The 69,232-nt window shown below is 46.6% G+C and overlaps 17 protein-coding genes across 17 annotated transcripts, besides 2 other annotated features; 10 read left to right on the forward strand and 7 right to left on the reverse strand.

The window, feature by feature from the left end:
• Window positions 1-1,930: 1,930 nt before the first annotated feature.
• On the forward strand, window positions 1,931-3,529 carry N7471_013637 (Major facilitator superfamily domain general substrate transporter; the record flags this gene model as incomplete). The annotated part of the gene is made up of 2 exons (XM_057286356.1): window positions 1,931-2,212; window positions 2,279-3,529. 2 exons carry the CDS (start codon window positions 1,931-1,933, stop codon window positions 3,527-3,529), a joined length of 1,533 nt encoding a protein of 510 aa, XP_057129681.1.
• An 824-nt stretch (window positions 3,530-4,353) lies between these two features.
• Window positions 4,354-4,661, forward strand: N7471_013638 (thiamine diphosphate-binding protein; the record flags this gene model as incomplete). The annotated part of the gene is made up of 2 exons (XM_057286357.1): window positions 4,354-4,566; window positions 4,623-4,661. 2 exons carry the CDS (start codon window positions 4,354-4,356, stop codon window positions 4,659-4,661), a joined length of 252 nt encoding a protein of 83 aa, XP_057129682.1.
• A 1,970-nt stretch (window positions 4,662-6,631) lies between these two features.
• On the forward strand, window positions 6,632-7,877 carry N7471_013639 (uncharacterized protein; the record flags this gene model as incomplete). The annotated part of the gene is made up of 4 exons (XM_057286358.1): window positions 6,632-7,094; window positions 7,148-7,467; window positions 7,529-7,624; window positions 7,680-7,877. 4 exons carry the CDS (start codon window positions 6,632-6,634, stop codon window positions 7,875-7,877), a joined length of 1,077 nt encoding a protein of 358 aa, XP_057129683.1.
• Window positions 7,878-7,951: 74 nt separating this feature from the next.
• On the forward strand, window positions 7,952-8,932 carry N7471_013640 (uncharacterized protein; the record flags this gene model as incomplete). Its single annotated transcript, XM_057286359.1, has 1 exon — window positions 7,952-8,932. One exon carries the CDS (start codon window positions 7,952-7,954, stop codon window positions 8,930-8,932), a length of 981 nt encoding a protein of 326 aa, XP_057129684.1.
• Window positions 8,933-10,336: 1,404 nt separating this feature from the next.
• Window positions 10,337-10,516, reverse strand: N7471_013641 (uncharacterized protein; the record flags this gene model as incomplete). The annotated part of the gene is made up of 1 exon (XM_057286360.1): window positions 10,337-10,516. One exon carries the CDS (start codon window positions 10,514-10,516, stop codon window positions 10,337-10,339), a length of 180 nt encoding a protein of 59 aa, XP_057129685.1.
• A 1,324-nt stretch (window positions 10,517-11,840) lies between these two features.
• On the reverse strand, window positions 11,841-13,094 carry N7471_013642 (uncharacterized protein; the record flags this gene model as incomplete). Its single annotated transcript, XM_057286361.1, has 1 exon — window positions 11,841-13,094. The coding sequence occupies one exon, from the start codon at window positions 13,092-13,094 to the stop codon at window positions 11,841-11,843; it is 1,254 nt and encodes a 417-aa protein (XP_057129686.1).
• Window positions 13,095-13,984: 890 nt separating this feature from the next.
• Window positions 13,985-14,830, reverse strand: N7471_013643 (class I SAM-dependent methyltransferase; the record flags this gene model as incomplete). The annotated part of the gene is made up of 1 exon (XM_057286362.1): window positions 13,985-14,830. The coding sequence occupies one exon, from the start codon at window positions 14,828-14,830 to the stop codon at window positions 13,985-13,987; it is 846 nt and encodes a 281-aa protein (XP_057129687.1).
• A 294-nt stretch (window positions 14,831-15,124) lies between these two features.
• Window positions 15,125-18,561, forward strand: N7471_013644 (ankyrin repeat domain-containing protein; the record flags this gene model as incomplete). The annotated part of the gene is made up of 4 exons (XM_057286363.1): window positions 15,125-15,234; window positions 15,284-15,583; window positions 15,646-16,467; window positions 16,521-18,561. The coding sequence occupies 4 exons, from the start codon at window positions 15,125-15,127 to the stop codon at window positions 18,559-18,561; spliced, it is 3,273 nt and encodes a 1,090-aa protein (XP_057129688.1).
• A 3,493-nt stretch (window positions 18,562-22,054) lies between these two features.
• N7471_013645 (uncharacterized protein) lies at window positions 22,055-23,107 on the forward strand (the record flags this gene model as incomplete). Its single annotated transcript, XM_057286364.1, has 1 exon — window positions 22,055-23,107. One exon carries the CDS (start codon window positions 22,055-22,057, stop codon window positions 23,105-23,107), a length of 1,053 nt encoding a protein of 350 aa, XP_057129689.1.
• A 593-nt stretch (window positions 23,108-23,700) lies between these two features.
• N7471_013646 (uncharacterized protein) lies at window positions 23,701-25,053 on the reverse strand (the record flags this gene model as incomplete). Its single annotated transcript, XM_057286365.1, has 3 exons — window positions 23,701-24,479; window positions 24,606-24,887; window positions 24,957-25,053. The coding sequence occupies 3 exons, from the start codon at window positions 25,051-25,053 to the stop codon at window positions 23,701-23,703; spliced, it is 1,158 nt and encodes a 385-aa protein (XP_057129690.1).
• Window positions 25,054-25,758: 705 nt separating this feature from the next.
• Window positions 25,759-26,247, forward strand: N7471_013647 (uncharacterized protein; the record flags this gene model as incomplete). The annotated part of the gene is made up of 3 exons (XM_057286366.1): window positions 25,759-25,850; window positions 25,919-25,958; window positions 26,023-26,247. The coding sequence occupies 3 exons, from the start codon at window positions 25,759-25,761 to the stop codon at window positions 26,245-26,247; spliced, it is 357 nt and encodes a 118-aa protein (XP_057129691.1).
• A 312-nt stretch (window positions 26,248-26,559) lies between these two features.
• Window positions 26,560-27,687, reverse strand: N7471_013648 (uncharacterized protein; the record flags this gene model as incomplete). Its single annotated transcript, XM_057286367.1, has 1 exon — window positions 26,560-27,687. The coding sequence occupies one exon, from the start codon at window positions 27,685-27,687 to the stop codon at window positions 26,560-26,562; it is 1,128 nt and encodes a 375-aa protein (XP_057129692.1).
• Window positions 27,688-28,578: 891 nt separating this feature from the next.
• N7471_013649 (uncharacterized protein) lies at window positions 28,579-30,624 on the forward strand (the record flags this gene model as incomplete). The annotated part of the gene is made up of 1 exon (XM_057286368.1): window positions 28,579-30,624. The coding sequence occupies one exon, from the start codon at window positions 28,579-28,581 to the stop codon at window positions 30,622-30,624; it is 2,046 nt and encodes a 681-aa protein (XP_057129693.1).
• Window positions 30,625-35,814: 5,190 nt separating this feature from the next.
• On the forward strand, window positions 35,815-38,012 carry N7471_013650 (uncharacterized protein; the record flags this gene model as incomplete). Its single annotated transcript, XM_057286369.1, has 3 exons — window positions 35,815-36,485; window positions 36,540-37,645; window positions 37,699-38,012. 3 exons carry the CDS (start codon window positions 35,815-35,817, stop codon window positions 38,010-38,012), a joined length of 2,091 nt encoding a protein of 696 aa, XP_057129694.1.
• Window positions 38,013-39,106: 1,094 nt separating this feature from the next.
• Window positions 39,107-39,445, reverse strand: N7471_013651 (uncharacterized protein; the record flags this gene model as incomplete). The annotated part of the gene is made up of 1 exon (XM_057286370.1): window positions 39,107-39,445. The coding sequence occupies one exon, from the start codon at window positions 39,443-39,445 to the stop codon at window positions 39,107-39,109; it is 339 nt and encodes a 112-aa protein (XP_057129695.1).
• Window positions 39,442-40,209, reverse strand: N7471_013652 (uncharacterized protein; the record flags this gene model as incomplete). Its single annotated transcript, XM_057286371.1, has 1 exon — window positions 39,442-40,209. The coding sequence occupies one exon, from the start codon at window positions 40,207-40,209 to the stop codon at window positions 39,442-39,444; it is 768 nt and encodes a 255-aa protein (XP_057129696.1).
• A 1,670-nt stretch (window positions 40,210-41,879) lies between these two features.
• On the forward strand, window positions 41,880-42,354 carry N7471_013653 (uncharacterized protein; the record flags this gene model as incomplete). The annotated part of the gene is made up of 2 exons (XM_057286372.1): window positions 41,880-41,985; window positions 42,158-42,354. The coding sequence occupies 2 exons, from the start codon at window positions 41,880-41,882 to the stop codon at window positions 42,352-42,354; spliced, it is 303 nt and encodes a 100-aa protein (XP_057129697.1).
• Window positions 42,355-65,548: 23,194 nt separating this feature from the next.
• Window positions 65,549-65,566: a sequence feature (Short protein (N7471_013654, KAJ6119034.1) was converted to a misc_feature.).
• Window positions 65,567-65,630: 64 nt separating this feature from the next.
• Window positions 65,631-65,636: a sequence feature (Short protein (N7471_013654, KAJ6119034.1) was converted to a misc_feature.).
• Between the last annotated feature and the right edge of the window lie 3,596 nt (window positions 65,637-69,232).

A 69,232-nucleotide genomic window follows, 5' to 3' on the forward strand; every position in this document is an offset into this window, starting at 1 on the left:
TTATTTAGTAGTACTGGTATCGTCGTTGACAATGCACGTTCGGTCGACTCCTAGATAGCCGTTGCATTCTATCGTTTATCAACATGATGATTCCTCACTCCAAAAACTTTTTTGGCCCATTTAATGTATCACTTCTTCTTTCTGTTGCCCACACTATGTCTGCATTTCAATTTGTATTATTAAAACTGATCGACGAGGCTATCTCCTAGGACTGGTCAGCATGGCAATCGCTCTTCAATTTCTGTAAGAGTTTGATGTTCTGAGCAAATGTACGAATATATGTAGGAAGTGTTGGCTCCACAGGCAGCCAGATATGACGAAGAAGGTCGCGTGTGAGTGGGTGTTTGGTTAAGAAGTGAGGGTAAGTTCTGCCAAGGAATGAACAGTCCCAGGAGAACTTCGGCCAGATCATTCTGAATTGCTATGGTCGTAGAGCGTCCACCTGGCATGGAATCCTCTGAGGACTGATACTCTGTCAGCTCGCTTTGGAGGGTCACAGTGGCCGTTTGGGACGCAGATCGAGCCAGCCTGTGCACATGGGTACGGTGTCATGGATGTGTCTCATGAAATGGAATGTCTTCTGTCGTCGCGTCCTGGAGCCTTTTGGTGCGTACGACCAGGCAGTACTCAAAAAGAGAGCTCCTCGCAGTTTATAATTGTCGAATATATTTTCAGGTGCGGTCGCGCCTTGGTCGTAATTGCACGGTTCTTCTCCAATTGTATCGGATGAGACAGCATCCCCAGAACCACCTAATGGATGATAGACCGAAAATATCGTCTCAGGACCAGAGATTCAAGCGTGTGAAATGATAGTTCAGCGTGTAGTAGGAAGGGAGTTGGAGTAATGTGCTCGCCACTTGCACACCACTGACTTCTCCGTCCTGTGACAAGCTACTAAAACAGCGGAGAGCAAAGTTGTCCGTTCCTTTTCGCCGAAGCCTGACGTCTGCCGCGCTTGGGGCAGCAATAGAGCTTGCTCGATCAATGGCTTGTTTCAACAACGCAGCCTTCGCTACCATCTGACCACGTGAAACGTCATCCTTGGTCGCATAGTTAGTGATGTAGTAAAGAGCGACAGAGACTTTAACACGGTCGGGATCCAGGAAATATCATGATGAAATTATAAAGGTATACAGTATACAGGTAAGATACAATGACTCTTTAATAGGAGAGGTCTGGAACGATGTGTATTGCCTTCTTGATGCAAGACTAATTATTGTCAGAACTATCCTGGGTCTGGGGACCCAAAGCTATTTGTGACAAGATCAGAGCGGGGTAAGGTGTCGATCCGGTCCCCGGTCAAGTCCTTTATCAACATTTCCCTTTGGCCATTATCAGTCAGGTGATTCATTCATACCAACTGATATATCGTTCCAGTATTGTCAGGGGCATTATCCATGACACAAGCACTAGTTGGCAAGGCAGCGACGTGATCCGAATGGAATGTCCAATCACACAGGGTAAAAGGGGACTGGACGGCACGAAACGACACCGCAAAAATCTGGATTGGAGTAGGAGTGCTCGGTGCGGCCTCCGTGCTTCATCTTATGCTGTGGGGGAGATGTAAAACGGAAGCAGGAAGACTGGGCGAGTACGACTCCGTCCTCGTACCCTACGCTGCCCCTGGCTTGTAGAACCTTGTGGGAATCTTGTGCGTGGCCAATTCATGCGCCGCCATGGGGAGCTCGATTCAGCCCGACAGGCGAGACGCGATTTATTTTCTTCCTTCAAACTACCGCATCTCTTGGCAAGCCTAGTGCCGTTGTCCTCTGTTGTCTTTTGTTCTCTTTCTCCTCGCTTATCTCCGCTACAGTTGTGGCCTTCTTGTGTCACTACTGATCTTAGCCTCTTTTACTATGTATTTGTTCTCCCCCTTTGTTCTCCTCCCCAAATTTGACTTGTGTTCGTCAGTTGCACACCACAATCCATCATGCCGTCGACGGTTGAAGAGAAGCAGCCCATGGAGATGGACGAGGCCTACGTCCCGGATACGCCCGAGACTGGCGGTTTGTCGGCCACGGACGATGAGCCAATTGACCCCAAGGCGGAGCGCAAGCTGCTGCTGAAGCTTGATCTTGTCATCTGGCCTGTCTTCTTTGTGATCTACATGATGTCCTTCTTGGACCGCATCAACATCAGCAATGCTCGCATCCAGGGCATGGCCGCTGAGCTCGACATGCTTGAGGGCACCCGCTTCAATATAGCCCTCTTTGTAAGTTTCGCGAGAAAAGTAGCAAAACTGAGTGCGACCAAAGTCAGGGCTAACTTTGATGCGCAGGTATACTACATCTCATACATCATCTTTGAGATCCCCTCCAACATGGTCATCAGCAAGTTCCGCCCTTCCCTGTACCTGACGAGGCTCATGTTCTGCTGGGGCATCATCAACATGTGCATGGGTTTCGTTCACTCATACGGCGCCCTCGTTGGCCTCCGATTCCTCCTAGGTATCTTCGAGGCCGGCGTGCTCCCCGGCATCATCTACGTCACGTCGCTCTACTACAAGCGCCACGAGTACCAGAAGCGCGTGTCCTTCTTCTTCTGCAGCACGGTTGTGGCTGGCGCCTTTGGCGGCCTTCTGGCGTACGCCATTACTGGCCTGGCTGGGACCCACGGTTTAGCCGCGTGGCGCTGGATCTTCATCATCGAGGGCGCCCTCACCTCTGGCCTGGCAATCCCCTTCAGCTTCCTGGTCATTGACTGGCCCGAGCAGACCAAGTACCTCAATGCCGAGGAGAAGGACCTGCTGCGCCACCGCATGGCACTCGACGTCGCCGACGCGTGCCGCATGGATACCCTCAATAAGTCATCGGCCAAGCGCGCCCTGGGCGACTACAAGATCTGGCTCGCGGGCTTCCTCTACATGGGGGTCAGCGTGGCTGGCCTGTCTGGCACCTTCTTCCTGCCTACGATCCTCAACGAGTTTGGCTGGAAGGCCCAGCAAGCCCAGGTCCGGACCATCCCTATCTACGTCTTCGCCGCCGGGATGATGATCATCGGCGCGTGGGCCTCTGACCGGCTCAAGCACCGCTTCGGCTTCATCATTGCTGGTGCCCTCATGACCACCGTTGGCTACTCGATGCTGCTCAACCAAGTCGGCAAGTCGCGCGAATACAAGTTCGGAGCCGTCTTCCCCATCTTCGGAGGTGCCTATATGATCGCCCCTATGTGCCTGGGCTGGTTGCAGAACAACCTGTCCGGCCGCTGGAAGCGAGCCTTCGGCGCCTCCATCCAGGTCATGGTCGGCAACGTCGCTGGTATCATCGGCGCCAATATCTTCCTCATCAGCGAGAGCCCCGTACCCGGCCCCAACGGCCAGGTCTACACCGGCCGCCCCTACGTGACAGGCTACAGCGTCTCACTGGCCTTGATGTGGTTTGGTGCTATTTCTGCCACGGCCATGTTCTTCCTCATGCGCCGCGAGAACAAGAAGAGAACTGCTGGTGAGCGTGACCAGATCCTCGATCTGCCCGAGGAGGAGAGGAACAACCTGGGTGACCACCACCCTAGCTTTCGGTTTACTCCGTAAGGAGATGAGACGACGATTCGTCCGAAGCATATAGGTCTGGGTCTGGGTCTGGGTCTACTCTCAAAAAAAAAAGAGAAGAAAAAAACAATTGTCATTAACAGATGTAGACTTTCAAGTTGGCAACATGTCCACTTCTTGGTATTGCTCGTCTAGCTACTACCTAGGCCTGTTGGCATACATATCATGTAGCTTGCGTGATATTTCTTGGACTTCCCTGCCGAGAGAGTCTTCAAGATTTTTAGTAATTATTACTTGTAAATAAAAACAAATCCTATCGGAGTATTCTCACGTGCCCATTCCACCATGCATCCGCGTAAAATACGCTATGTTCGATTCGATATTGCCCTCTCCTGTCCTGTTCTGCCCCAAAGTCCCAATGTAACAAGCCCACTCCAAACCTGGCTTTGGCCCTTACCCAGCCTGCGGACTCGTCTGTTCGCTCGCTACTTGCCCTACCCACTATAGGTGGAGCAATGCCAACAGGCACAGCACATCTCCCAGGTAGATCTCAATAGCGACTCCATTCCCTACAGCCTACGTTGCAGGGGATCAAGGGGTAGGAGGCTAGGCCGTGGACTCGGTTGAACCCACTCGCCTGCTGGGTGGGCTTGGCCGCTTGGCCTCCACGCTGACTTGTTGGGGGGGGGATGGCATGGCCCCTAAAAGTAAAACGGCTCGGCGCCGCCCTGCGCAGAACCTGAATGGCTCAACCCTCGCCCGCGTCTGAGTCTACTCTTTGCCGCAGCCGGTCTTTATTTTCGACGTTTCTTTTTGGTAATACTGCTTTTACTGATCCAGAACTGCGGCGACTAAAACCGCCCATCATGTACACGGCGTCGGTTGCCTTCTTCGAGGCCATCTGGGATGCTGGCATCACGCACTGTTTCGTCAACCTGGGCTCGGACCACCCCAGCATCATGGAGGTCATGGTGCAGAGGCAGCACGATGGACGGTTCTTTCGTATTATGACCTGTCCCAGCGACCCATGGATCGAAGACCGGATCTGTCATGCGCCCTTCGCCCTCTTGCTCGGTGATGTACGTTGAGAGGATTCCGTCTGTTAGGGCTGGTTTCTCATTTATCTGTGGCCCAGGGATCAGTCTCCCTGGAGTCTTCCCCAGAGTTTCCCTAACTATTTCATCGGATTGTTCATCAATATGCACCTCTGGTTCTTCAGTGACTCCACATTCTGCTTGTATCTCCCGCGATGACTGTCCTTCGGGCTGTCTATCCATCCCAGGCACATGTCCGTCATCGGCCTTTGTTATTCTCGAATTATGTGTAAGGCGTGGAGGGGTATGATTTCTGGTATATAGGGATTTGAACACTGTTTCGGTGAGGATAGGGTCTTTATTGTTTAGATTAATCGCGTGTTCGGTCTCCTGAAAACCCCCGCCGCTTGTTAGCCTGAGTCTCAAAAAGCTTAGTAGGTGGAATCTGTATCACCTTCAGTTCCATCGCCGGCGTAGTCGGTGCATAGGAACCGCGAATTCTCGCGCAGTTTTCGTGATATTAGGCTTTGTCTGCTCAGATAGAGAGTCGAGAGCTAGCAGAAGCTATTTCTCCAATTCTCTATTGATTTTAGGCATTTTGGTGGTGTGGGTAGTGAGAAGGTAAAAGTGTAAGATTATAAAAAAAACGTTGCATATAGCTGGCGGGACCCTCGCTTGCGAGGGTCTGTATTTTGGTAAAAAATGTAAGGGCCGGTTATATCTCTGGGAGGAGGACCCAACCTCCCGTGGACCTTGGCGCCGCTTAGCTGCATATGCACGTTAGTGTCAAGACAGAGCATAGCCACAACCCAAGTCTGTGTGCAGTCAGCGACTAGCGCACGCGTCATTTACGGTGAAGGTGTGCGCTCTTCTGTATTGGTCACCGTGGATACGAATGTAGCCGAAAGCGCATTAAAAAAGGAGGCAATTGGTTAAATTAGGGTTGCCATCGGCCGTAATTGGTTGAAAGGATTGGAATCCGTGGATTCGACGATAGATTAACGGCGTCGGAGATGCAGGAGCCTGGCACTGGTAGGTAACTTGACGGCGCGAGGTCGTATATAAGGGAAATACTCGGGGAGCGCCATATCTAGAGGAGAGAAAAGGGGCAACGAACGAAGCTTGAGTTGCTATCCGAAGAAACAAAAACCAGATAAGGGATCTAAGAGGAGAGGAGTAGAGAAGGCGAGAACAATATAGTGGTCTTACATCACCCGCATATGGACCCTGCATCATTACCCAGCTCCACCACTCACACGGGCCTTGGAGGCTGTTGGATCTCAGAATCAGGCTACTCTTGGCGAATAATCTTCGACAATCGGATAATTGTGTGTGCTTGGCGCGTGGTTCTTTCCCTTTGTGTGGGGCAACCCTGTAGGATTGGGGGCCAATTCCCAGGGGAGTCCGTCTGCAGATCGTCCACGGGTATCTTCTGACAACTCTATGCCTGCATATTTCTGCCATAGAGTGAGCGGGTTATTGAGGTTATATTCGGTCTTCCGGGGTAGAGACCGCTAACAATCACGATCTCCGTTTTTAAGACCTTGGATTTCCCCCCTGGTGCTAGCACTCTTCGTCTCCCGGGTTTTTCTCTTCCCTCCCCAACCCCCCAACTCCCTTTACACGGAGGAAGTGCATTGATCCTTGATCCACTCATGATCGCCTTAATCGCCTTGATCGCCTTTGTCCGAGAAGAACATGGCATTTTCACCTTCCCGTCGAGCCCCCGCCGCCTCGTCGGGTCCCTTTGTCTGCACTGATCCCGACTGTCGTAAATCCTTTCTACGGAAAGAGCATCTCAATCGCCATCTGGTCACACATACAAGCTCGCGTCGACATAAATGCTTCATCTGTGGGCGAAGTTTTTCCAGGAGGTAAGAGCCGCTCGCTGGTCGCTTGGCATCTTGGCTGTAGAAAACGATCGGCTGATTGATCCAACAGTGATATTTTGAACCGACACCTGCTCCAGCATAAGTTACCTCCAGACGGCGCAAAAAGAACACCGTTAGCATGCCAAACGTGTCGCCGTCGTAAAACAAAGTGTGATTCGAACTACCCCTGTTCCACATGTGCCGACAGCGGGGAACCCTGCGTGCGTGGACCATCTAACATGCAGGTATTCATCCCTGCCACGCGATCGATCCGCAAGGGTTCCCTGCAGGAGGAGAGGCCAATCGAACCTACAGAGGAAGTAGACCACGAGAGGGCTAGAAATCCGATCATCCCAATTGCAGAGGATATACCCCCCATGCGACTAGATTGGAATCCACCGATGAACAGAAGTGCGAGCAACAGTTTTGCCAATACTTGGAGAAATCTGGAGGCAGATCAAGACCCCCTGCGACCGCTAACCGATCCATTAATGAGCACGAAGTCCGGGATCGACACAAGCACATCCACCCCGAACACAACTCCTCCTTTGTACTATGGCGAGACATTGGACATTATGAGCTTCCCATTTGACACCCTAGTACGGCAATCTTCAGAAACCAGAGATCACTTCGGTATAGATCAATGGTCTGAAATACTCATGAGCGATGTACCAACCTTGACCCTCAGCCGCAGTTTTTCAAGTGAGCGGAAGCTACAAGCTAGTACATTTAAGAACGACTCTGATAAAATTTAGCAAACACAGCTACGTCAATACCCAGAATGACTGGCCCTGAGATATCTCCCCCAGCATCATCTAGTGGGTGGTTGCAGCTGCACGAGGTCATTACGAGCCAAGTCCAGTTCGTTACTTCACAGGTCAAATCCATTGACTTCGAACATTTCCATCAAGCGTGGCCATTTTTACACGTTCCCACTTTTGCACCCGAAAAGCAGACTAATCTGTTGACAAGTGCGTTGGCCAGCCTATTAATGTGGATGCAAAATATTAACCATCACCATCTGGTACCGTGCGCAATCAACCAGGAACTAACATGGGCACTAATGCCTAAGATAGTGAGTGCCGCTTCTATGGTGGACCAAGCTTTGCAGTACGGAAATATTAATATTGGAATAGACGGAACAAGCCTTGACAGCAGACCCAACAACTGACATATCATTACCAACTCTACAAGCATTGGTCATCACCTTAATCTATGCGATTCTCGGAGATGTAGGATTTCTTCCTCGATAGCCAGAAAACGGAACAGGTTAACTAATAGTCCTAGGCACCTGCATCTAGTTTGAACTGGGCAGCACAGTGGACCGATATCGCAATCTTCACTTTGCGACGGCTCGGTGTCTTGGATGATCGCTGGCACCCGGAAGAACACGTACAATCCGCTGACGATCGATGGGTCCAAGCTGAGGAGATGAGACGGTACACCCCGAGCTTTTCCCCATATCTACAACCACACACTTTCTAATACCTCATTAGGCTGGTATACGCGGTTTTACGCATTGATACCTATTTGTGCATTATTCTCGATCGCCCCCTACCATGCGTTACCAAGAGTTCGGACCGCCACTGCCTGTGTCAGACGATCTCTGGCGAGCAAAAACCAGGGCGGACAGAACAAACTTGCAGTGGTATGAACCGGCAGGCCGGACCAAAAGTGCATTTTTCACAATGGTTCGCGACGGACTGGAGTCGCGGGGGTTTATGACTGGGTGTCTTCGAATGCCTCAACTGTCCCTGGAGGATAATCATTTCAGTCTCTGTGCGTTCTTGTCGGAGCTATGGGGGGTTTCTAAAGAGGCCCACGAGGAACATCATCGACACTACCGCTCACCTGAATTGAACCGCACCGCAGACCGAGTCAAGCTCTGGAAAGGATATCCTCAGGACTGGCGAATCCATATTGAAGATACCGACAAGCTGGAAGATGCCTTCTTTGGGGAATGTTTAAGCGACTGCAACCATTTCCTCGGTCTCGACCTTACCCTGTACCACCTTCTCTGCCTCAAGCTCTATGCCAATCTCCGGTTGCTCGAGCACAAGAAATGCTGCTCGGGTTGCCAGGAAGCCAACAGCGAAAATGTCATTAGTATCTGGGCTCGATCTCCAGACGGTCGTCAGGCGGTCTACCACGCCGCCCAATTGAAGCGTATCTATGAGCGTGAGAGCAGACTCTACAAGCCCAACGACCAACGTCTGTGCAACGTACTAGGACCTGCTGGCTTGTTTGCTAGTGCCATAGTTCTCTGCACCTACAGCGCCAAGGCGCCTGGCGTTAACACGCCTGAGGGCGACACCGTTATGACAGCGCCGCATGATGAAATCGAGCTGGGTCAGTCGAATCTGGTGGGCTCGCCTGAATTCGAGAATTGGATTTCTGAGGGTGGCCCCGCGAGCGTGGACGGGGTCTCCCTGCATCCTTTTTCGGTACCCCTCTTCTCGTCATGGCACCGTGATCGGTTAGAAACATGCCCTGTCTACTCGTCGCGGTTGGTCACCTTCCTCCTCACATTAAAGTTCTGATGACCACACAAGTGTATGTGATTCGCCATATGATGCATGGAATGATTATAAAATAACAGACGCTCTAATTAGCTTTGATCTCCCTTCAACAACGCCCTAAATTAGCTGTGGTCTGCAAGGTTGTTCCGTTGTTCCCTGCTGTCTGACGGAGATCTCCGTATAGAGTATTTAAAGCCGAACATATACTACCTAGGGGTAGGAGAGGAGCCTAGATGATCATTATTAGGTACAACAGTTTATCCTATCTATAGCGCACTCACCCTTCTATCCCATCACCCACTCACCACCACCTTAACCCTTTACATTGTATAGTCCCATCTCATCCATAACAAGTTACATACGACCATAGGGTGTGGAAAACAGGGCTTCCCGTCCGCTCAGCCGTACTTAAGCCACACGCCGGTGAGTTAGTAGTTGGGTGGGTGACCACCAGCGAATCCTCACTGTTGTATGTTTTTGCTTTTTGGATTTGGTTGGCTATGTATATAGCAAACAAGGAATTGCGCTTATTGCTGCTTTTACCGATGTTCACTAGTGTCCCCCCTATAGGTCATTATAAATGACAGAAAGCTGAGGCATCCAGCGTTCTCTATTGGCCTTGGGTTGCTATTCTGGGAGCAGGCATAGGAAGTGCAATGCGTGGTTGGTCTGCTACTCGAAAGTTCTAGAAGCCTTCGCGAGCCATGTGATGATCATTGTCGGTTTCAGTTGGAGATACTCGACCCAACGCACGGCCCAATTCCCACACCGGGAACTGGGCCGTGCGTTGGGTCGAGTAAGGTGAATCGCAAAAATGATTGGGAGTTCCGAGTGCCGTTGCGAACGAAGAACATCCTGGGAAGTAGAAAAGGAAGGTCTTGCTTGGCGGAAGATGCTCGCCGGGTAATAATTCGGCCGGTCCGAAACTAAGCATTGTACTCCATACTTACAGTAGTTGCGCCTACAGACTTGCAAACTTGAGATCTAGATCAAAATACTTGTGACCCATATAGACCGTAGTCAGAAGACCGAGGGCCCTTATGGTTACTAAGCCAGGGTGCCGCCAGTTGTAAGCCTCATACTTAAAAAAAAATTTTACCGCTTATTCATTGCAATAGGTTTTCAGAGCACAAGTTCAAACGAACCTTCAAGTTTCAGCCCCAATTGACTGGAAACAAACGAACGGGAATACCAACTTTAAAGCCTGTCTGACTGAAAATCACAGATTTCTCCTTCTGTTGAGGCTGATAATAACGACGAATTTAAAGCCCCCACATGCACAAATGAACCCAATATATCCATCTGATTATAGGGGCAGTATCACTCTCTGGACCAGTAATGCGTGGTTATCGCTGTTGGCCGAGTTTCTTCGTGCCACTTACCTTACAGCCTTCCGCCCTTTCAGCCTATACAGCAAGATACTTGTCAGTCCTTCATAGGCGTATGCAAGAGCGTATCATGGCATGTATCACCTCGAATTATATCAACCTGTTCACAAGTATCTCGATAGATATGATCCCATAGTTGTTGGTATTGCTCGACGATACAAAGCCGGCCATCCGTGTTCTGTTGTTCGACGTTTTTAGGCTTGTTGGCTTGGCTCATGATGTAGGGTACGAAGGGGTATGAGAAGAGAGGGGTATGAGAAGAAAGGAGTGAGAAGAGATGGTCAGGAGAAAGATTCGAGGGCATTATTCGTGGACCAAGGATAAAGTATGAGGAGTCGGTTGTGAAGGGCTGATGCGGAACTCGACTTAGTTGGACAAGGCCAGTTGCAATTGACTACAAACTTAGACGAGTTATGATACTCGGGGTGCTTCCAGCGTTCCTTCATCACGTGACCCATCTTCTCGTTCCTTGTCGTTAGTCTGCGGGGCCGCGAGTCTTCGGCTGAGAAGGCATGGCCTATAATGTCTATTAAACACCCTACATATTTGTGATGTGCCATTTTGTTCAAAACGAGAAATTGAATTCTCACCGGCTGCCATTCAGTTCTTTCACCACATATGTTCATATCGTCAACATTGACATGCGCACGAAACGCGAACTGTCTATTACACTTGAGTCAATAACAAAATACATTATTCGTGTCCAATGGTCAACATGTCTAACATACACCAACCGCCTGAACAGCATAGCGTTTGGCAAGATCCGTGCCGGTGGATCAGTGGGTCAGTAGTCTGAGTGGACCGAGTAGCGACCACCTTTTCAGCTGTCGGCTGGCCTAACAGCACTCCCGCATAGCAGCATGTATTTAGAGCGGGCTACATCGGGCAAATGAATTCATCATCATCATTAACTATGTCTTTGGGACAGGAGCTAAATAATGCGTATTGTGTGATATCCGTCTGTTCGAGCTTCAAATCCGTAGGGGAGCAGGACTTCGGGACAAGTGCTTTACCAATTCAAATGGCAACGAAAATAGATCGATCTGACCGCAATTAAATGATAAAATCGTAAGGAGATGAAATTAATAATTCACCATTAACGCGAGGGTTCAACGTAATTTCCAACGTGAGGAAAATTGGCGGGCGGTGAAATTGTGACCAAACGTTCATAAACCAGGCGATTTAAAGAGGGCGTGCAAAAGTGGTGTACAGCGTGGTTGAAGTACTCCGTACAGCAGGACTGAAAAGATTGGCTAACTGAGAGCCCCATCCCCACCTAAAGCGCAGGTCCGTGCATTTCATAATACTCTCGTACCCCCCAGGTCTCTGACAAAGAAATTACTGGTGACGCACGCTTTCGCCCGCGGTATGCCCTGAAACGACAGGAAAAGACATGGGGATTCACTCTTATTGACCCACTCAAATTTTACAGGAAGGACACGTTATCTGGATTATGCGAGGAAGTGGCCGACAAGACAGGTTTTAGTTAAAATTAGTTAATGTTTTGCTCGGTCATTCCCCGTCTTTCGGGAGCTGGGGAATCATTTGAGGTGGAGATTCGTTTCGTTAGCAGCGCCTGGCCAGGTTATTTGCGACAGAGCGGCATCATCACAGCCTCTATCTCCCTTGCCCAGCACCGCCTTCGAATCTCGTAAACTATCCTCGCCCTTCTCAGGCACAATTGAGCTCACACGACTAAAAACAGGCATCAAGCGAAAGCAATTTTTACTTCGCACGTAAAACTCCTCCCCAGCACACTCAACCCACACCTCGACATGCAAATAATACATTCTCTCAATATTAAAGCTTGTAAACGCGGGCGCTATACGTTCGTCGGCCGGTATCACCACCTTTATCCATGTTGTATATCCATTCCCATTCGATAAGAGGACTCCCCAGTTTCGGTTCTCAATATCAAAAACCACGTTCTCATTTTTCACTGTGTGATCTCCCCGACTTTTGGAAGACGGAGCAAAAAGCGATGTAAACCCCACCAAATGCACCCTATATCTTCTCGCCCAAAACTCTGGGATGCTCGGTGCCGTCGACGTCCTAGGCGCGGGTAGTATATTCACAAGACACTCTCTCGAGCCACCCAGATATCCATAAGTAGGGGTATCCAGGAAGATCTGGAAGTCAAAATGCGGCACCACCTGTAACCCCGTTTGGTCCTTCTTTTCTGAACTGATATGACGGCTGTGCTTAGGTAGAAGCATCAAGCTCCTCACCACGCAATCCCTCCGCACCGCGATAGACGGCCTCATCTTCTGTATTATCTTGAGATCTAGCCCGCTGTACCTTGGCTCAAATGTAATTGAGACTTTTTCCTCGCATATTCGTGTAGATTTCCCGATCGAACTGTCATACTGGATCCAGATCGAGGCGGTCACGGCATACTCCACTGTTCCTTCGGAGACTACTCCGCCCATCACCTCAGTAAAGGAAGGCGGGAGAGTGTGTTGTTTCGCGCCTGGTTGCATGTTTTGCATCTGGACAGTTGGCGGATGACTGTCCGCGTCCGTATCCGCAGTCGCAAGGATATTCGGAAACGGAAATGAAAAAGGGCAAATATGTTCCCTATGCGAAAGATATAGATTGATAGCCGTGAAACGGAGAAATGTGGCGTGACCACTATGTGATTCGACTTTCGTTTCTGTGTTTCCAATGAGCTGGACGAGGAGGCGGATCGGGTAGGATAGGAACCGGGCATTTCTTTTTGGGTTGTATCTTACGTCCCCGGTTACTGAGTCTCCTGGTTTGTATTTTGTAGGGGGATTGAGGGTGAGGGTGAGCATGGTGATAGTTTTGATTCTGTTCTTGTTGTGTGTTTCGGGGGAGATAGAGGAACTAAAATGGTACGATAAATACATCACAGAGACCAAGAAGCAAATACGTGACAGTATGCGGCACGAGAGCGACCAACAAATACGACCAATGAGAGCGAGGCTTGGCGCGAGAATTGGGTAAGTCTGTTCCGCAGCGCTAACCCCGCCTCGCGTAGGCCTATGGTATGTAACACTTTTCATTCGCTCCATTCCTTCGTTTCAGGGCACTATCAAGGAAGCGGAAAAGCACACGTGACCGATACGTATCACGTATTGCCAAGTACTCGCGCCAATGAGAGCGAGGCTTGGCGCGAAATTTGGCTGTGTTTTCTCGTAGCGTCAACTCAGCCCTCAAGTCAGTCTCGCGCAGACCCACGGTTTGTACAGCAATATTCGAAATCAGATTCCCCTATAGACACTCGCGAATTGTTCTCGGTTCGTATCCGAAACCACTCTAGTCCGTATTTGGCAAAGCCGTAAATCACTATTTTCTAAGAATTCATACCTTTATTCCCAGGACGACTGTGAGACGTATAATACTATATCTTAGACGAAACTCCTATACATCCGCGACCTCTGTGCCCCTCCATGCCCATCGACCTCCCGTGCCCTGGCATCCATCTCTCTGCAGCAACACCATCTCGGGAATTGCTAGAATCATCTGCACAGTATGGCACCGAGACTACCCCCCTCAAAACTAAATTCCACACTTTATATGTGACATGATACAAAGCTCGAAAAGGCTGACGTAATCTGAAGGCAGCGAATGTAAGATTAAAAACATGCGCAGGCAGCTGTGACACGATGTGGATACATATCTTGCCAGTGATCTTAGGATGGTGCGACTCGCCTACAGAATTTCAATTTTTTTGGGCGGAAATAAGTAAAAAATAAGGGCGATGTCTCTCATCCGTCCACTCAGGGTGCTCAGCCACATCCTCTACTGATGGAGCCCAATCTTTGAAACCCGTCAAGGTAAAGCCACTATCCAATAGAAGCTTCACGTATGTTTCCACGGTTCGGTGGTACTTCCTGACACCATCCACCCCAAGCCAACTAGTCACCCGCCAGCCTTCGTCACTGTAACAATTCAATGGCCATACCTTCCGTTCCTTACCACATTCTTCGAAAACTTTCCAGTTTGGTCCCGGGTGAATAGGCGCAGAACATATAGGGTGTTCGACCGAGAATACCAATTTTCCATCTTTTTCAAGGGAGGTATGGATCTCTCGATAGAGCCTTGCCAAATCCTCAACATAATGGAATGTCAGAGAACTATAAACGAGGTTGTAAGATCCCCTTTCTCGTTTGTCGCCGAAGGTAATGGACTCAATGTCTCCTGTTTCGAAGCTGATTTCCTCAACATAAGGCGAGTCGGGATCAGAGCGATTGGTTTTCGTATCGGTTTCAAATTGCTTTGCTCGACTGATCATTTTGTGGGAAATATCCACTGCTTTGACGTAGGCAGCGCCGTTGTCCCGGGCCCATCGCGCGAACCAACCATACCCGCAACCTAGATCAAGGATTCGATGTCCTTCAAGGTTGTTCCGAGCCGGGTTGGTCAAAGGCGATTTGTCGGTAAGTATCATATGTCGAAGCTCATGCCATTCCGGCGCCGCTGATAGACCGTATTGTGAACGAGGAAGGGTGCCGTAAGCAGAAAAAAAGGCGGAGTCATCATAGATATTTTGAGCTTGTGAAGCCATTGTAGAAGAATGTAAGTTCCAATATTTGTGATCTGGGCAGAGTCGGAGGGGAGATATTAGATATAAGATTTTTATTTTCATGTGGGATACACGACTAATGCCGACTCGGAATTTCCGTATTGGGTTTCCGACAAATGATGAGATCGCCATTCCTCCTCTTTCGGTGACCGCATCTAGAACATTCTACCAGGCTCTGTGGAGACTTACTGTATTTTACAATGACTCACCTGCTTCTAACCGAGCCACCAACACCAACACCATCACAACACACGATTTGACATTCCGCGTGAAACTATGAGTTTTGGATTCGGCGTTGGCGATTTTATTGCCGTTATTGGGCTTGCGCGTCGAATCCGTAAGAACTTCGTAGGAGCGCCTAGTCAGTTCCACGAAATATCCGCCGAGTGCGTGTCTTTCCTGTCCTATGAATATTACTAACTATCAAACTCTCAGAGTTCGAAGTCTCGATATTGTTCTCCAAGATGTCGAAGTCGGGGTCTCGGATCAAGAGCTTGAAGAGAACCACAGAAGAAACCTAGGAAAAACCCTGAAAAGCTGTGAACACGTTCTACTTGATGCGGAGAAATTGATCATGAAATACAAGTTGCTAGAAGTTAAACAACCCCATGTATGCCACAAGGCAATACGGACGTTGAGAAAATTCACATGGGATCCTGCTGAAATATCCAACCTTCGAGACCGCATCGTATCGAATGTTACGCTCCTTGATACTTTCCTCACATTTTTATCAGGGTATTATGGGCTCTCAACCTCAAGCAACCTCGAGCTACCGGGATTACTAACAATTGCTATAGCCAAAGCATCTTGAAAATTGAGAAGGGGGTAGATCGGCTAAACGAGAAATTGGATAATGGAGAGCGGCTTGAAATTCTCAAATGGCTTACTACTATGGATCATATGTCCAGACATGCGAAATTAATCAGCGAATGGCAAGAAGGAACTGGACAGTGGCTTATTGACTCAACCGTCTACCAAGATTGGGTGAACACCGCGACCAAAACATTGTTTTGCTCGGGAAGCCCGGGCGTTGGGAAGTCGATTTGCGCCTCAATTGTGATTGACAACTTAATATCAACTCTCGGAAGGCAATCAGAGATTGGAATTGCGTACATTTATTGCGACTACAAAAGACACAGCAAAGAAGAGCTGGCAAACATACTTCTTAGTCTTCTGAAACAGTTGAGCCAAACGCGATCTTATCTTCCAAGAAGCGTGAGTGAAATGCACGATCGCAATGTTGAAAATCACAAGCGCCCATCTTCAGAAGAGATTTCAGAAACAATCTGCTCAGTTGCAAAACTATATCGTCGCGTTTTTGTTGTCATTGATGCTCTTGACGAATTCCGGGCCTTTGATAACTGTCAATCAAGACTGATGGAGGAGGTTTTTCACATCCAATCCCGGGTTGGGCTAAACCTCTTTGTCACTTCGAGAGTCACGAAAACCACAGAAACGACCGCGGCTTTCCACGATAATCGCCTCGAGATTCGTGCCAGCGAAGCTGATATAAGGCGATATCTCCAAGCCAATATGTTCCGACTTCCTGGGTTCGTCAATCGAAACAGCGCACTTCAGGAGGAGATAATCAGACAGATTGTGAGAATTGCAGACGGCATGTGAGACCTTATTCCAATCCGTCGTTTTATCCTCGTTCTTACTTTCTTCCTAGATTCCTTATTGCGCGTCTTCATCTTGAGTCTTTGGAGGCAACCAAAAGCATCAAGCACCTTCGACGTGCTCTCTCGAATCTCTGCCTAGGGACGGCAGAAAATTGTTATGCCAGTGTGTATGAATCTGCAATGGAGCGCATTCAAGATCAACTAAAACCACGGCAGGAATTAGGCATGGAGGCCTTAATGTGGATCGCGTGTGCTAGACAACGGCTCCGGGTGTACGAACTTTGTTGTGCACTTTGTGTTGAAGAAGGCGATTCCGATATTGATGAAGAAAGTCTCTCGGAAATCGAAGACATCATCTCAGCGTGCGTGGGTTTGATTACGATTGAAGGCGGATATGTTCGTCTCGTTCACCAAACAACGCAAAAATACTTTGATCAGACTAAAGAGAAGTGGTTCCCCAATGCGGAGGCCAGAATTGCGACGCTATGCATTACGTATCTTTCATTCAAGATATTCGAATGCACGAACTGCAACTCTGAGGTCGGCAAATGTGAACGCGATCCCGATTGTGAACTTGAGCTTTGCATGAAAACAAGCGAAAACAGTTTCTGCTATTATGCGGCAGATAACTGGGGCCACCACGCCCGCGCAGCGCTGGAAATTCCTAGGAACGTAACGGAATTTTTGCTCGATGAAACGAAGATGACAGCATCAGCCCAGATGATATGGGAAAAGCGACATGATTTTGAGTTGGATATCGGAGCTTATGGTGAAGAAGTCCCTAGTCAAGTGGCGGGACTTCACCTGGCAGCTTATTTTGGGCTTACGGAGTTTGTCTTGACGGTTCTGGAACAAAATCATGTTGTTGATATGCGTGATACTATGGGCAACTCCCCACTCATGTGGGCTACGATTGGAAATCAAACGGCGGCCATGGCTCTTCTTCTTGAGCGGAGCGCAAATGCCAATATCAAGGACATATTTGGCGATACACCACTCATTAATGCCTCAAGGGAGAGTGCTTTGACAGCTGTGCAGCTACTTATCGAAAAAGGCGTTGACGTTAATGTTGGAAATAAATATGATCAGACTGCACTCCATGCCGCGGCGCACAAGGGTCATGAGACAATTGTCCAGCAACTTCTCACCTATGGAGCTAGCATTAATTCCCGGGCTAAATTGACTGGCACAGCTCTCAACTCGGCATTAGTATCTCATCACTTGGGCGTTGCCCGGCTGCTTATTGAAAGCGGTATTGATGTCGACTTTCCGTCGGAGAACTTTGGTTCCCCTCTTCGGCAAGCAGCAAAATCGGGCTTTCAGGACATTGTTCGATTACTCCTGCAAAATAATGCTAATGTCCACGCTATTGATGAGCGCAGGGGGACAGCTCTCCAGGCGGCTGCAAGACAGGGAAACCAAGAGATTATTCAGATACTGTTGGATTATGATGCCGATGTCAATGCCCATCCGGCCAAGCTGGGAACAGCTCTTCAGATAGCCGCATCAAAAGGCCACCTGGAAACTGTCAAGATTCTTCTTGAAAGGGATGCCAATGTCAATCTAGTCGCCGGCGAATTTTCCACAGCTCTCCGAGCAGCATCGAGTATGGGCCCCAGAAAGAGCATACAGCTATCCCACGACAAACATGGTGTAATCAACATTCATGCATTCTTGAAAAACTGGCCCGGAGGGCTCGATGGAAAGCTTCCGGAGATCTCAAGAAATGATCATCTGGAGATAATAAAATGCCTTGTCAATAAGGGTGCTGACATTAACGCCTATGGGGAAGGAGATGGATATGCAACTGCACTCCAGGAAGCATCAATTCTTGGTCACCTAGACGTTGTTCAAACTTTGCTCGACAATCATGCGAACCCCAACGTCTATGGTGGGATTATCGGAAAGCAGATTGGGACAGCTCTCCAAGCAGCGTGTGCAGCAGGGCATCACGAGATTGTTCTGTTGCTTCTCAGGTTTAATGCAGATGCTTATATCCAGGCCGGTCGTCATGGGACAGCCATTCACATAGCTTCCACAAAAGGCCGCGACGATATTGTCCAAGCCTTGCTTGGCAGCTCTCGAAACTAGCACGCAGGAATCCTGAAAGTTGGGTGAGCTTGTGGAACTCGGAAATTCGTCAATTTTTAGTTTTGTCTGATTCTGGAGTTGATGACAAATAGCAATATACGTTCTTTCTATCGATCGATTTTTCTCAAAGCATTTGATGCATAAACCCCATCCCGGTGACACGAAATACCCTGTAGGATGAAACGCCCACCAGATACCTGCACATTCGAGCACCGTTACTCCCAATACATACACTTATATTACCTGAGAGCAGCAGAAATAATAAACATTTGATTATTATTCGATACCTTTTTTCAAGCAAAGATTATAAACTGTTAAAGTGGGAAGTTACAGTCGTTCTCGAAATCGGCTTGACACCTACACACTTACCATCCCATCAAGCAGCACCATTGTACTAGTGTATCTTACTTCAGTTCAGTGACCGTTTGGTACCATACAAGAAATGATATCATCGAGTACAGTCAGTGGACAAAGTTTCTACACCCCTATAGCCCCACCCAGCTCACCGTCACTATAGATTTATACCGCCTACCTAAAACAGGTGGTATGCGCCATACTATATTAGAATTCAATGGGGTTTTTGACCGGCAGTATATTATATTGGGGGTGTGGGGCCAGGGGTGTAAAAACTTATGTCCAGCCACTGTAGTTATTCCGAGCGCTAGCTACATTTGTCTTAGTCGGGCTTGGCATGATACGAAATCAAAGTTCGGAGTTTCTATACTGTTAATTGATGCGGTCGGACTTTGACTAGGACTTGGTTGCTTTTCGGCGGGCTGTTGACAGTGTATTCAGATAGGGATAGCGATCAACGAGTCGGTCGGGGAGACCGATCAAGCCTCACGATGTTGAGGGTCAGATATGATACCCATGAACGCTCATTGCGGATATATATATTTCAATCAAACACCTCTTTCCCTTTCGTTGAAAGTCCAAGAAATCTGACAAATAGAACATTGTAGAACTTATCGTCATCAAAAAAAGAAGTTCAGAAGAGAAAACTAAAAAATAAAAGTTCAATGTATCTATGTTCATGATCACAAGTTCGAAAATTGAGTGTTGACAACTATGGCCAAGCTTCAACGGTTGAACGACCGTGACCTCGCTTTCCGCAGTCGGGACGGACAGATCCACAGCTCAACACAACCAACACAGCACTAAAGCGAGGCTAGGAAAAAGGTTCATGATTTCTGGGGATGAAATTGACGGCGCTTTTCGATGATTTGACGTTGAGGTGATCAGAACACGAAATATGAGCCTGCCATTGCGGACGGAATATCTCCCACAAAGCCTCAATTTAAGAGGGCCGTGAAGGATTCGGCAGTGAGCCAACGTTTCTTGACCGACTCAGCATCCTGTTCTTCGACACGGCTCTTGCTCGTCTCCCTCGCTGAGCAACCAAAGACATCAAAATGTCGCTGCAAATAGTCGCTGTAAAAATATGCCACGGGTTTCAACAGGCCTCAATTAGGATAGGTGTCCTTCAACGCTTGCTACCAAGCAGAGCACGTAACGTAATAGGATGAGACGATATGTCTATAAATACGTCCTCTACCCCCAGCAATTTGCTCTACAATTTATCCACTTAACTACGCAAAGTCGAGCAGGCTTGTGTCTGAGGCATTCGATAGGTTCTCCCCTATGATCGAGTACTGGAATCTCTGATGTACTGACATTTATAGAATACATCGTGGACCAGCAAGCCAGACAGTGCCTGTGAGAGATATGATCCCCACCAGATGCACTGTCATTCACGCCAGCCGATCAAAGAGACAAGACTTAGGCTGGCTGGTCCAATTGTCTATGCGAAGAGGTCTCCACCACAGAAGTAGACTCAGCTGATCTACTGTACAGCCCCTGTGTGCATTCCCAAGAGAAAGCTCGAATATCCACGTTGCAGGTATGTGAATCTTAGCCTGACCTGTCTCACTGATCCTGAAGACGATGCGATTTCAATAGAACCGAGGACATTCGACCACAATGCACGAGCGTAAGAGTCACAGCTCTTTGCCGTCTCTTCGTCCCTAGTCTTGGCTCTCTTCATTTCTAGACTTGGCCACCAGAACATGTGAGTCATGGAGTATCTCGCCGGTCTACAAGCCAATGAATGACAGTGAACCATTGACATCGCACCAGAGTGCCCCCGAGGCTACAGCACCCCCGTTAGTGCTCTGCACAAGCCGTGGCCTACACACCATTCCTGGTCCCGTCGCTTCAGACCAAGGTGGCAGGCACTACGATGCGTGCCCATCGCGTCTTCCGCCCTCGACCTCACCGCCTTCATACCATGAACGGCGGAGTGTATGAACCTCTCTCTGGCCGTCCGCATCGCGAGGTCTTATCCCATTACGACTGTACAATTTCCTGTCACAGGTGGGCTCGTCACGTGCCTTTGGTGTCTCGGAAGTTGCTCGGTGCACTCAGCGCGGCTTCTTCGAAGCGACAGCCGGAGAGTACGATGAACATGAATGCAAAATGGCATAAATGGTGACTGCATTGCCGAAGAGAACTGTAAGGATCTAGTCGGTAAACTAACACGATCACGAGGCTAATGGGTCGTCCCGTCGCAAGCGTACACTCTGCGAAATTTATGAACAGGTAAGTCATAACAACTCGTCCAAGTGGTTCAAGCCTTGTTGACTCGAATCGTACAACAGGAGGGCACTATTATTCCTGTCAGATGCGAAGCGAGCAATTATCTTGTCTGCTCGAGCTCCCCTATGCCAATACGATCGCATGCTGCCTGTCCCTTCCACTATGACTACTCGTGGCGTCGATGATGAGTCACCGTACGGTTCAAATCATCCACCTCGGCCCTTTCTCACAATCGCTTCTGGGCATCAGATCATGGGTTGATCTATCTACCTAATGAAAGACCCAATTCCAATGAGCGTATATCACTGGCTCTCGGTATGGGAACACCGTCAAAGAGATAGCCTTCTTGAGGCTTTGGTTCCTGCCGTCCAATAGGTGATCCTCATTGTTCTCGGTTGGCATTTGGCGTCTTTTCAAGACTGGAAATCCAAAGGACACCGGGAGGAATTGATGTTTCGTCTTGTTAGATGACCAGTGAGCCGTACCTTGGTAGACGGCCAGGTTGTTAGTTAAAGTCTGCGTGCATGGAGAAGGTGAGGCGAAAGTCCCGTCATTTCTAGCCGAATAAGTTAAAATGACGATCTCAGTTTCAAATCGAGTGGACAAGACCGAGGACAGTTTCTGCGCTGGTTAGAAGGTGGATTCCGCCTCATGGGCGACCGTCGTCTATAAAAGAGACTACAAATCCACCCAAATGGCAAAACCGGAATTGAAGCCCTCTTCAAATTCTCCTCTCCCCTGCACCTTGTCCCCTATCCCCTGTCCTCCCTCATCCCCTGTCCTCCCCCATCCCCTGTCCTCCCTCATCCCCTGTTCCGTGTTCTCTGCCAGCTTTCCTGTTTTATGAGTGCCCACAATCACCACATCCCGAAGGCTTTTTCAGCCTCTCTCCCACACAATGTCAAACGCAATGTTTCGCCTGGAATCCCTTCGTACATGGAATCCTTTCCAGGACAAAGCCCAACCTCGAGATTCTCTCGATATTTGCTGCTACCCAAGTCCTGTTTCGATGACCGCTACCCCGCCTCTCTCCAATCCTATCGACCCCGTCTCAAAGAATCAAAAAAGTCGTTCCTACAAACCTGGCCAGCATCCCCTTCCTGCCCGCCCCCCATTGGAGGTTTGCTTGGATGGCGGTCTATATTCGGACGCTCAAACCACTCGACACGAGCCGGAGGATTTGGGCCGCACCCCCTCCAGTCCTCACGCTGAGACTTTCGACTCTGAAGACATTTTGCAATTGCAAGACATACCAGGCACAGAAGACGTTGATTCTGCCACAATTCCCGATAATGTTTGTCTGGGTGCTAAGCATCGATCCCCCGGTTTCGGATCGTGCGACTTGGAGCCTGCCGTTATTGCTGATCAGCACCACCATCAAGCTGTCGATTCTGGAAAGCCTACCCAGACTAGAGAGCTTCCAAACACTGAAACAATCGATCCCGCAATCCTCGACGATCATGCCTTTCCAGGTGGTGAGCAGACCCAAACAACGGAAAATACCACCGGCATCGCAATATGTCCAGACAGATGTCTCTTGGAGTGTTCCCACTCTCCGAATCAAGATCCACCTCTTCAATCCAGACGACAAAATGCAAAGCGAACGGCGGCTCCTGGTCGCCAGTCCAAAATAAATGAACGTTCGAGTGCTGGGAAGAGATTTTCAAAAAAAGGTGCCGCCCGGTCCAATAAAGGGCCCCATCGTCGCAGCAGCGTTTCATTTCCTACCGTTCGTGCTCAATTCTCGGCCCTCCCCGTCGAAGACCGGCTAGAGTTCTTGCCCTGGTTGTTTGAGGGTGCTTTATCTCATTGTATTTCTACGCCTTTGAGCACAGATGCCACTGTATCAAGATGCATCGCAAACCAAGATTCAGACATCACATACGACTGTGACCAGCCAAGCCCAAATACCGAACTAGCTGATGCTCAACATACCCCTTCCCTTGTATGAGAAAAGGGTTACTATGGTCCGAGGAAGAAGTATCTTTATTGGTGAAGCTCGAGGACGAACAGAATCTTGCTTGGTCGGAGGTGACGAGACAGTTTGCATAGAAATTCGCCGGGAGGAGTAAAGGGTCCATACAGGTGTACTGGAGCACGACGCTCAAGAAACAGCGGCGAGCTTTGGCGGATGCCACGTAGGTAAATAAGCTGAGGACTGTGAATTAATTGCCTTTGGACTACTACTATCAATATTGTACGGTTGATTATACTGTTACGACACCTGCAACAGCCAAGGAGCTGTTCAGACGTAGAGGAGCCAACCAAGTTCCCAGAAGCTACGCACCCAAAGCTGGGGGGATTTACTTAAGAACTGCCTAGCCAGGCAGAAACAAATATCAGGCCGTCATATCCTAATGTCGAAAAGCTAACGTAAGGGCAGGACCTGGGTTTAGACTAGACACTAGAGACAGTGACCAGCTGGCTTTTTGATTGCCTATCCCTGGTTTCTATCTAGCATCAGATGGCCACATCTTGTCCGCCTTTGCTACTGTCATGTCTTCGCCACGGGACTCGGCTTCTTTGGCAGTCTATATCCATTCATTATACGCTGTGCTCATTATACGCTGTGCGATGAGCAACCCTCGCAGCGTCCCATGCATCATTCGAGATCCACCCGTCAGAATTTGTATCAAGGTTGTCTCTTAGCCATGACTTGAGTGCTTGAACAGCCTCAAAATCCTCATAGTCTCGAGCATGCTGTTTCAATTCCGCTTCTGTGCGAGAGTATGGACATGAGCCCTCTAGCCCCAGTTCCACCCAGCGAGCTGAAAGCTCAATTAACTCTTGGCGGACAGCGACAGCGGAGTCTCTCCAAGTTGTGTAACAGTAGTGGAAGAGTCGAAAAAGAGTCGGATCAAGTAATCTTGCAGGACGAAGCTTAGGAACAAGGGCTGTCATGACCACATCATATGTTTGATAACAGACGGATGCATCTTTTAAATCTCGTTCCTTTTGTCCAGAATTTTCCGTTTCATTTTGTTCGTTCTCGAGTAGATCTTCCTCGGGGACCCTTGGTAGTGCAGCGAAATCAGGTGTCTCGTTGGCATAAATAAACGCGGGCTCGATGCTGGTTGATTGCCAATCTATCAGGCCAGTAATAACGGTTGGTTCTTCGGCAGAGACGTAGATATTCCTCTTGTGAAAATCCGGGTGAAGCAGAGCTGGTGTAGCAGCGTCCTCAATGCGTTTATCTTCAATCGACTTTTGTATCACCTCTCGACTTGTTTTCAATAGACGGATGTGATCTTGAATTGATCCTTGATATGGCAGAAGCTTGCGATTATTGACGGCTTCTTTGGGCAAACGAGATAAACCGGTATCTATCAAACCTCGACAATAACTTGTGAGATCTCTCCAAGGTCCGCAATTGGGGCTTGGGCCACGGTAGAGTTCAGGTTCTCCCGGATTTCAGTTCCAGAAAACCGGACTGCAATGTGGTCCCACACAGAAGCCCTGCTCAAACGGAATCTTTGAGTCCAAGTCTAGAGGCGCATCTGCGTAATATAGACTGCCGTAGGCCGGGAAGTCCAGTGAAGCCATCTTTTTCATTGTCAATGAAAGCGCTTTAGTGCACAGCATATGTTGTTCCGGGTTCATTTTGTGCCACTCTTGATGTAATTGAACACCCGCTACATGCTCCTGGATAATATATTCTGTTCCAGTAGGATTGGAAGGATTATCATTCCAGTCGAGAATTTTCGGTATCGGAAGCGAGATCTTGGATTGTACTATACAGACATAAATTAGTGAGCATGCCAGCCATACTCTCAAGGACAGGGGATACGGCTTAGCCTTACAATAAGTCATCGTTGCAACTTCAGAGTTGGTCGTCAACCTTGGCGGGCCAGCAATACCGGTAGGTGCCCTTGCCACAACACAAGGTCCATTGTCCATTGTTAAAAGGAAGACTCTGTTGAATCCACCTTCTCGCTTCTCGTATTGACAACGCTGGTGGCTCCTGGACATGTGTAAACAGCCCGCTCACACAGCGCTGAGAAGTCAAACATGACGTGGCGAGAGTTTCGCTCGAGCTCGTCCCGATTGAGCCATCTTCCACCGGTATACGAATGCGGATCATGTACTAGAATGCAAAATCAGTGACACATTAACTCGCTGGTCAATGACGGTGAGTGTATGCTACTAACGACGAGTCAGTTCTTGCGAATCTGTTCCAGGGGATGTGCTGTCGAGCCAGGTATGTGGCGAAGCTGCGCTGTTCTTGTTTCCCATGTCGGATAATGTTCGAGATGGGCAACGGAATCGACAATGCTGAATGATTGACGAAGGGACTCCCAACCGCCGCCAGACTCGGAGCATATCAGACTGCTGGTCTCCTTTTTCCAGGTTGTCAGCTGCAGGGGAGCTCGAGATTGGACGTCTGAAGCGCCCCCTTGACCCTTAATGGGGCCCCTAACTCAGCCGAGTTTTGTGCTGACAAGTTCCAGATATGGAGTGTAAGTGGGGCGACGATCCACCTTTCTGGTCGTATTAGGCAGCCGATGACCATTTAAACTTGAAATTGCTTATTTACCCCGAATCGCATGCCAGATTGGGTTGAGATGAAAATTCGAGATTCATGTTGAGTATTCGACAAGTACCATGGCTGTTGCTATTGCGCTCTCCATTGTGGGCGCATTGAACATCTACCAAGGAACTCCCAAGTCGGATAGTTATTCGTTGTGGAAAGCTGGGTCAGCTTTGATCGTCGTACTTTGGATTTCCCAAGTGTTTTGGTCACTTTTTCTCTTCGTCCCAACAGGAAAGCACCTCGTGGCCAGACCTACCAAGGCAGCACTGCTGTATGTGTTCCAAGTTTTATATTCCCGGTTTTGAACCCTGGAAGCTGATACTGTCTTCTCTTAGCTACTGCAAGGTGCCTTCATTGCCCTTTTGTTTATCGGTATCCGCGTTATTTACACCCTTGTTGCCGTCTGCACTCAGCAGAAAGATCTCAGCCCAGTGACCGCCTCCATTGCTGTGCGCGTTGTATTCTTGTTTCTCCCAGAAGTCTTTGCGGCACTGGCCATGATCACCGTGGGTCTTCGAGCAAGACATCTTCAAGAACTCAAACTGGCAACGGGGTATTAGGCAATGGCTGAAAGCTCGATATGTATCTGGCTAGCTATCACGTGGTTCACACCAAGTTGAACAAGGATATTTGGAATATTTGTGCTCCCCAACCTTGGAAGTATTGTCGGATAATTGTGAATTCCTTTTTCTTTTATACGTATTTATAATAAACTCAAGAAGCTCGGTGAAAACTTAAATGGCGTTTGGAAGACAATGCATTGGCGATGAATATAAAATGTGGGGAAGAGACAACTTTCAGTACCTTTTCTATTCTTTTTTCTTTTGCGGGGATTCTTAACGAGACACGACAATTGGTAGTTGGTGGCTCATTTAACTTCCATAAGTAAAGGGATCAACCCGAAGGAGAACCGTGTGATTGCTGGGATTTTCCTCCGGGCCCATTGTCCAGTTAGTCTGTGTAAATCCTCGTAGATGGTGGTACCCCCCACCGGTACTTCGCGGCCACCAAGTTTTATAACTGACCTTCGCTGGTGTCTTTTCAATCCAGCTCAAACCGACTGTAATGGCCCGGGCTGCCTCTCGCAAATCATCAAGGTTATACAAGGAAGTATAGGGTTCCATGGTGCCTGTTCTCCACTTGTCATATTCGGCGCCAACTGACCAGCTCCTACCCTTGAGCTCGGAGTTGCAGTAGATACGCCATTTGTGTTTGACATTCCGAGCGCCCGTGACTTCGAATAGTTGTTCGTGGAACTGGGGACAGATGTCGTGGATCTTCGTGCCAATGATTTTATTGTTGAGTTCCTGTGGCACGTGCCATTGTTCCGTCGGTGTTGCCTTGAGCTGATCCCTCAGGTTATCGATTGTTTTCTTATCTTCATCAGACTGGATTTTGGACTTGGTCCGACAATCCGAGAGATCACTCTCGGCTTTGGCTATCTTGGAATGACAAGTCTCGTTGGCTCTTGCTGTCTCGTCGAGTTTCGCCCCAATGCTTTGCAGCTTCTCACTCGCAGCTTCTAGCTCCGTTGTACAGAGAGCAAGGGCACCTTTGCATTTTGAATCTGGTGATAGAACTGGCGGTGTTGATGGACTGACGATCTTATTCATTTTTTCGAGCAAAAGGAAGGTCGGCGAGCTGGCAAGAGTATATTTGTCACCACGGACAAGATAACACATCCCACTGGCACTATTCTTTTTCCACATGGCTACTGTAGCCTTGGGATCGTCCGCACAGTATTGGGCACATATTTGGGCACTTCTCGCCTCTTTGGATTCGTATTGACCGCTTGAAAACTTTCCGCAAGTGTATCTGAACTGAAAAGTGCCAACCGACTCTGTGCCGACTAACGGTGGTTTGGCACAACACACATTCCAGCTGGCATCGCCCTGGACATCTGACTCAGCAAGGCATTTGCCCTTTGAATTGAGTGGTATCTGGTTTCCCAGGACGAAATAAACATGGAGCGCAAAGAACACGAGCCATTGCGTGATCATGGCGTAGATAATTGTGTTCAGATGAGGTGGGTTGAAGATTTATGGAACAGCCTCACAGTTTCAGGGTATTGCTTGGTTGCTGATAGTAGGGGAAACTAAAGCTCAGGCGGTAGGGTGCTCTGTTCTTAAACACCTTTACAAGGCCGTCGCTTAGCGGACACTTCGGTGACCAGGAGCACCCCCATCAACCTAACCTTGCCTTCGGATTTCTTCACCTCTTCAAGTCATAGCGTCATAGATTTATTGAGTGGAACCCTTGTAATCTGAATTTATCTTATGCCATTTTCAATATGCATTCGTTGATCGGCTAGCCGGCCGGCATTTGTTGCTCGGCTGAGCCGTCCCGGACGGTTGCGGACCGTGCTAGGTGGGTCCACGGACCCGCCTCTGCCGCTTTTCGCCGGACTGGGTATAGGGTACGTGATAACCTTCACGCAGCGTCAAATTTGGGAACCAATTCCTCTCAAGTCGTTTCGGTTAGCTGGTTATATGCAGGATCATGTTCGAGCTGAGCCATATCGACCCCTTGTACTCTTCCAAGGCCTGCCAGCTGGAGAACATGAATGCAACGTTATGTTTTCGCAGAATTTGTCCACATTGGACATACTTTTTTTCATAAAGTTTATCAATAGGTTAATAGGCTTTGACAAGACATACGAGAACGGGAATAAGCCTCGTCTATGATATCACAACGAAAGCCATACCTGTTCCAATATGGGCAAAGCTTGATTGATGACGCGTAGAATGTACTTGTGGATGAGACCCCTACATAACTCAGATGTAGAGAAGGGATACCAGGCCAGCTAAAGACATAAGAAGGCTTCTTTATCTCTGACTTGGAGTCCATTGAGGTCAGATCCAATCATCCAAGCCTTTGGGGCACCAATAACTATGGCCAAACCACTTCCATTACTCTTGCTGCTTTTTCTCTATTTGCAAACATGCACAGCAACTGTTCAACAGTTTTTGGCTGGAGCACCAGGCCGATCCCGCACACGATATACGCTTGATGATATTGTCCCCTTGAAACACGAAGATTCTGGGGCTGTCAAGTGTTGCCCTTTCGGGACCGACTTCGACGGCAAAACCTGTTTACTGGCCGTCCCAGTCTGCCCAGATGGAACCATTCATAAGGACGGCCGGTGCGTATCCACGAGGGGACCCGAATGCCCTGCTAGAACGACGCCGGAGGGGGACCTCTGTATATCGAGGAACGAACCATTCTGCCCCACCCCAATGAAAGTGAAAGGAAACAACTGCATTTCTGAGCAGGGTCCGACCTGTGAGGGTACGCTCGAACCCAGTGAAAATGTTTGTATCTCAAAAGTGCGTCCATCTTGCCCCGGAAATGAACATTTCGATGGCAAAGTATGTATCAGCGACCAGGGATCTCGATGTCCTGAGGGCACAGAGGCTTGCGATGGACTTTGCATCAGTAAAAAACCGGCCTCCTGCCCTGGGGATCTGGAGTACAACCAGAGCGCCAATCGTTGTACTTCCAAGGAACCACCGCAATGCCCGGAGATGAGTCACCGCGAAGGCGATAACTGTGTGTCTGATAAAGGACCAAAATGCGCCGGCGAGGGTGAATTTGATCCCAAAACCCAGTTGTGTGTGTCTCTCACACCGCCATCGTGTCCGGAAGGGTCCCTCTTGGAAGGCAAAGAGTGTGTTTCGATTGAACGCCCTGCATGTTCCACAGGGCAAATTTCAACCAACCTCTCAGACGGGTCTGCTCGCTGTTGTCCAGTTGGTCTTTCCTGGGATGGTCAAATGTGTACCATAGCACCTGGCGTCGACGGAAAATGCCCAGAGGGCACAATTGAGCAGGACGGCAAGTGCAGGGTCAAAGCCATCAGTGAACCTTTCTGTGAACCCGAATATCGTCTACAAGGTAGTCGATGTGTCTCCGTACAGGGACCCTTTTGTGAGCCTCCATTGATACGAGATGGGTCTCTCTGTGTATCAGAGGAAGTACCAAGTTGTCCCTCTGACACCCATCTGGTTCGGGATAAATGTGTGGGGGAGACCAAGCCTACCTGTCCAGAAGATACCCTCCGCGACCGGGAGCTCTGCGTTAGCAACAACAAGCCTAGCTGTGACGAGGCGAACGGATTCAAGCTTGTTGGCAACCGGTGTGTTAGTGATATTCTTCCAACATGTGTGGAAGGACACCCCAAGGGTGAAGACTGTGTTACTGCAAGCAGACCAGTGTGTTCAGGGAAGACCATGACATTTGACGGTACCAGATGCGTCTCTGAGAGCAGACCTGAGTGCCCAACAGGCAGCACACTTGACGGCGATGGATCGTGTATCACGAAGAAGACTCCAGCATGCAAGGTTGGCCAACTAGTGCAGGGAAAGTGTGTAACAGGTAATCCTGTCTGCTCCAGTGGCACAGTTCTTCAAGGTACCAACTGTGTCAGCCAGGACGATCCACGCTGCGATGAAGGCTTCCGCTTTATCATGGGGAAGTGTGTATTTCTAGCCGGACAAGAATGCGCGGATGGATACACCCTCGTCAACGGCGAGTGCGCGTCGAAGGACCACCCTACCTGCGAGCAAGGCGCTATGTTCAACGGCACAACATGCGTTGGTGGAAAGGCCCCATGTCCGGACGGGACCTCCTTCGACGGCACCGATTGCTCTTATGAGACTATTCCCACTTGTCAACACGGAGTTCTCAAGAACATGAAATGCGTTGTCGAAAAAGAACCCGAATGTTCATACGGATATGCCAAGGATCCTGTTTCCAGAGAATGTATCCACACCGAGGGCCCTCAGTGTCCTCGCGGGCAGAAGTTCACTGGTGAACATTGTGCTCTGGCAGACGATGACTGTATAGAATTCGAGTATTGCCCTAATATTCCCGGCTCGGTTGATACTTCCCATGTGGCGGCGGCATTCGGTCAAAAGTCGTTCCCAGGAGCTTTCTAAGGGTTCGAACACGGATTACATATCGACTTCAGAATTTATTGACGTGAGAAGGTGTCTTCCAAGGTTGAAGTTGACAGGACTTGGTTGGAACTTGAAATAAAATGCGAAAGACGGGGGTTAAGAGTGTAACCAGGAGGCTCTTCTCGTTGACGTGCCTTGTCAACATGTGATCAACTTTCGATTACGAAGTCTCGTGACTCACCCCGTGACGCAATCCTGCAATTAATGCACTTCTACCGTATTAACGATATTTTCCACGACAATCAGTAGAATAAACGAGAATAGACACATAACGTATTCCACAAGCGAGTGGGCCACACAAGCGAGTGGGCCACCCAACCCAACCTACTAATTTCAAATGCATATATCTCAACCAAAACTCCATTAAATTAAATACACTAAAATCAGTATCTATCTGGACATGCATCTCTTCTATGACCCTGGTTTTTACATAGCCCGCACGTTGGTAATGCTCTCGTTCGTGGTTGTAAAGGTGGCGAAGGCCTTCTTCGCCGGGGGCGGGGGTGCTTCAACTACTTCCACCGGCTCAGTAATTAATGCAGATGCTTCTTGAACTGAGAGGCCTTCTTCGGCAGGTATCTGCCTTCGGGATCGAGTGCGCTTTTGCTTCTGCTTCTCGTTGGCGGCGCGTAATTCCTTATTTTCTTTAGCAAGTAAGATAGCACCTTGCATTGTAAGACGGAAGCCTTTCACAAGCTGGTTTAATGCACGGTCTGACGGGCTGGGTGGACTTCGAGATCTTGCACGAAGTAAAGCTTTGATTGATGAAGCCTGCCGGCGTAGTTCTTTCTCTGTAGCTGGCGTTTTTGGTGTAAAATTTCGACTTGATTCACTACCCCGGCTGGGAGGGGGGTAGGTGTTCGAAGCCGAATATCAAGCTTTAAAATCACTCTCTCCGGTTAAAAAGGGGACTAAACCGGCTGCTCCGAAGCTATTTTTTATAGTCTCCGATTTAAAGGCTTCAATTCGTGCGGTAGGGTATGCTTCGAGGAAATCAAGTTTGTCAACATGATTTATCCCAACCCGCATTATTGATTCAACCAGCTGACTATACGCACGTTTTAACACCGCAAAACAGCCTATATCAACAGGTTGTAAAAGGTGGGAAGAATGCGGCGGCATACAAAGTGGTATTATACCATTTTGCTCACAAATCTCATCGAATTTCGGCGTTAAATGACTTCCGTGACCATCAAGTATCAAGAGCCGATATCTTCCTTTCGTACGCGGTAAAGTCGTAGGAATAAAAAGCTTTTTAAGCCAGCGAAGTCCAATTTCATCAGAGATCCACCCATTAGGACTAACCCCAATTCGCCAATCGGAAGGGAGGCCTTTAAACCAGGATTCAAGGAAGACCTTTCCTTTAAAAATCACACACGGAGGAAGCACCCAGCCAGAAGCATTCGTACATTCAATCACCGTCACCCACTCTCGATTTCCAGGTTGTTTAAGTGCTCTCCGCCCGTAGTATTCACTCCTCGTAATAACCCTCGTAGTTGCCGTTAATCCCAAAGCAAAACCAGTCTCGTCAAAGTTATAAACGTCATCGGGGTCGATTCCAAATCGAAGGATCGTTTTTTGAACCAAATCAAACCACTCCCTAATGATTTTCGGGTCTTCACATTTCGCGCGCTCGTAGTTATACCGTTTCGAGAATCGGGAGGAGAGGAGAGGGTGCCTTTTAACAAAATTCGTAACCCAATTTTCGCCGACCGAAATAACCGGGGTAGTTCCGCGCTTTTGAAGAAGAAGATCTGCCATTTCTCGTACGGTAGAAGGGCGGGGGGCTGATCCACGGGAGTCCATAGAGAGAATCCATTTTTGAAGCGATTCCTCTTCGATTTCTGTTAATTTCTGTAGATGGGGGCGAGAAATCGCGCGGTTAGGGGTGCCCTTTAGTCGGCGGAGAGTCGACTTTGGTATTTCGAAACGGCGCGCCACTTCACGAATTGAAGAGATTTCTTGATTCTTAAAAGCTTGGATAGCTAATAAGATCCTACCCTCTTGCTCTATTGAATTTGTAGAGCTTCGGGGGCGAATTGGTGGCATGGTGGGTGGTTGAATTGACTAAGTGCTAATTCCTAGACGGGTTTTGGGTGGGGTGGACCACTCGTTTGTGTGGACCACTCGTATATGAAATACGGGGAACCTCGAGTGATTTATGTCATTATTCGGTCACGGGACAGGTACCGCACTATTAATCAGGCACCATTCTTCTTGCTCCCGAGTCCTTGAATTACGTTAAATGTTACCCTAAAACAGGCCCCGCCATACACGGCTCCGTCTATACTGGTTTGACACATTACAGTGACGCAGCAAAACGTCATTCTCGGTTCAACCCGAGTGACGTACATATAGCATTAAACTCAGCCTGATTACCGCTAAGAAATAATCTGCAACCTGGGCCTCTCTCTATTCTTTCATTCAACGAAAAGACCACGCTAATCATACATGCCCGATAAAATGGCTACGAAATATATTGTAAGTAACCTTCTCTTCGTCTCCTACGAACCTCACTAATAAAGACAGGTAACCTTTCAAGACTCGGCCACCGCCGAGCAAATCAATACCTACATCCACCTGATCAACGGAGACGGTGGATCTTTAATCAACAAATTCCCGGACATGATCGCTAGAGGCTTTTCGTATGTGTTTTATCTACTACAAACCGTCATCGGGATGTTGTACTAATATGCATTCCAGTGCCTATATCACAGATTCAGTCATTCAAAGAATTCAGTCGGACCCTCTGGTTGATCGTGTTACACCTGATGACTCCTCTTAAACTCGGCGTTGGCTCGCCCCTTTTGGGATATCTGCAGCTTCGCATTCCCTGCATGCTAACAAAATAACGACATATTTCGTGGCTACCCAATTACATTGCCCACTAATTGCTGCATATAATCGTGCCAAGCGCACCAACACACACTCCGGTGGTGCGCCCCACAAGATGCAAAAAATTCCTCATTTTATCAACTTCACATACATTTTTGTACTACACCACAATGTCAGATCAAATCAAGAATACCGAGGAGCGAATTCAAGAAGCACTCAAAGCCTATCATACAACAATTAAGCCCAATATCGCTAAATTAGTGCGTGAATTCGATGTTCCGTACTATCAACTACGCGGTCGGGTTCGCGGTCGCCAGTCTAATTCCGACCGTGCTAAATCAACCAAATCCTTAGATCCAATTCAGGGAAAGGCATTGATTACCTGGGTCGAATCCTTAGATAATTCATATACTTCACCTACCCCGGAACTGATTGAAAAGTCTGCCAATCGCCTTCTGAAAAACGCGGGTTCGGACCAAATTGTTGGTCATAACTGGGCGTACCGCTTCCTCCAAAGACTGCCCCCTCGGCTCAAATATCTCACCCAAAAGTCTAAGGAAAAAGCGAGGATTGATAGCGAGGACTTTGGCTCTTTATTCCTTTGGTATAATAACCTTTCCCGGGTTATGAAACAGCATAATTTCCTCCCACACGAGATCTACAATTGGGATGAAACCGGGTATCGAATCGGCCAAGGAAAGCCACGTAAGGTCGTTTCTTCTCGTACGACTAGTGATATCGCTACAGGTGGTCAATCGGAGTCTATTACAGGCATTGAATGCATTGCCGCAGATGGCTGGGTTATGCTACCCTGGTTTTTACCAAAGGGTAGTCTACATATGGAGGAGTGGTATGAAAATATTACTACGCCTGACTTTCGAAGTAAGCCTACGCCAAGTGGTTATATCGACGATGAAACAGCTCTTCAATGGCTTTTCTCTTTTCACGAAGCTACGATTTCTCGGGTCCAAAAAGGGAGGCCTCGGCTTCTTTTAATGCATAACCATGGCTCTCATACAACCATCGAATTCACCCAGTTTTGCACCCAGAAAAATATCATTCCAGCCTATTTTTTACCCCATACAACACATATCTGTCAACCGCTCGACGGCAAAGCTTTTCAATGCTTAAAGCATTATTTTCGTACGACAAATTACGAGGTTGTTATGTGGGGTGGAAGTGCTAGCAAAAAGCGGGATTTCTTCGGATTATCGAAGGGGTTCGGCAGCAAGCTTTTACCCAAAGAACTATCAGATCCTCTTTTAGATCTAGGGGTATCTACCCTTTAGGTCCGGAGGTTGTTCTTAGTCCCTTACGTGAGAGGGATTTACAAGGGTCCCCCCTTCGGTTTATCACTCCGTCACCCTCCCCAGTTATCCTAAGCTCTGTCACCAACTCCCCGCCAGATACAATTCAGCGGGTTAATAAGCTTAATCCTAAGCTTAATAATGACATTGAGAAGCTAGAGGGCCTATCTCAGGAAGTGAAAAAGCATATTCAACGAAGTATGCAAGCAAATACCCTTTTATCCCAGCAGCTTGATCTGGTGAAGGAGAGTTTGAAGAGCCCTCAATCCCACAAATCAGCTGTAAAGCAGCCAAAAAATGGGAAATCGCTTCTTGGTACTAGGGGCTCGGCCCTATCACCTTTATGCGCAAATAGGATGATAGTCAAAAGGCAGGATGCTGAGGCTAAGAAGTTGATTCGCCTACAAGCAAGGTAGGCCAAGGCTTAGAAGCTCAATCGCAGGCCCAATTAGCCAGGGATTTAGCTAAAGCTGAGCATGAAGCTTCAATGGCAGCAAGAGATAGTAATGGTGGAAATTGGTATATAGATACTACTGGGGGTTATCTGTAAATAGCATTTTTCATAGGTTGATAATTTGATTTTTTGCATATTGTGGGTAATTTGCATCTAGTGGGGCGCACCAACATACATGGAGTGTGTGTTGGGCCCTTGGCACGATTAGAGGAAACTCATTTTCAATACGTCCCGAAACTGGTGCGACCACCTACACTCTTCAATTGTATTTCCTGCTCCAATGCCAATCCGCGCTAGTCTATATTAAGAGTAGTCCCGAAATGGTAGGTGGGGCCTGCCCCACCTACCGCGGCCCCCTCTAAGGGAGTTTATTGGAAGGAACGTAATCTCGGTACTGAGAGAAGTATTGCGAAATGACGTAGGCAGTACCTACCACTCAGCATGGTTTAAATTTGGACTTGCACAAACCCCGCATAGTATTCCCATTTACATCCGCCTCCAACGCGGCACAGTCAGTTCAGTTCGTGTCTGAATTTGCGAAATCTTGCTATTCCAGCATCCCCATTATAAACCATGCACAGACCAGACGACGACTTCATCAATCAGTTCAAGGAGAAATTTGGGGACCTTCTCTTGAGCTGCCATGGCGAAAGAGGAAAGAGAGGCGTTCATTTTGACGCGGGAGATCCGATGTTACCTGCTAGCTATGACAATGACAATGAGGCCATTGATGTTACGTGGACAGACGAGGCAAATTCTGCTCAAACGTTGAGACTAGAGAGCGGTTCCCCAGAACACGACGATTTCCGTGCACCCGATTTATTTTCACCGATGATTAATGCCAAAAAGCACAAGAAATTTCACGATCGCAATCTACCAGGGTCGGGCACGGTCTCTCACAGTAACGCAGGAGACCTCCACTCTCCAATGATTCAGTGGCACACAAATATTTCGCCCACTCTTGATTTATCAATCCAACGCGTTCCGCAGGTTTTTTGGAAGGGGCCCGATTGCTTCACTCCGCTGGCTGAGTCTCAACGTTGGCTATGTGACAATAGATATTTTGGAAAGGCGGACGGTATATCGAGGACTCTCATGCACCACGATTTTGGATACGCCACATCCGATGGAGCCGATCAAGATATTCTGACCGATTGTCTTCATGAACAACCAGGTTCAAACTTTGACATGGCCACATCCGAGGCACAGGTCAACAAGCACTGGCCATATGGCGACGGAGAAAAGTACGCCTAGGCCCAACGAACGCTACATATACTGTTGATTAATCTTGTTCATAGATTTCGCTATAATGTGACACTGCAAGCCCCGACGGCAATGCTCCGGCATGCCAACGAAAGCCTAGTGACATACCTCAATAAAGGTCAAACATACAGCCTCACGGTCGTGGATTCTATCCCACCCTCAAAGAAGGCTGGACTTGTTGAATATCGAACGTTCGTGCATGTATCCTTCGAAGAAGAAGACCAGAGGTCAAATTCGGATGCATCGTGGCAGCTATGGAAAGAAGGCCGAGGCTTGCAAGAAGCCTATGAGCGCAAAGGCAAGATTTCAGCTGTCGAGTATGCCGATCCTTCTAAGGGCGATGTTAGAAATCAGGGACCTCGTCAGATACAGCTTGAAGAAGCTTTTGTTGATGGGTTTTGTGTCACCTGGTCAGTTGATACAACCGCGAACGTCTATGAGGCGGCGATTCCGCTGAAATTTAATTTTTTATCAACCGATTTCACCCGCTTAAAAGGGGTGAAAGGGGTATCGGTTAGGCTATGTGTAAAAACGAAACTGATGCGGCCAGACGGCGAAATTAAGACCATGGAGGACGAGCCAGAAATGTGCTACTGTGTGATGAAGCTCTTTAGAGATCACGGCGCCGAACGAAAATTATCGAATGACAAGACACATGTCAAGAAAAGGATTGAAAAGCTCAACAAACAAATCATCGACCGAGAGACAGGTGCAGATTTCGGTAGACGAAGTCGCAACAACAGTTTGATGAACGGTGGACAAATCGACATTCGGCCTCAGGATAAGCGCAAGTGGTCGAAGAGTTCGTGCAACAGCCCTATGTCGGATACGGACCTTCACGCCGAGCTTGCTACAACGACCGAGATCCTTTCATCGGCCCGTCCGGTGAGTGTACTTAGTCTTCGTGGTAACGTGAAGGATGATCCGGATCTACATCCTATCTGTTTATCAGATGGATCAAGCACTTCTGTGAAAGATGCGTTCTTGGACAATCAACATAGCACACGTGCTATAACCTTGGCCCCCCAAGGAGCGGCTGACTTGTCAGAAAGGGCCAACCTACCACCGCCCAAAGTGCCAAAAGTCTCTATTGGGACTTCTCAAAGCTCTTCGCCTCCTGCAAATTGTTGTTCCAAGTCTGGTTCGTACCACAACAAAGCAAACTTTGATTTTCATTCACTTACTTTATCGCAGTTGCATGCTTTTACCTCCATTTCACTCAAAGCGGGAAGCAGCCCCAGGGCAGCTATTATGCAATATACCTAGCGGATCGCACTTCTCTCAATTTGAAAGTCGAGCTTGCGGAGAAACTGCAGATCGACCCTTGTCTTATCTCTCGTTTAATTTGGGTCAATAGTAAAGGCTTGAAGGTCCTGGTGGATGACGATATGGTTCAACAACTTCCCGAGGCGCTGATCATGATTGCAGATATCTGTGAACTCTCGTACACAGAAATGGCTCCCTCCAGCGCAAAGTGCTCTGGGGTGGAAGTAAAGCTCGTGTTCTAGCTATTGCATATAAGAAACAATACAGGTCGCACTGACAGGATATTCCGGGGGAAATTCTAGTATAGGCTTGCGTGTCTCGGCAGTTAGGTTTCGAGAAACAATGGATGAAAGAGTGTAGGTGGTGACACCAGTTATGGGACCTAGGGCAAAAGAGATGAGATTACCGTAATTTACGGGGACTTATCGAAGATACATGGACGAATTAAAGCCTGGCGGAATGATATCCTAGTATGGACCAGTGTGCTTGAAGTGGGGCCCTGGGTAATAAAGAGAGAGATTGGAGGTAAAACTGATATCGAATATCACTGTACCCATTGCTTGAACTATCAAAATGTGAGCGGGAAGACATTTTAAAATCGGACTTAGGTGTTCCTTACCCAGGGCTCCTATCAGCATATAGCTGCCATCCCATGCTTGGGAGCGACACATACGGACATCATGAGTAGCAAAGAGAGCGCAGTATATACCCACTCCAATAACTGCGGGAATCAAACTTGGCGTATACGCATAGTAGCCAGTGGAAGGCATACTATGAAAAAAAGTCTGTATAGAATACAAAGACTAAGTTTGCTTATAGAGATGTAAGTGAATAGTAATATCATTGAAAATCCAGATCCCCCATGGCATTTATAGCGGAACCCTCGTTCGGGTATGGGAAAGCCGTTCTCGATACATAGTAGGCGACCACCAAATCAATGCAGATCAGATCCCAAGAACGCAACCCACAACAGAGGTTTTATGTCAGCCTAAGGACCCTCGTGAAATCTTATTTCTACAACATACAATGTCTCAATCCTCAGGATAGAGCAATTGTGTGTGACTTCGGGTCGGGTTCGTATTCGGGATCGGGTTCGGAAAGGTTAATCTACCATATTTTCTATTATTACCGCATTGCTCAAGGCAGACACAATTATAATGAAACTAATCTCGCCTCAATTATGACAGCACCTATCTCAAGCTTTGCATGGCTTTTTACTTCTCTTTTCTGCAAGAGGGAAATCTGAGGCACTGCCGAGCGTGCCAGGCAGTCATCCTTCTTTTGCAAAATATTGAAGATCAGGCTGTTGAAACGTAGGATTATCACCTCCTTTTAATTAAAGATATATTGCCAGAGCCTTCTGGTTTGAAGTTGTCTTTAACTGCCTTGAGGAGCACCTGAACTCGAGGAATCTCAACGCATTGATCCTTTGCGCCGCATTGTGTGTCAGCTTTGCCGTGATCATCGCAGAGTAGAACTTTTGGCGGTGAGTCCATTGCCGTGTTTCTTCTTCTTCTATCTGTGAAGTCGCTCCATCGTCGGCAACGGCAGATATCCGAATGAACTCATTGATCTTCTGATTCCACCTAAACCAGTCACTGGCATTATCCAGTATCGGAATCCCATTATAAAACGTATTGATTCCAAATTGCTCGAATTTCGCGATTTCAGTCATGTTGGCAATGGGCGCTCTTCTGAGCTGAAGAATTCTGGGCTGGATATGTCGTTGGGCGGATCGGAGGAAACCGATTCACGATCTGATGAGTGAAGAGAACGCACTTCCAAGCCGAAGAGTTCAAGGCTCGATGCCGCACTGGGGAGGCTCGAAACGATGGAAAGGCTACGGTCTGATGAGTTTGGTGTAGGCGTCCGAGATGGAGGAGTATAGTCCCTGTCTGGAAGCCCGTGGAGATCTCGAGAGAGTCTATACGATCTAAAGAAGCGAGGGAAACGGTGCCGGTCAACTAGATATCGTGGCTTCCTTTGCGGGAAGGTTGAAGGTCTGTTTGGCCGGAGTTTGTAGCGGCTCATATTGCTGTTATTGTATATAAATGGCTCGCCTCCGGCCGCAGGGCTTGGTGGGGCCTGGACCAAAGCCTCAACGCTGTTTCCTGGCTGATAGGAAGCGCCAGAGATGGGGCAAATATGGTGACTTGGCTCTTGTTCGATACTGGAACACGCGGGTTGAGGTTTGGAGGCACTTTGGAAGTCTTTCACAGTGTTGCGAGGAGAGGTGACTGGAATAGTGATCCCCGATGCTCGGCGTATGCGGTCTTTAGTGGACAGGCGCCAGTAGGCTCCTAAGAGTGCACTCGGGGAAAGTGATGGGAAGTATGACGTTTGGATTTGTTTGAAGCGCCAGCGGCGGACGTATCGGAGATACGAGAGAATGTTCAGCTCCTCGTCTGTCCAAGAGTGTCTGTTCTGTTGTTTTTGCATTCCTCTTCGGAAGTTGAGGTGGCCTCCGAATAGTGACCCCGAGGAGGTAATTTCGGGCTTTTCTGCAGATGGTGGGTGTCATGTGCCAGATGTAGATGCAGTTCTGTGATACCCTGTGCCAGTGTGATATCTGTGATAGCAATAATGTGTGATAATGTGATAGTGTGATAGTGTGACAGTGGCGTGGTGTCTGTGAGTCTTTTAACGGAGGAAAGTCCATCCGCTTCATTGCACCCAAAAGCTTTGAGGACTAGAACTCGATATTTTTCATCAAGATACCGCGTAAATATGGTCAGTTTCTTAAGTGGATGAAGTTGGAATTGATAGGGAAGCTTAGCTGTGAAAGGCCGTGAGAGGGTCATGAGGGAGCACATGTCTTACATCGCTGGGCTCGGAGCAGCGACAGCCGTGATCACGGAAGCTCTGAAGTCCTTGGTTTCGCAGCACCCCCCTGCGAGGAAAATTGTTGACGCGGAGCCCATTCCGCGAAGCACACTTGTTCACGCAGAGCCCATCCTGCGAAGCACACTTGTTGACGCGGAGCCCATCCCGAGAAGCACACTTGTTGACGCAGAGCCCATCCTGCGAGGATTATTGTTGACGCAGACCTATCCTGCGAAGCACACTTGTTGACGCGGAGCCCATCCCGCGAAACACATTCTTACAGTCACAGGGCTCATTGGCTGTGAGGGAGCGCAAGTCTTACATCGCTGGGCTCGTTGCAGCGACAGCCGTGGTCACGGAAGCTCTCAGGCCCGTAGGCACGAGAGGGGCACCATGACACATCGGAGTGTGAGGACCGAAGTCCTGATTTTTTTGGGCTGGGAATCCGGCCCCTTTTATATTTTTTTCGGCTACGTCTCTAACAAGGAACCAGTTGCGCAGATGGTAGCGAGAAAAACTATTTCGTTGGTAGGCGTTGAAGCGATCGGAACGACGTTGAACTGATGTTTGGAGACTTTATGGCCTACAGAGTCAAGTCTCGACCTGGACTCATTCCTCTCAAAATCCTACGTTGAGCGTGGTGAACCATTTTCATCACCTGTTGAGAAGAAAGCAACGCCGCAAAAATATGATTCCTACATATCATTGAAATTGCAATTAAATCGCTCAACGCGCTTTCCCTCTACACCAGATCATTCTGGTTATGGGCCAACGTCTCGTTGAAGAGAATTGAAATGTTTGACAACGCTGAAATAGTGTTCTGGGCTTTGTGGCCGACAGTCACGCTCGATTGTACCCGTGGTTGGCCTGTTTCGCCAAGAAGTAACACCCTTGGCCCCACTGGAGGCAAATGTGTCGAATTCCTACGCTTGTTGCGGTGGAATGCTTTGAGGAATTGTTGGGCAAAAAGTGGCACAAAGACCACGTTTCCTTGGATTAGCAAAGCTTTACAATCAAAATCTCAACGCGCTTGAAATATAAATAAGACTTCGCTTTTCTGTGGAAGTTCATCCACTCATGAGACATTTCTGTTTCCTCTCCAAACTTCGTTGAAATCCAAAGAACCATGGACTTGCCGCATCAGCCTGGCAAATATACTACTCAAGTTGTAAAAATGTTGGAAGAACGAAATCTTTTCAATCGGACTGGGAATGAATGCCAAACTGAATCCACTGCCTCAATCCAGATGGAACGTGACGGCATACTAGCTGGCAGAGAAAATCAACATGGCAGCAGGTGCCGCAGCGGGGGTTCAATTAAACATAGTCGAGAATCAGAGACAGTCGATGATCCGTCGTCCGGGCTGCACAGGCGCGCAAGTTCGACTAAGAAGTAAGCAAACACCTCCACTATCATGTGCTGCCTTGACTATCAATTTTCTAACAAACTGATTCCAGATCTGCCGGGCGAATGAAGTAAGTACACCCACCTTGCATGCTTTCTGTCTATCCTGCCTCATTTATCTTTATTCAAATATTTTGCAATCTGATTTTGTATACAAGAGATAGGCTGGCAGATGGAAGCAGGGCGAGAAAGAGCAAGGTCATCAGGCGCTCGATAACGCTGAAAAGTCTTGCTGCTGACTTCGAAGTTCTCAAGAATGAGGTGCAAGATCTCAAGAAGGAGCTCGTCTCTTCCCAATCCCTGCCGAACAAACGGTATCCGAAAAAGCGTGTCACGTTCCAAGACAATGTCAGCTAAATAACCCAAAATTTACGAGAGGGGCTTCAAAGCGCTTTTTCTTCCTATTGTGTTTAAGATCGACAACAATTTGAACGTCGTTTGCCAAAGTATATAATGCGTGATTTCCATTGCTTCAAGAATTTTCCTGCCATCTGCGTTGGTCTGCGGAAAGACAGATATTACTTCGCTAGAACGTACCTACCAGCGATGTAGATCCGGTGTCTCTTGAGGCTCATTCCATCGGGTGCTTGGCTACGAGATGACCCAGTTTTTATCTCCGACGTCGAGCATAGTGGTGTTGTTGTTTTACCTCTTGCCGCGAAAGTATCGCGGCGGGTGGTCGTTATGAGCTCCAATTTCCAAGGATACACAAAACCGCATGGATCGGCCAATCTCCAATGCTGCAGCCTTATCACAGCGAGTATGCAACGAGGTTAGGTTCTTGGAATGACCAGACCCCATTGCTTCTACACCATTGCCTAGTGCCTGCGCTGCTCGAATGCCAATAAAATGCTGGTTTCCTGCGTGCTTTCCTGTGCTTGCCCGCAGCGAACTAATGCTGCCTTCATTATGCTTTTTGCTACGTGGCGGCACAGACACGTCGAAATTCCCAAATCCAGCATGATGATAATCCTTCTTTAGCGGAGAATAGAGAGAAGATCTAGACCTTGTTGCAGATCTCAGAATGGGAAGCGGAGCCTACTTTCCAGGACTGCCATGTGAGTCATTTCAGTACCAAGGTTCATCAGCTGGTTCCTCGTCGATCATCTCCCACCTCGCGATATTGCAACGCTACTATCACACTTTGATGAGAACATGGACACATGAAGCACCGGTTGCACCAATTAAACACCATGCGTGAATTTAGACAGATGCATGTACGGTTCTGCGATGCAGATCCTAGCGACGACCCATGGGACAGTAGATCAAGGAGATTCTATTTGTGGCCCGGAGAAGAAATTGGAAATATTTGCAAAGGTCCAGACACGATCCACAAGCCCAATCCTGACGGCCGTCAGTGTCCGATGGAACAGGTCTTTGTTGCTTAGGAGGTCGGTGGGGGCAGGTATTTGGAATATCACGCAGACCTTGGTGTCAGAATGGCAGGCTAAAACCCCGATCCATGGTTGTGTTCTCCTGGTTGGTGTCACAGGAGAGTATGTTCTCCTGTGGCAAGCTGCTCTCGTCTATCTGGTCTGTAGAACGTTCTAGAAGCTATGTCTTCTGTCCTGCATAAACCTTCCCGTAGAAAATATACTCTTTAAGCCCGACACATCCTCTCCATCTACCCAATTCGACCGCTAGATTGATATCTCTAGCAGATGGCTTGTAGAAAATATGCCAATTACGGACAAGCCACATGAGCTTACGTAAAATGTCTCCGGTTTTTGCACAAGAACAGAGACATCGATTGGCTCCCGAACAAGGGTCGACATTGTGGGCCGGCACTCCTACGGCCCTTAACTTTATTTCAATCACCTTGCGCATCTTGATCATGACGCTGAATGTAGGGTGTCTTCATAATAAAGAATTGTTCTCTTGCAATATTATATCTATGTTCCGACCGAGATGTTGGTGATTCTGCCCTAGTCATCCTTTCTTTGGGGCTACAGGGCTTAATTACAAGCAACCTAAAAAGCAAGTGGAGCAGAAGCTTGTAGATAAGCTTTCCTCGAGGATCATTCATGACAGCCGCATTCTCTCACCGAGCGACCTTTTCCATGGTTCATCGAAATCTTATTTCAGGATTCTGCGATTGATCGACGATCCCAGCCAAGTTCTACGGTCTGTGGGATAACTTTAGTCAAACTATGACCTTGTGGGAAGGCTTAGGATATGACCCATGGACCATTCTGGCAAGTCGAATTGGTCAGTCTGAGTTGTGAACTATTGACTCCGTATTTCAGAATTCCTTGGACTCCCAGCGTTCGAACACATCCATAGCTGCAAGAACGACCAACTTCCAGTTCGTACTTCTAAACAACTATCCTTGAACATAATGACTGTATGTGGAAATGAACATAGTAATCAATTCTCAGATCGAGCCCCACCGGGTATTGAATAATGTAACATCAGACAGACTTTGGTGGCAAATACGCAAAGTTTCCCCACCCAAAATAGCATGACATTCGTGACTCATTGGCCAGAATGTATTCCAAATTAAGCGGCAAGTGTGGGATGTACAGATGGCAGACAATGGGCCTTGCAAAACCCAATCGCAACCTCCGATCTAATGATCCAGCTCTCTTTTAGAGCCTGAACGACTTCTTCTTTGACATTGGCCAGATTTGGAGACGCTCGTTATTCTAGCGTGACTCAGGTGCAATCATGGCTGGAATTCGAAAAATTCCGTACACTGATCACAGACAAAGCTTTCGGAGCCGATTACAGCGCGCGCTATCCCTGTCATCCTCCGAGTCTGAGGATATTCGGAGTCCGTCAAGGTCTGCCGCGGGTGATACCACAGAGGACGAGGTCTTTTTTCAGGAAAATGACTTCTTTGGCAACGACCGCAGCGGTAGCTTGGTGGATGATGGCCAGGCATATCCTTCATAAGAAAGGAGTATCGGCCCGAGTCCTGAGAACGAATTGGAACTACCCCGACAGATTGATCTCTCTGGAGACTTCAATATGATCGCCTTCCAATGTGTCGCAGAGTGAGTACCACAATTCTCTGAAATGATGTTTTGTGATACGTTTGCTTACAACATTTAGTCTAGATATCCGAACGAAGTTAGTCGTGCGACCGACCGGAAAAGAACAAAGGCTGACTTTTTCCAGGTCCATGCAAAAGTCACTGGATAATCAGAACAGCTGGATTGCAACCATTCGCAGTGATATAGAGGACATCCGCAGTCGTTTAGCGGTTGTGGAGAAAGCTATCGAGATGGTGGCCAAAGAGGGGGAGACCGATACTACAGAGGGTAATGCAACTAGGCGAACGCTTCGGTCACAGCAGTGATCTGGGTCAAGATTTGATGAGGTGGAAGTTTATATTCCAAAGCCTGGTGTCAGCCCTTGACGGTTGAGGTACCATCATGCCATTGTGATTTCCGACCAATCCCATCTCACCGGAGCAGACTCTGACTTGAAGCTGTATTGAACCGTAAGGCTGCGCAACAGTAGACAAATCTTCAATATAAATTCGGTGTAACGAGATGAATTCGCTGGCCTCGCCGGCTGATAGTCGCAGACTGATAAATTAAGACAAGCCATTGAGGTTTTCGGGGGTTTAAGCGTTTGGCGATCATTTTAGTCCCTACCTCTCCCTGGCTCTATTACCTGCCAAGTGGCAAGAGACGAAGCGCTAAGAAAACTGTTATTTTTTTATGAATCTCGCACAGTCAAAGACCTTGGCAGAGTTCACATCACATTGCCCTCAAATAATGGGTGGAGACTACGATCATGATCAATCAGATTCGGTTGCTTCCGATGGATCAGCGCATTAGCTCCCCGGGCTACGGGCCCCGCCGCTAACCACATTCAGCGGCCATGGAACATTCTCTGCTCCTTCCAATTGGCGGAGCGAAAGTCGCTCATTCAAAGATCTTTTCCAAAGTTTTTTTGTACCATAGCGGAAGGTTCATCGAAGGATAATTTGTTTTCTATCTTTTACCGTTGTCATGAGATGGCGGTGGTGTTGGTGAAGGTTGTGTCTTGAGCTATCTATCTGCGTAGTGACTATATGAGATCGACTATGCGGTACCGCCACAGCAAGCAGGACGGCCTCAAGCCCCAAGCCCTTCGTATTTCACACAAGCGATACATACTGGTTGGTTGAATCTGGTGCCCGCTGAGTAGCAAGTGGATAATTACTCGATGCGGAGAACCCGGAAAGGGCATCGTGACCCAAAGGCACGAGCGGGCCGTCCTGGTCGGGCCAAGTTCCGTGGATCTCTCCAGAGCCAGGCAAATAGGATGCCATTCTACGGTTCTGGAGGGATTTGATCGTGTTCCAGAACCGAGTGGTCGCCGATATCAGCTCGCCATGCGCCTGATTCAGGACCTGCTGAATATCGTTCCATGAAACCTGATTCTGCATAGTGGCGTTCACTGACTCTTGCTGCTGCTGAATCTGGCAGAGCTCTCTTTCAAGCTTCTGACTCTCAACCAAGGCTTTGTCTTTTGCCGTGATAGCCTGCTGTAGTTTCGAAGTCTCCTGGGCCTTTTCAGCAAGCAGACGCTGCATGGACTGAGAGTTATGGACTCTCTCTTCGTCTATCTCCCCGATAGCTAGTTCAAACTCTTTTTGAATCTGGTCCATCAAATCCAAACAGTTTTGATGGGTTGCTTCATGATCTTTCTTCCGGGCGCTTTTCGCTATAGAATGTCCCTGGAAACGATGGTCAGTCAAGAGCACATCATTTAACGAAGATAACATGATGAGAGTGACATACCCGCCCTTTGTGTAGCTTCGCTACCGAGTTGAGGGGGCTACGGTCCCTACGGTCCCCTTTGGTCGTAGAGCCTGTCGACCGAGCAGAAAAAGTCGAACCAGCACGCGACCTGCCAGCACGGGACTTTGCTTTGGCAGCACCGCGTTCTGCAATCCGAGAGGCCTTGGGGTCATTTGCCATACTGATCCCTTCCGGTCGAGGGATAATTCTTGGTTCATGCAAGACGCTGGGCAAACTAAAGAAGATTTGACCGCAGTTGCCTCCTGGGGAGCAACGATTTTAAAGGTTTAGGTGGGGACAAAAGCAAACGACCTGAAACGAGGTGAAAGCGCAGTTAGCCCTTGCCAAGACTTTGTTGCTAGCGTCCGGACCCGTGAGTAGAAGAATATCGCGTGACCACCTGCACACCGGACCCCATGGGGTGTTAGTGCGAAACGAAAGAATAAAATAAAATAAATTGAAAACAGAAGAAAGAAAGAGAAGAACCTGCCGATCATTGTGGAGGAATTGATCGGCCGGCCCACACAGAGAACTACATTCATGCAATCAGTGGTGTCTCAATACCGGCTCGATTCAAAATACTCCGAGCCGCTCTCGCACACGAGGAAGGCTGTTCTGCACTCAGATATAATATAGTTATCGCGTCTTGCATTGTTCTATATGAATGGAGTCGTTATTGATCAATAACAGTGATCCTCACACTTTACGCCGCCTCATTGATGAATTGATGAACGCTGACGAAATTTGTATTAAAAATTACTTATGATTGGCTTCTTGTTGAACAGTGAATATCCAAACCCCAAATCAATATACGCGTAGTACTTTGTTATAGCAGAGTTAGGATCTAGATTTTCAGCAGCTCCACCGTCGCCCAAACCAGGGCCTGGTTTCCAGGACAACCATATGAGCCATTTTAGCTACCAAGGCTCATGAGCTGGGTTCTCGTCGATGGTCACTCCACCTGGCGAGATTGCAACGCTACTATCCTACTCTAATGAGACTCTGGATACAAGAAGCAACAGTAGCATCAATAAAAAACCGCCGTGAATGTGGAACGAGGATGGTACGTACGGTTCTGCGATGAAAGGCTCAGCGATGATCCATGGGACAGTCGATCAAGGAGGTTCTATATGTGGCCCGGAGAAGAAATTGCAAGGACTTGCAAAGGTCCAGGCGCGATCCAAAATCCCAGACTTGACGGGCCGTCTGCGTGCAGATGGAATAGGTCTTTATTGCTTTGGCTTACTGAAGGGGCTACCCTCATAGGTACGGTTGGGCAGGTGCGGGATTTGGAATAGCATGCAGACTTCCGGCAACAGAATGGTACACTAACAGCCATGTGTGATTGTGTTCTCCTGGTTGTTCTCACGGGAAAATGCCTTGGTCCTGTCGAGTTTTGTTTATTTGGCTAATAGAACGTTCCAGAAGGTGTGTATCTTCTCATGCATTAGCCTTTGCCCCCACGACTATACTCTCCTCGAGCCCAACACTTCCTTTCTCCATCTGCTCGAATTCGATACCAGCCTGATAACTCTAGCAGAAAGCTTATAAAAATCTATGCTAACTAACTTCAGGCCGACCTCGGGGATTATGTAAGAAAACTCTCCGGTTCGTGTACTAAAAGCCGAGAAACCGATTGGCTTGCGGAAATGGCCGGAAGTCGGCATTGTGGGGCCAACATATATAGATCCCGAAAGTCTATTTTTCAAGCACCCGGCTCATTGTTCCCATGACTCTGGCAGTTGATCATGAATATACAATGTGGTTTTTACAATATTCTATACCTTAATAGGTCGGCGATCATACTTCAACTCCCCTAAATTTTGCTGCTGTAGGGACAGATTTAACCATAATCAATCTAGAAGGTAAGTGGAGCCGAAGTCCACAATTAAGCTATCTGACTAAATTGAAGCTTAAATCCCAATCATTCATAAACAATCACGTTTTCCCCCGACCGAGCGTTTCCGTGGTTTATCAAAAACGATTTGTCCATATGATTTTAATGATCGACAGTCCCGCTCTTGGTTCCACCCTCGTTGTGAGATTAACTTTCTCCTATGAATTGAGTCTAAGGGTCCTTCCTTCTAGGTGCACTAGAACATGTCATTGTTCAGTCGCTGTGGAAACATTTGCTTTGCGTCAAATATGAAAGGGCGTGAATGAAAATCAATCGAATGCTTCGCAGCTCTAGAGTTTAGATCACCCTGCTTTCGAGCCACCCAACCAATCAAATACATTCAGACCTCTGGACTCCAACCAAGCTTACTCCTACGAGTCGATAAGAGTCCAGACACCTTCATGGCTTCTGAAGTAACCTTCCCTAGCTTCCATGTCATGAGCTCGTTACCAGGACACTTATTTCTTGGTTCCATGAGGTTGAAATAAATGTAGCTACTAACCCCGTTCATCTTCCAAAGTTCCAACTTCTTTATACTCGTGGTAATCCTTATATGATCATGGATATAGTCATGACCAGCCTACCTCTATAAGTGGGAGCTATCCTTATAGAGAACGTCTCAATCATTCAGATTGTGTCTATGTTCTCGATTGGCGCATATAATGCTCTAGAAACAGTAATTGTCGCATTCGATACCTTCAAACACTACCGCAGCCTATATTTCTAGAGTATATAGGTTGCATCCTAGGGGATTCTCGTGCACGCCATTCCTGCTATGGCTCGCTTCGTTTCTCAAGCATCCAATCTCGCGACGTCAATCCCCTTTATGATCGGATGGTACGCGATGGTCACCGGCCAAGCCGTCGTACTCTACTCGCGTCTGCACCTCCTCGTCTCCGATATAAGAAAGATGCGTTAGGTTCTATAGATGATCGTTATCAACGTCTGCATTCTATATATTCCTATGACCGTCCTCTTCTTCGGTCTTAACAACGGCGATACACGTTTCGCTCGCCCTACAGCGATATTCGACCGAATCTAATTAACGGGCTTCTGCATACAAGATTTCGTTATCTACGGCATTTATATATACGAAGGAATTCTTGCTTTTAAGAAGATCAGTACAATCCGCGGTCGCAACAGCCGTAGCGCAATCATCCATTTACTTTATATCAACATTCTTATCGTATTCATGAATATCCTACTCCTCTTAGTAGAATATAAGCTGCACTATATTCAAGTGAGCTTTAAGACTATGGTGTACAGTATCAAGCTGAAGTTAGAGTTTTCTATACTCAACCGTCTTAGCTTAGCGGTTCTCCCCTACACCTATAAGCGTGGATCTAGTAAGCCGAGCCGACCAAGTCACCAGAACATCTCTAATAAAAGTCTTCCACGGCCAACCGCCGGACCTAAGATAATATTACAACCTACAGTTTCCCTAGGAGAGTCATCGCGCCGTTCTTTTTTACTAGGCTGCGTCGGTGAGCACCAGACAGTGCTACGGGAAATGTCTAGCGAGAGTATCATATCCCCTAGAGACATTTCGGACTTAGGAACACTCGCCGAGAGCCACTCAAGCACCCACTCGACTGGATCATCGGAATCTTTGCCGGCACTACAACTGAGTCTATCTGAATTCTCACCAAAGTTTGATGTCTGAGCATTCTGCTAAAGATGAAGACTGGGTCTTGTTAGGCTTGTGGACTGAGCAGCGGAGGTGCGGGTGGTGGTTGACACATGACCAGGTATAGCCGTGCTAGCTAGCTAGCGACAGCTCGGCCGTGACGCTTGATTTGAAGTCTTTTTAGACTGTGTGACTGGTGAATCTGTTCGGAGGTAATACGACTTACACTTGCTATATGATTGTGGTCGGTATCGATGTGTCAGAGCGATAGGTCAGTGAGAGACTCGGAGAAAGAAATAGAACAAAACGGCAATAAACAAGACTTCGAGATAGAAGAAACATACGAAATAAGTCAAACGATGTTTGGCATTATCCTTTCCGGTCCAGCCGACCGTACCCTGGTCGAGCCGCGGGGCTACGGCCTGCAGTTTTGTCTATAACATCCATTAGATATGAAAGGGTATCAGAGAGGCTCTAGTTCAAAGAAAAACCGTTCTTATATGCTTAGGTGAGAGTGAATGCCGAAACCTGAGGAGTACCACTAATTCCTCTAGCCTTTATCCTTTGCGACTGCGAATCCGTTGCATGTCCTTTGATCGACCTAGACTTTCATATCATGCAATGCGATTGACCAATTCTATCGCAAACTTCTGTAACACATATATATGAAGCAACACAATCTGGTCAACGGAGCAATCGTATGTGGGATTCTAGAGAAAACTATACTAACCTACGATCCACCCCGGCCTTTATGCCTTTTAGTGAAGCTAGAGCGCGACAGAAATCCGTAGGAGGCTGATCCTATCTATAGAGCTATAATAGGAAAATAGCTTTGGCAGCCATCAAGGTTGTAAGCTAATCGACTAAAAGCTTTAGGAGGCGCCTCGTACGAAGAAATACTAAATCGAGAGTGACATTTATTAACAACCCGGTAGTCTCACGGCTTCGTCTCTAGGCTATCTACAGACTTATGGATTGGTGTAGGATAAAAAGACTTCTTAGAATCGAGTTAATATCTCATAGCGACGGAATGGATAACAAAGAGAAACTTACTAACTGACTGTCGGAAAGAGGCCAATTTTTTAAGTTCGAGGTCAAAATGAAAATCTTCCCCGATTTCTTCATACGAAGAACCAGATATATATCGGCACCGTATTCTGAGCTATACTTAGACGCTTTTTTGAAAAGTGTGCTTCGTCTCCTACGCGCTTTTTGATTGACTACGTTTGCTAGGTTGGTTTCCAGTTTTGGCTGAACGACCATATTGTGGCTTGTCGCTAGTACTGCCAGCAGATAAGAGGTGGAAGGATCAGATTAAGAAACAATCAGATAGTCGATCAAAATTCGAGATTGGCAGTAGTGACTTGATAGATAAATGATGGTCTATAGCGAGCCCTACACTTATATGAAAAGGGGATACAGCTCAAGTGTAGCAGGATAGTAGCGTTCGCATTATAAGAGAAAGCCAGCGCATAAACGTATTGTTAAACTGGTCTCAGATCTTACAAGGACTAGTGAATTGTCGCGACTCATTTGAATGAGGGCCTTCACTTCACTTTAGGCAATATAAGAACCATTTTATTACAATGAAAGATTCACCATTTCTTCCGTTCAGCGAGTACAGCCATATACGTTTAAAAAAACAAATGTCTCTCATAATCGGCGGCAGCCCATCTTGAGCCGAAAGATCAGCAGAAATAGACTACACTAAGCTTTTCTGGTGGACTCAAATATCCGCGGGAGCCTTAGTAGTTCAAGCGTCCTTCGATTTATATACACTTCGAAGATATATAAAGCCGCAGCCAATCCTAGTATAACCTTCAGCTATAGGATATCTAACTTATATTTGATCATAGAAGGCCATCTCGCCTCCCACTATGATACTCGTGAAATGGCACCTACTGCTGTAGGCAGTTGCGTTTTCGCTAGTCTATACGCACTTGAAAATGACTTCACCCGAGCCCTATAGTAGAGACGCAATTAATAACTCGCCACTAGCTGCCGATAGTAGTGATTTTCCTTACAAGCTATAACTAGGCGCCTTTCAAGCCCCGACAGAAGAATCGACTTATTAGACCGGGCATAATAACACCATCAAGCTCCAAGGCAGCGCCACCTATAGGGGTGGTTCCTACTAGGTGAGCCTCACTAGTGATCGCGAGCCGATAAAGAGATCGGAATAGAAAGTCATCAAGTCCTACGAAGGAGGATGCCCCGCAAGTGTATCTAGCAATCTTCCTAGTGATACCACGTCGGACCATTTCCTCCAACTCCACTTCGCGATCCCCGATAGAATTAAGCCCGGGAAATACACCTTGGCGTGGATATAGTTCAATCGTGTCGGCAATCGTGAGATGTATATAAATTGCGCACCTATCACTATAGCCAATGACTCACCGTCAAATTCGTCCGACAACACGCCCAAACAATCGCCTGCTTTTCCTCCTATATTCATCGCCAACGTGAACGAGTGCTTTACCAGAGAGAATGTAGACATCCGCTTCCCTTGGCCTAGAAGCATTGTTGAATATAATGGCGATAGCAAAAATCGTCCGCTAGAGAGCGAACCGGTATGCACCGGAAATCCTACATTCGGTCCAATTCTAGTCACCGATCCAGCCGACACCGGCGAGGCAGATTCCATTACTAAAAGTTCCCACTCGACGTCTTGTTCGTGTGGCTGCCAGGGTAACTAGACTTGCAAAAATAGCCGAACGAGCAGTGGGGTCCTATAGTTTGGGCTATATAAACTGGAGAGTTTAGATTGTCTAGCTCAATAAAAATCACCTACAAAGCACAAAATCCCCATAAGTAGCTACCATCATAATACTAGTCTATAATGTTCCATCTGTCTTTTCTTGATTATTCAAATTTGGTCTTAATATTCTCGTTCTAGTAAGGCATCGTGCGAAACAATGATAGTATTTTGCTCAGCTGGTATGATTATGCTGAAAAAAGAAACAGAGGCACCGCACTCCTCGTGTTACACAAAGTGCAACCCTAGTAGGCGACAAATGAAGGCTAAGGGACTAATACCGGTTGCTCATATAAGCAACGATTGATTTTAACAACAGGCCACAAGTTAAGTGGGCGTCTGTAGAGTAGTCGAGGAGCTATTTCGAACCTACGATAAGTCTTTCGTTTGAAAACGCATTTGTAAACTACCACCTACGGTACCGTGCTTTTTCTATTGAACTTCCCCTCCTAGCTTCCCTGATGTACCACACATATCGTGAGATCTTTCTCGACTTGGTAGGCCTTTAAGCAAAGAGCCAAGTCAACGCCAATGAGTTCTTCGTTCAGCAACGAGCATAGTAAGATTTGATGCCGTGATAAGCAGTCTTGTTGGCTACACTAACCAACAATTTCAATTCTCCTTCGCATGATCCTCGGGTAAACATCGCATTCTGTCACATTAGCGGGGAATTTGGAGAGACGGAATGAATTTACCTACAAGAGTTCTTCAACGGAGATACTTTCCAGCTGGCAAGGCAAATTTTTGATATCGGGTTCCCACTCGTAGGTAGGATTCCTTAGTATCAATTTAGTGACAACATCAGCTAGAGCGTATAATTTTATCGTCGTAGGATTCATTTCCGATTCATTGATTTGGCAGCTATTCTCGACTCCCACTAGGGAAATTTAGTCTTCGTAGATTCTCATCATATAAGCGGATACCTCACTGATCTTAACATCACCAGCCTGTGTAAGTAGGATCGTTTCCGGGCCTAGGGTAGCGAGTGCTCTTCCAAGTCCGCGCAGAAATTGTATTCCTTCTAGGATCTAATTTTAATTAGTTATAAATGCACTACAAGATGATTATATTTGACTCACCGGTTTGACAATTCTAACCAGTTCATCGGTGGTAATCGAGCAGCTGGAGGCTAAAATGTGGCTGACTAACACTTCCGTTGGCTCCCACACCAACGTGTAGGATGCGTTATGATGGTAACATTCGAGCAACCTCAGAAAACTTGGATGAGAGATTTGTTCTATCAGTTCTAGGAAACCTATAGCGGGCGAGAACTATTGCTTGAGTTATTGGATATGCACTAACTCTCCTTTCATCGTCTTATGTCGGGCAAAGATCATAGACCGATCTTACGATGATACAGCAATAGGTTCGAAAGTATCCCATGGGTTTTAGTTCAGCTATAGGATGCTTGGCTTTGGGCGATCCGGGAGTGATTTCTTCGAACCGAGGGCGATTACGGCGGCGGTCATCATCTAACTCGGCGAAGGTTGGATATCCGGAGAAGCAGTTGGCTTTAAGCTCGGGTGCTCATAGAAGAAAGCAGATTGATCAAGCCATATAGTCGGAGGTCGACTAGGGTTGACCTGATTGTGTTTCATCATTATGTGTGATTTCGGCGACTTATAAAAAAGTGCAGTGGAAAATACGGGAGGCAAATGGGTTTTATATCGCCAAACCTTGATTTCTATATGTCTCTTTAGCTCTTATCACGATGGTCCTTGGTCAAGACATCATATTATTACGTCACTGCAACTGAAAAGTGATAGCCCTCAAATTAGCAGGCTATGGTGAATGCTTGATGGTCTATATCCGTCACAGTCGGTTGACGTTTCAACGATTTGGCTGGATAGCTTGCTTTGCATCAGAAAATAGCTCTTGAATACCATCAGCCCTGACTCTTTTGTGGCACTCGAACTACGGCACAAATTGATTACAGATAAAAAACATTATGCTTCTTTCCAAAGTTTGTTTCGTTGAAGGCAAAGTCAGTAGGTTTTGGCATTCTTCCTGGGCAGGTGTAATAAAAGCCGTACACGAAGCTAAAATATGTTTCAAGGAAGAGGGGAAAAGACAAAAGCCTCAATTGCATGAGGCCAAATAATATCACCTTTATATCGACGTGTCTTAAGAAGTGCAATCACCATCCTAAACTGGCCCGGTATACCCTAGGAGCAGACTCATAGTTTGCTGACAGCCCTACCTTTTCCATCGGCATGAGCGTGAAAAACAGCATCAGTCCTTCGGGATATCATGGTCACATATGATTTTACCAACGTTTGCTACCGTTTGGGCAGGCACTTGGTTCGAGGACGAATGTATATAGCACGAAAGCAGGGAGACTGGCTGTAGCAAGTAATTGAGAGATGACAACAAGGCTTCCTCAATTCCTATGATCACCTGTGGGGCCTTTTCAGGTGATCGTTGTGGAATTGAGGAAGCAAAGGTATTCCAAGAGAACAAGGGTGAGGACTCGAGCGGGGAATGAACTCATCTTTATGTTGTCGCTTCAGTTAGTTATGTTTTGACCTCTAAACGAAATAAGAAGAAACCGCTAGAGCTACTGTTAGACCTTGCACATTGACATCAACAGTAGGCTATATCGTTGGGCTAAACAAAATTCCTCGAACTAGACATTGTTTGCAGACTTCCGATATACATTCGGGGTGTCGAACTTGTTATACCCCTGTGTACTATGCTGTGCGCTATGCCTGGAAGCTGGTCACCTCACCATCCTCACCATCCTCACCATCCTCACCATCCTCACCATCCTCACCATCCTCACCATCCTCACCATCCTCACCTCCTCATGATGCCATGTTCTCGCAAGGGCTCTTAGATCCCTCGGTGTTGTAATCGTACCGTTTGTTTGCTTCTGTTGTTTAGCAAAGCGCGATACCCTGAAGAATCTAGAGGGCCATTACTAGAGTACAATCATGTAAATCCACCCATATGAGAATAGCAGATTGATGTCTTCCGCAAGAGGGTATTGCCTCCCATTGGCCGAAATCCTAATTCCTATCCTCGTATTTGTCTTGAACAAACCTCTTAACTAAATCGCGGGAGACACTAGGATCACTAAGCTACTCGAAAATATCAACATTAGCTGATGCGTAGCTTCAACGGTACTCAGAGCATGCGCAAGAGTATCAACGCCTCGCCAAATCGTTTGGCCGCACAAACATTCACACCAGTGTCATTTCAGTTAGAACTCGTCGAGAGCTTCTAGGGGTTGCAGGATTTGTTGCGCTCATGTTTAGAGCTGGGTCTGCTCGCACCATACCACTCTCAACACTCTCACCATATCATATGCGTGACTAGTCCCCTGGGGCTGCCATAATGTCTAATCTTTTTGCTATTTCAGTGCATCAACGCAGAATGATCTGGGGAATTGATTACCTTTTTTGAAACTGACTGACGATATCGTCCTGATAATTCAAAGTTCCATTCATCAAAGTAGTTATTCACATTACCACTATGTTTGAAGCTAGCATATAAACTAGATCCACAGTCAGATAGGAGTGTAAATACACAATGAACATATCAGCAAAGTCAAAAGGGAAGGTTTTTTCAAAAAATAAATAATATTAGATATTTCCCATCTACAAGGTATTCGTTCAGTGTGAAATCCAAGACAGCAAAGATGAAGTAGATCTAGCAAACCGCAGAAATGTCAATTTGAAATAAAGAATGCTATCTATCAGTCTATTTTCCACCAATACACGTACCATTCTATCGATCTATGAATTCAACCCAAATTTGACGTAAACAACTCCAAAAAAATCAAAACCTTGTTCAATACGCGGCAATTGCTACTCCTGCCCCTGTATCAATTGAGCCTATAGCCGGGCCTTGAGCTCTGCTAGTCTCCATAATTGTGTCCCGGTACACGTGATACAAAGCTCGGGCAATCGTCATTTGTGACGCCAACTGGAACTCATCTAACGTGTCCCATTTCTGAAGTTTCGCCTTTTCTGCCATAAATTGCTCTTCGTTGAGTATGGCACTTCCGCCAGCCGAGGGTTGGGGTCCGGCCTGCATGGCATTGACATTCGATTTTGCAGTAGCGCCAGAGGAATTCGGGGTGCGCGGATTCTCATTCTGGTCGAGGTTGATAGGGTTGGATAGCGAGTCGCCTCCCGAATGCATTAGCCTATTGGCCGATGGTGGGCTTTCATGCTGTCCCGGAGATGAGATTTGTCTCGTAGGTGTACTGAGGCGGGAACTGGCCTGTCGCTCAGGTGACTGCCTCGCTGCTAAGCCCAGTGGGAAAGGGGTGGGAGATCGATCTTCAGTGCGTCTTCTAGCGTCGCTCTGAAGCACGCGGTGGTATCGTTTCTCTTGTTCCTCCCAGACCTCCTTGATTTTTGCGTCTGCTGCGCGCTTGCCATTGCAGAAGCGTCTGAAATCGGATCTCGGAATCCAAGAGCAAGAATTTTGCATTTTTTTGGTATCTTCTGACCTCAGGTTCTTCCATTTGATCTTTAGCTAAGTATATGGATCAGACTTGCCCGATTTCTTTTCTTCCGAGACAACACCGTAGATCCCGACAACGTTGTCTTTAGTATACCGCCAAATTTTGCTCCCTAGACTAACTTTGATCTGGGAGATCCGCAAATCTTGAGAAATGTGGTTCATATAGACATTGGTATATCCATGTCTGTATTTAAGTTTGTATCTAGCTCCATGGCGAGGTCCGTACTAGAGAATGATAAAGGTTGATCCTCGCAAATTTCCCTATCTATCCACAATCGCGTCGTTTTCCTCGTTATCATTCGAGGAATTAAGGGTGGCTAGAAGCTCTGGATCTTAGGGGTCGGCGGGACCTTAGGCACTAGGAGACAAATCATCTTGATTATATGAATGGCCGGCTGTAGGAGGACGTTTATGACCACTCGAGCTTGACCCGGCTCTAGTCTGGTCTACCGAGCTAGCATCATGCATCGGGGTGTCATCTCTCTCGATAGATGGCAGTGGAGAATCGTCTTACTCAATCAACCTATCTTCGTTAAGCTGACTGCCGTGGTTTGTGTTTGACGAGTTGTCTCTTAGGTGACGCCTTTCCGAGATAGACGCCTATACAGCTACATTTTCCACTAATCTAAGGGGCAACTGGCCTCTTTCTGCTAGTTCCACCATTTTAGGAAGGTGAGATCTGTTGCCCTTGGTGGCAGAACTTTTAGTAACTCCACTATTTAATGCTATATTGAATGACTAGCCGCGATGTTCTCTGCGAAAAGCAAAACATTCACGCGGTCGATGGCAGGTATTTATGCATTTCGAGACATTAGGCGATGCCTTGGTGAAGACGTAAGACCGGGATATTTGACTATGAGTTTTAAGTAAATGCGTGCGCCTCAGGTTTGTTTGATTGTGCTTAACTTTCAAAAAGAGCAAGTGAGCATCAACTTAGCTACACTCTAGCTCGTTAAAATCTGTCTTAGAATAAAGAGATAAGGGAATACGAGCTTCGTATATTGCTAACGAGTTCTGAACCCTAGGCTTTAAGTATGATCACTTTTTATAACTGGAAATATATCTTTGATTTTTACTTTTAGAGGCATTCTATCCCGTCAGCCAAATAACGAGTCAGACCTATCGATTTATAAGGGAGGGTAAGGGACCAACTTATACGCACTAAAGCATCATAGTTTCTTATAGAGAGTTAATTGCGGCGAGTTTCGCTAGGCTTTTGGCCAAAGCATCCAGATGCGTTGACCTTAAGAACTCATTTATTTGGCCAGTCTCGATTTGAGAAAGTTGATGGAGCTAATAAGACAGTTTTTAAGCTACAAACTTTTCTTATATGCTGTACATCTACTCCGGGAGATTAAAATCATACCTGACAATTTGTTTCATTTCTAGGATTTCCTGGGCAAGGGTGGCGTTATAGAGTGGCCTTCCTTCGATCCTCAGTCTATTGGTTATTCAAAATGACTATATATCTAAAACCTTCTTTAACACTTAGTCACACGGTTTTCTACCATTTGGGCTCGGGCTAATACCATTTATATGACGGAGGTACGTGACCAATATTATATGGGAACCAGAACGGTAATATCAAACTCTCTAACTAAATAAAAAACACAGAATGATATGTCGGTATGAAAACCAACACCATTATCAAACGATTAATGGTATATATAACCATGGCCTTCTCTAGTCTAAAACCTTAATATCACTTTATGATCGCAGCTCGAGAACGCCTGATATACTCATCTTCTCTTATAATCTTCTCTAACTTATAGAATTTATAAATCGCTAGAAGTGCTAAATAGGCAGAAAGAGTTGCTCCAGTTATAGTAGTTGTTACAATTGCCATTACCGACTAGTCTCTATCTTGAGACGTACACACGTTAATAATAGTGGTCAGCAGCCCGGCGGCAGCATTTAAAGAAAGAGGCCTAGGGTAGTTTTAGTCCTAAGCCTACGCTCTCCAAATCTCTCGAACGGCTTAGCTCACTTATGTAAATAGTCTATTGATCAGCTATATATAGTTGCCCCTGATTTTTAGGAAGTGCAGCAGCTATATAAGAGCTCTAATACCATTAATAAGAAGAAGACACGCAATCCCGAGTAATAGAGGGTTCTAGATAGTATATAGAACGGTACGGCCGGCCTCGTTAGCTTATAAAACCCTTTCGACCTAATTCAAAGTTTGCAGCGAAGTGAACGTGCTAGGGATGACAAGATAGCCGGCTAGTAGTGCCCAATTAGCCACACCAACCGTGATATTAAAGCTAATGTCCATTTCTACCTCTTCCTAAAGCATTCTAACATAGGTAGTCTCAATCGGGTGGTCGATCTAGCTGGCTCTAGACAGCGTAGGTGTCACATTATCAGCTAAGCGGAACGGAACAAGCGTAGGTTTCATTGTAGGAAGGGCAATCTTTTTTAATCCCATTTTACTTATCATACTTAGATAGTTGTCCATAGAGGTAATGACCAAGGAATGTTAGGGACTATCACGAAGAGGATATAAACCGAAAAAGAACTTTAGAAATACATTATATAGTCCGTAGTGCAAGTTTGCCACATTTCTACGAGAGGAAGCCGTAGCTTTAACTCGCGGTGAGCCTTATAGCTGACCTATTTTCCAAAAAGAAGGCCCCTAATAGAAAGCGACACTTATTTCAAACTTGATTCAAACGACCCGCAGTTTACAGATACACACGAAAAAGAAATCTAGCGCCTAAATATTTTCGCCTAAGATCAGATTCTAAGACGAGAAAAGACCACGCTAGTTCCAATCTAAGGACCTAATAACACTTTGAACCGCTATATCTCTTTTCCAAACGAGTGCCCAAGTATAAAGCCTATAGTAGATCCCCTTTTTCCTTACATCTGCCACTTTATCTAATGGCTACTTAGCTTAATCTCGTCAGCGAGAATGAAGTATAGAACTTAGTGGATACCAATCGCCTAGGAGAACTTATATAGGAATTTCCCTATCCAAAATGTCAATATCCGTCCCTACTCTACTTTACTAGTAACTTAAACCGCATAAAAGCTTTACGGGCTCTGTTTCCATATAATAACATCACACACAAAGGCCCCGTAGGCTTGATCCGCCTCCATCTCAGCACTAACACCGCCTATATATAGAATCCTATACTATTTGCTAAAAGCAGTTTAGGCCTAGAGCATAGAGTGGGGGACTCGAAATGGCTCAAGCATTTAATGACAAATTATCGAAGCTTCTCTATAGCGGGCGTAGAAGGGCTATTGCCCACTACAAGGCTATAATAAGAAGTGAAGAGGCAACTTGTTTTACCATAGACCTAGATCCTATATTTATTCCTCGATTCTGTCCCTAACATCTAGGCCGTAAGAAACTTACTCCAACAACCACGTCGACAGCTGATTATTAGTGACAAAGATATTCCCGCTCCCACGCAGATAGTCATTATCTTGACCAACGGCAAGCATACAATAAAAGCCTTCGTATAAGAATGCGCATAGCTCTAAAAGATGATTAAGACCGGGATAGTCACGATTCTCGATCTACGTCCACGTAGCGGGCTTTCCGATAGCGTCGTTTTTACGCCACTATAAACCTTAATCCTTAAGCAGCTTAGTATAGTTTAGGCCGAGCAAATGTCAGCTTATCGACGGTTCTTAGCAATTCACCTCTATGCTTTCTAGAACGCTTATATACAAAGCTACAATCGGCTCCTAGATACACCGCCATTTAATCTTTTAGCAAGGGCCCAAAGGGACTATACGAGAAATGACACGGTGGGCGAATATCTTCGAGAGGTCAGTCAATACAAAACATCCGTTAACTACTCAAAGGAGGATTTTAATGACTTTATAGCTACGGCTTTCTTGATAGATGCCTACCCCCCTAGAATACATGGTAAGTTCAATTTTGTTTTACTCACACTTCCGTGTCTTGATTTAAAAGCTAATTTATCCAGGATTCTCGCCTACCGCGATATTCGCCGCACTTTATAAGAAGCTATATCTCGACATCTAGGACGAAAAGTTCTAGAGCCATATTATTGGCGTTTCATCCCGCTTCGCGTAACATTTCGTGCAGTTAAGCTCTGTGAGGACTTTAGTAGCCATTCGAAAAGAGACGCTATATCGCTTATATCGCTAGTGGGGTGGTCTTCGCTCCACCACTACTTGCTTAGTCTGTCTATGTCAACCCCCGGAGCATATGCTCCCCTACAAACATACAATATATGACACCTACGTCGTGATCTTCGGAAATCCAAGTTCGCTTAGGGAGTATCATTTTAAGGTCGCTCAATGTCCCATCTGCGAGGAGAGGTCCAACGTCACTATCCGCCAACTACCTCCGACTAAGCATCCGGTGATTCTTAGTTTAGATAGCGGTGGAGTGCGCGGTCTGATTCAACTAGGCCTTCTACGGGCTTTAGAAAGGCGCATTAGTGTTCCGATCGCGTCTCTGCCGGATCTATACACTAGAACTAGTGTAGGTATATACGACTATTAGCCGAGTGATTATTATTGATAGACTAACAAAACCGGTTGTTTAGGCGCATTGTCGGCTATTAACATTATTCTCAATCAATCTTCGGTCACGTAATGTTTCAATGCATTTCCCGACCTTACGCGAAATATTTTTCGTCGTTCATCAAATAGCCCAGTTCCTCGCTATATCTAGTGGCTTGCCTCCGCGTTCAACTTGACCATAGATGGTCTTTATGATTCCGATGGGCTATCACAAATCTTTAAAGCAGCCGTTAGCCCATCTCGCCGTATATTCGATATTGCCACGGCTAGCCCTACGGGTTACCGAATCGCTATTATAGCAAGTCGCACCTCCGATGGTAAAGCCTATATATTAGCCAATTACCGAGGAACAAGCCCGCGTACTAGCAACACCGCCTATCAGTTTCTAGCTCCACACAACGTCGGAGAAAATCCTGCCTTATATAACGCGTAAGTCGACCCTCCGCACCCACCCAATTTGGACAGTGGTAGTCGATTTTGCTAACAGTTAGGTTTTGACAGATCGATATATAGTGTTATAGCACCCATATAAGTCCAAGTACCATGAGACATTCACACGCTGACATTTTCTAGCTACTTCCAACCAAAAAGGTTGCTAGGCCTTGGTCTCCTATAAGATGGTAGGGTCCGTGCGAACAATCCGCTAGCCATTGCTTTGCGAGAGTCGGGCATCATCTAGCCTATGGCGAAACGACACGACCTTCTCCTATCTATCGGAATAGGGTTCTCCACGTCTACCCCTAGCGATTCAACGGGTTTTCTTAGTCGGATTCGGGAGGGTGCTCTTCCCCAACTATTTCGGGCTATAATGTCCTCTCCGTCTATAGATAGAAAGTAAGGGTTTTTGGAAGCTCTTAATTACCTTCCCCATTCGTCGACACCCGATATTTTCCGGCTAGACTAGGCTATCGATGGTACACTACCTACATTAGACGATACGTGCTCGCTAGAAAAAATGTCAAATATGGACTTTATAGTGCCAGCTAAGCTTATAAGGAGCATTCTTACATCGGCCATATTTTTCTTTAAGTTAGATAAGTCTCCCGTCTAGGGCAATACTTCCTTTCATTATCGGGGATCTATTCTTTATTCACGACCGAATCCTGCCGAGATCTTACAGCGAGTGCTTACGGAGTTCCCCAGCGCTAGGTTTTAGTCTAGTTAGGACCACGATTTAGGAAGTATAGATCTAGTCGACATTTGCCAATTTTGTGGATATTTCAGAAAGCGCGTTGATTTTCGGGTCACCAGCCTTAAGGAAAGGGTCTCAATTGAGATTGCTAATGATGCCTTTCGCGAAAAGATTAGCGGCTTCCCTAAATCGGCGCTAGAATTTCTCGATAAGTAGAAGGCTTACACTCAGTTTGGACGTACAGATCATTAAAACCTAGATTGGCCGCCACGGAGATCTTATTACTACTATCGTGGGTTAAAGCGACTAGTCCACTTCTTAGAGCCTGCTTTTAGGCAGAAAAGACGGCGGCTATAAGCTATATGGATTTGTCGTTCAGTGTTCTAGGAAGATAACAGTTAGAAGCAATATTCAGTTTAGACTTTGACAGGAAATCTAGGAAAGTACTAGCACTCAATAAGACGGGGCCTATGCCCCGTCTCGTCTGCCCACCCCTTTTATATTTACCCTGGCAATAATAACTAGTTAGGAACAATCAAAACAGATCAATATTATAATTAGGCAGTCTGAATTTAAGCTCCAACATGTCGTCTCTATACTTGTACCCTATACACACACGTGATAGTCGCCCTTATTTATAAAAATCTAGATATTGCGTGTAGGGGCGTTATAGAAAAAGATCGCCATAAGGTCACTCGATGGCAAAGAACCATACGCCATCTCCAATATACCACTTTTTAGAATGGCGGTGCAATTGACGCCTAGGAACATTGTTAAGATTATCAATAGGCTGGCTTAGCGCTTTGCCGGTGCTGGTCCGCCAACGGTGGTAAGAATGTGAGGAAAGCCGTTCAGAAAATATCTAAGAGCACCAATCGACTACATTCGCCTATAAAACAGATCTTTCGTTCTAAAAAAGCCTACGAATCTCGAGCCCAACCTCAGTTTCAGAGAGCCGAGACGTTAGTCTGCGATCGATATCCGATGAACCCTTTTCAAAAACAAATTCGCGGTCGCTCTAGCGACAACACCTTAAGCATCTACAGTCGATCCACCGACACGGCCAAAGATGCTATCCCTATGACTACCATATCAGCTACCCTATAAATTAAGCCATCTCTTCCTAAGATAAATTTACTAGACCACCAAATCTCTATAGCTCGCGGATCTACTATGGCCTTAGAAACCACCCGGCCGCGACTAAGAAAATCTAAAACATAACCCCAAATATCGATTTTCGAGTTAAAGGCCGAAAGAATATAGCAGCATAGTCAATAGGGGCTTAAGAATGATTTTGATTCCTAGTGTTTTAAGACCTTCCACCAACTTATCAGCACCATAATGGACGCGACCCAAAGTCTGGCTCTATAGTATCATTTCAACCCCACAAACAGCCCTTCTAGTGATCCGCGCCCAATTCGAGCTATCGTTTCATTAAGAGTGGCTCTTAATAAAGCCCGAGTAGAGGAAACCAGTGTAGAGTAGGAGTGGAAGCAGTAGGGGAAGGTGTCTTCTATTAGGCAGTCTTCACTTCGATGGCTTTAACACTTTGAGAGCTATATATGCCTTTAATACCTATTAAACAGACAATTTAGGACAGACGGTTAAGCTGAATTAGGGATAAAAGCGGACGGAGGACTTAAGACCTAGACCAAGTTAAATCTATGACTTGAGCTTTTTCTATAACAATTGAAATCATAAGAGCATATCAGAATTGATGCTATATATTTCTCATATTAGCCATAGTAGAGACGGTGTAGTTCACTGTACACTTAACGTTATAGGGATGAACCGACGACCCCCTAGGAATTTTTGAACTCCGCGCGTAAGAACTATTCCACTTTAGAGACGAAGTCGTCTTCACTACTCTAAAGCACTCTCTTAACCGCTTCCGGAAGCAAGATCAACCGCCGATCTAAATGTTAGAGGCGGGCTTTATATAAAGAAATCTATAGGAGGGCCTATTGCTTTAGCTAGGCTGTCAGCTAGTCGAACTCTAACAGCGCTATCTTCACCAAATTTTGAATGCGACAAAGACTTTTAGTGTCTCTAAAGCCAGCGATGCGTTTTAAAAATTTAATGGCCACGCGAAGCATCTTAAGGATTGTTTTCCGATCGTATGGAATGCGGTGTATAGCTGCGTGGCGAATACTAGTAATCACGCGACACCATGCTATCAACGCTGTCAGAGTCAACTGAAAACATTCGTCCTTAACTTTTTCTTAATGAACCTTTAAAAATCGAAAGAGCTTATATAACTCTAAAGCCTCTAGGCACGTCCATCCGGCCGCGAGGGACTCCGACAGAAGCCATTGCTAAAGGAAGCGGAAGGCATGATTTTCAAGTTATCGTTATATGACCTATAGGATCTGGTGTTAAGCGCGAAACGGAAAGTAACTAACCGAAAATCCGGGTAATAAGCTTATGATTTCCATCGCTCCTATTCGAGATGGTTAGCTAATATATATCCACTATAGTTATCAATACCTAGGTGTCCGACATACCCTCATTTAGCAAATCATTATGGGCCATAGAGATGATTAGAGCTACGAATTTCAGCCCTTTGGTTTCGTTAAAAAAGTTATAAGTCAATGAAACGATATAGAGCCGGCGAGCTGGTAAGTACTCCCTAATATATACCGTTGTATATATATAAGGAACTTATCGAATAAGCCACTTATAAAATTGAGGTGACTATATTAGTGGGTCGCATAAAATCCTCATGTTTTTGAGTTGGCGATAACATCTTATTGCTATAGGCTCATCAATTTAAATTTGTGACTTTATAGCGGTCAGAAGCTCTCTTATACTATAAACATCACTTTATTTGTTTCTTTAGATTACTATAGAGGCGCCGGATATATAACGGCGGATTGTTCCTCTTCTTTGCTTTACGGTGCTTTCAGCTTTTCTGGATAAACAAGATGATTGCGCTGGGGATCTTCATTCTAAGCGTCCTACTAGTTACGATTCTAGTGGTATGGCCCTTGCTTTGGCCGTCCGAGTTCGAGATATACTAAAATTTCACTAGGCTTCTAGGCCCTTAAAGGCAATTATATTTATATCAGAGCCGGGAGTAAGCGATGTCGTTTATATAGCACGGTATCGCGAGGACTTGCGCTAATATTTCTTTTGTAACGCAGAGACCTGTCCCACTACGCGCCCATAGCGTGAGACGAAACCACGACCTACCTAGTGACCCTATTAGTGAGTGTTATAACCCTCGTAGAAACGGTATATTTACTTATGGCATATTCTAGTTGTTCTCGATTCAAGCGTATAACACAGTCGACTCCACCGGCATCGCCGGAGGCACGTTACTAATAGGTAGCGTCGGAGACGGACGTGGGGTAAACTTATTCCGATAGCCTATATATAGGGCCACCTAAATAACGTGACCCACAGTCGCGCGAGCGACCCACCGAAATTAGTAAAACCTTTGATTTTTATCCAATATTAAAACCACAATAAGAACATAAATTTGGCTATTAAACACGTGTAGGGCATTTAGAGTATATATAGTCTTCTCTCCTATAGCCACAATATATCACCTACCGCCGAACCAAGGGCATAGAACGTAAAATAGGCTTAGTAACCGGTTTTCTAGGCACCTCTAGTAGATATATATCTTTACTTTGATTTTCATCGTCAATAATCACATCATCATCACCTTCTAGACCCCCCAAGATACCTTTCTAGGTAGTAAAGTTGTGCCTCTTTTATCGACACTTTATTTTAGTATCAGTCAGATCAGATAGAAATACACATCTTAAGTGCCGTGTAATAGCCTCATTGGCTTATTCAGTACTAGTGCCTACATCCCTCGGATCCGACAGATTACTATCCCTTTAATATTATACCACAATATAAGGGGTACACAGAAAATATAGCAATTTTTGCTAGCAATCGAAAGATAGTGAATACCATATAGGCCCGATATATTCCTTTAGTGACTATACTGAGATTTACTACTTCTCGAATCCCACTATACACCAAAATGAACTAAGTAGCGGCGAAAGGGTTTGTATTATCACGAGAACATACGACGACTATTCTCCAAAAGCTACGCTAGAGCTTCCTATCTATTGTATTAACGAGCCGGAGCGTAGAGGACGGGGAGGTCTCTATTAACTAGCCGAGTAGAGGCTATAGAGCTATAATCGCGAGGCGTTCGAATAAGAGTAGGCTTAGGGCGTGTTTTCTTTCACCAATTAGTAGCAAATCACTAATTCCTCACGTTAATATAGTCTTACCATATCTTCCCTAGAGGGCGGAGGGGTATCTGGATGAGAGTGATATATAAAAATCTGACCATCAGGCAGTTCTATGATAAGCCAGCTTTTCATCCTATATAAAAGCCAAAATTCATTGTGGCGCCGTAATAGATTGTTACAGCGCTTACGGAGTTACTCTCGCTTAACACGGCTTAGAGCAGGCGCCATCTGTCGACTAATTTACTACAATCAAACAGCAGTTTGCCATGGCTGCCTGCAGCATTTATTTATATCGTAATGGCATGGCCTGAGCATCGAAGGTGACTTCAACGATGCTCACCGTATCCGCAGAATTTCGAAACGATTATCACCTGTTACGACTTTAGTTACGGGCTAGATTAATTGCGGGCTAGATTAATTGTGGGCTACGGAATTCAAGAGATACGGCTCGACGTTGACATGCAAGATCGACATTTTCTATCCCCAGCATAAGACATAAGGCAACAATGTGAGACTATTTACCTTTGATCTTACCGTAAATCCTAATATTTGATACACGAAATCATATCAGCGATTTAGAAAAGACCCAATATATTGAACTAGTCAGCTTATATCAGTATGAGACTAAGCGGAGAGACGCTCTAGCCTTCCCTTACTTGATTGATTTCATATTAAGCATATGAAGCAACTTGCAATGGAAAGAAACAACTACCGCCTAGCAAACGTATATATCGTACATACCTCTATCCCGACTTCCCCATATTTTCTACGGCATCTCGAGATTAGTTGTTACTTTTCTGGACATATAGCTGACAAGTACGGACATACAGCTAATATTAGCTACGTAAAAGCTTACGTTTAACTAAGACACTAACCCTCGGATAAGCTAGATACCACCTAAGGACAGCTCAAGACTTCACAAAACACCAGTCTCAAAACAGTTTCCCTTACCGAACTTACACCGACCATTATACTATGGTCATTAGCGATCGAACTCTAGCTCTCTAGTTAACACCCCTACTATTGTATCTACGACGGAAGTCGACCACAATAGAAGAGAGACCGAGGTAGATCTATCAACTAGTACCACAAGGGGACAACACATTAACACTAGCTTTGATAACCAAAGCATCTTACCGAAAGCAGATTTAAAGAGCGACGCTATAACCTTACTTTAGGAAGTCATTAGCAAAATTACGCTTTTACCGGTTATATTCGATCGTATCCCTTAGCAAGGCTTTACGAGTTCGGATATATTTCATCCTAAATATTCATCGGAATCCTACGTGGCGCCTCTAGATTCTTCTATAAGCCAGGAGTATACCAAAGATGCTATAGGAACAGAAACTAGCAAGGGGAACTTCTTATAAAAGGAGACAATAAGCGACAGACATTCTGGTACCGAGCGATCTATTATTGCTAGTGGTATCAATAGGACCACGAGACATTCTTTATCTAAGGTCCCTACTTATGATATTCAGACCTTATCAAGAACTTTAGCAGAAACGACTAGTTCTCAAACTAGTTCGCAGATAATAGGATTAACATCAGCCATAAAAACCTCAAACCGTGAATAGTAAGACACGGCAATCTCAGGCAGTAACATATTGGTAGAGCTTTCAAAATAGGGCGTGGTACTAGTACTTAGTAGTGTTCTCGGGGACATACTTGCGTTGATCGGAATTTTAAATATACATCGCATTATCCTACGTCATTTCTATAGGCATACGGGGGGGTCGGTTATCGTTCGCTCGCAACTAGCTACGGATTTCCCGGATAAAAAAGAGAGAACATTACCTAGGACAGCTAAATTTTCGCACTTTTCAATTGACACTTAAGTTTACATCTTATAGTGACTGGCGTTCGGTGAAATTTCTTACGTACACAATTTA

The sequence above is a fragment of the Penicillium samsonianum genome (assembly GCF_028829775.1).
Source record: "Penicillium samsonianum strain IBT 33392 chromosome Unknown utg000009l_segment0_segment0, whole genome shotgun sequence".
Classification (NCBI taxonomy): Eukaryota; Fungi; Ascomycota; class Eurotiomycetes; order Eurotiales; family Aspergillaceae; genus Penicillium; species Penicillium samsonianum.